Genomic DNA, 72,089 nt, shown 5'->3' with positions numbered 1-72,089 from the left:
AGCTGCCCTGCCTGACTCCAGATCTGACTGAGAAGCTATCTGATTCCCACCCATTGATTGAGACTGCACTGACAATGTTGGTGTAGAGCAGTCTGATCCAATTGCAGATTCCCTCCCCAAAGCCCATTTTGGAGAGAACATCTCTCATATACCTGTGTGATATCCTGTCAAAGGCTTTCTCCTGGTCCAGGCTGATCAGGCAAGTGATCAACCCTCTGTCCTGCACATAGGCGATCGTATCCCTGAGGAGTGCGAGACTCTCAGCGATCTTCCTGCCCGGCACAGCACAGGTTTGGTCAGGGTGAATCACCGACCCCAGAGCAGACCTGACCCGGTTGGCGATTACCTTTGACAGAATTTTGTAATCCGCATTCAACAGTGAGATTGGTCTCCAATTTTTGAGTTCCTCCCTCTCCCCCTTCCGCTTGTAGATGAGGGTGATGATGCCTTTCCTCATGGATTCATTCATGGTACCTGCCCGAAGCATACTGACATACACCTCCAGCAGGTCCTGGTCAATCAAGTCCCACAGAACGGAATAGAGCTCGACCGGTAAGCCGTCGCTTCCGGGAGTTTTATTCTTTTCGAAGGTCTTGAGGGCCTTGGTCAGCTCGTCCAGAGATAGCGGCTGGTCCAGCCTCTCGCGTGTTCTGTCGTCTAAGACCTCCGTGATAGAGGACAGGAACGACTGGGAGGCCGTGCTGTCGGTCGGCTTCGCGTCGTACAGACTGGCATAGAAGGATTTACTGATCCTCATGACGTCAGCCTGAGATGACGTTATCGAGCCATCTTCTTCCTTCAGGCTGCTGAGCACGGAGCTCTCTTTGTGCACCTTCTGGAAGAAGAAACATGAGCACGCCTCGTCCTGCTCCACTGAGTGGACCCTGGACGGGAAGATTACCTTGGAGGCCTCCGAAGCAAAGAGCGAGGCTTGCTGGCCCTTCACCTCCTTGAGGTCCTCCGTGACATTCACTCCCATCGTCTGCAGCAGGAGCAGGTTCTGCATACTTTCCTGGAGCTGGGACAGTTTTCTCCGCCTCCTGAACCCCTTTGAGGATGAAGAACCTTTTGATGTAAGTCTCAGCACAACATCGTGGGTCTAGGGGCCTGTTCTGTGCTGTACTTTTCTATGTTCTATGTTCTTCTGAATCTGTATGTTGGCCTTATATCCTTGAGATGAGGGTGACCAGTTTTACAAAACACCCGGTTTATTTGGAATCACATTATCTTATGTTGCGAATTTCTCTTGTATGCAAAAATTCTTGTTTCAATTTAACTGTAGTGTTTGTACCAGTTTCTTCTGAGCAAGGTTGATTTTGACCCTTCATTAAAATAATACATAATTTTGCTCTTTGCTCTTTTTAAGTAACTGGATCCATCACTCTTCTGATTATCGGGATTTTCTCTCTTATATAAATAACATCTTAATTATTTGCATGATTTTTCCAGTTGGTTGTGACTCAAATTTTCACAATGTAGCACCTTAGGAATAATGTTTACTGATGCCCTTATGTCAAACTCTATGTCCACTGGGCCTCCAATGTTACTTGGACTGTGTTGCACTATGAAGTCTCGTTGGTCATAATTGTGCTTCTTATCATATAGATCTTAACTGACTCCTCATCAACCTGCTGCTGCTGCTGCTCAACACAATTAGCAATGACTTACCTTCTTCCAACATGTTTGATGAGATGACCATTATTCTTGTATCTGTCACGTTCTGTTCACACTGTGGAATTCTGTGCCCAATGTTGGCCTAAGCACCAGAAGCAAGATTATCTAACAGCTTTTACTGGGGTCGTCAGTTTACTCAGCTGCAACAATCCACTGGTGGTTGTTAACTCCAATTTCTCCAATCTGTAAACCTGGAGATACTACATTAGTTCCCTCATCCAAATCATTAATATATCTTGTGAATAGCTGGGGTCAAAGCATTGATCTGATTAGTGACTGTCAATCAGAAAATGATCCATTTATTCCTAATCTTTGTTTCCTGTGTGCCAACCAGTTCTCTGTCCATGTCAGTACATCACCCCTTGTCCCGTGAGCTTTAATTTCACATGTTTATCTCCAATGCTGGATTTTATCAAATGCCTTCTGAAAGTCAAAGTGAACCGCATCCACTGAATCAGTCATCTATTCTACTGGTTACATCCTTGAAAACTTCCAATAAATCTATCAAGCACAATTTCCCTTTCAAAAACCCATGCTGATTTTATCCAAACCTATCACTGTTTTCCAAGTGCTGTGCTATTATATCCTTTAAAATTAATTCTAGCATTTTCCCAACTACCAATGTTAGGCTAATTCCCTCATTTCTCTTTACCTCTTTTTTAAATAGTCGGGGAACATTAACTGCCTTCCAATCCACAGGAGCTGTTTAAGGATCTCTATGGATTGGGGAGTTGCTAATGTACCATAGGCAAATGGAGAGCCAAACAATAATCAAAGTGTGATGGATGGCGTAGGAAATATAAAGAGAAGAATGCAGCAGAAATTAGAATCAGATAAAGTAATAATCGGAAAAATATCAAAGCTTATGTTTCATTCTACCTGCATGCATGCAGTATTTGGAACAAGATAGATGACTTGATGGCAAAAATAGAAGAAAATTAATATCACTTGGTTACTATTCTAGACACATGGATGCAAGGTGACCAAGACTGGGAACTCAATATTCAAGGGCATTCAGCATTACGGGAAAAATAGGCAAAAAGGAAAACGAGGTGGGGTAGCTTTGTTAACAAAGGTGTATTTTTAATTTTATAATAATAGCATCACTAAGACCACTTATTTCCATTTCTTCGACAACATTACTTGACTTCGGCATTATTTATGTTTTTATTACCTCTAGAGTTGTTTATTCCAATTAATATCACTGGTGGTCTCCCACTTTCTACCCTTTTCTATAAGATTGGGGTCATCTAAAACCTTGCTGCCCACATTTTAGCTCACACCAATTCCCTTCTCTCTCCAAAGCTGTGCATGTTTAACTGCATTTGCTCTGATCAAGCAGCATATTAATCCCAGAACTCTCATCTTGTTTTCAATTCCTTCTATTGTCTTGCTTCCCCTTCCCCCACCTTTATCTCTGAAATCACTTTCAGCACCATAGCTGTCAGAGATATCTGCACACCTCTAAATCTGGACTCTGTAGCTCATGGCAGATGGAGTTTAATTTGGATAAATATGAGGTATGGCATTTTGGTAAAACAAACAAGGGCAGAGTTTATACAGTTAATGGGTGGGCTCTGCATAGTGTTGTAGAACAGAGAGACCTAGGGGTTCAGATATATAATACTTTGAAATTTGTGCCACAGGTAAACAGAGTGGTTAAGAAGGCATTAAGCATGCTTATTTTCACTACTCAGATCATTGCGTATGGGGTTGGGAAGTCATGCTGAGGTTGTACAGGACATAGATGAGACCTCTTCTACAGTACTGTGTCTAGTTCTGGTCACCCTGTTATAGGAAGATTATTATTAAACTAGAGAGGATTCAGAAAAGATTTACCAGGATGTTGCCAGAAATGGAGGGTTTGAGTTCTCAAAGTAGGCTAGATAGGCTGGGACTTCTTTCACTGCAGCGTCAGAGGTTAGAGGGGGTGACCAAAAAAGGTTTATAAAATCAGAATAGGCATAGAAAAGGTGAATGGGGGGAGTGGGGGAGTTCAAAACTAGGGGGCATATTTTTAAGGTAAAAGGGAAAGATGTAAAAAGGACAGAGGAGCAACTTTTTTACGCAGAGAGTGCTTAGCGTGTGGAATGAACTGTCAGAGGAAGTGATGGATACAGGCACAGTTACAACATTTAAAAGACATTTGGATAAGTACATGATTAGGAAAGGTTTAAAGAGATATGGGTCAAATGCAGGCAGATGGAACTAGTTTAGTTTGCAACCATAGTTGGCGTGGACTAGTTGGACCAAAGTGTCCGTTCCCATGCGGTCTAACTCTATGTGCCACATTTTGCTTTATGATATAATAAAATAATCCGGGATGCTTTACTTCATTGAAGCCATTAAATAAATAACGACTGTTGTAGTTATCTTCTCTTTCGTGCAGTCAGGTGTTAGATCAACCTGGCTTCAGAATTCTGCTTCTGATCTTGTGTCAATGTGCCTGAAACTGCATTACATCTGTGTGAAAGCTTTAAGAAAATAACAGATAAAATTAACAGTGTTGTTGGAAATGTCTACTCATTAATTTGCACAGCAGCAAGGCATTGTAAATTGCAGTAATATTAATCTCTTTTGAAAACCATGGCACACACACAAACAGGTAAAGGACAGACTTTTGTTCAAATGATGAGTTTACTCAGCTCCAGCCTATCGACTTCAACAGTCCACTAGTCATTGTTAACTCCAACTTCTCCAATCTGCAAACTTGGAGACACTACATTTAGTTCCCTCATCTAATCCATTAACATATATTGTGAATAGCTGGCGTCCAAGCATTGATCTTTGCAGTACCCCATTGGTCACTGATAACCCGTAGATGGTAAATATGGATTCCAGTAATGCAGAGTGGAAGTATCTAATATTTCACAGGTCTTTAAATATTTTGCCACAGGGCAGATGGATTCCGATAACAAGAAATGCTTAAATGCTCTATCACAAATTGAAGGTGGATGTTCCACTGTATCGATTATTTAAGATATGGAGGAACCGCTGTTGGACTGGGTTGGACAAAGTCAAAAATCACATGACACCAGGTTATAGTCCAATGGGTTTATTTAAAAACACTTGCTTTTGGAGAGCTGCTCCTTCACTGGGTGTTAGGTGATGAAGCAGCGCTCCGAAAGCTAGTGTTTTCAAATAAACTAATTGGACTATAACCTGGTGTCATGTGATTTTTGACCTGGATTATTTAAGGTTCTGATAGACAAGTGAACAGGCATTTTTATCTAGAGCACCCCTGAAACAGCTTGTTCTTAGGCATCTTCCTGAGGGCTGTGATATTGTAGGTGCCTGTCTGCAATCAATTCCATTCATTCCATCTGAAATTTAAAAATGGCTGAAAGCACTGGATATTGCTAAGGCTTTGAGGCCTGATTTCAATCCAGCAATTATATTGTAGATACATGCTCCAGAACCCGCATTCCTAACCAAGCTGTTTCAGTAGATCCAAAACACTGTCATTTACCTGGCAAAGCAGACAATTGCCCAGGTATGGTCCCATCGAAAAATAAGTCAAACCCAACATAGCAAAGACTACCCTATCAGTCTATTCTTGGTCATCAACAAAGTGGTAGAAAGAGGTGGCGACAGTGTTATCAAGTAACAGGTCCACATCAATTACTGCTCACAGTTTGCTTCTGCTAGCACTACTCAGCTCCTGAGAATAAAAGCAAAATATTGTGGACATTGAAAATCTGAAATAAAAACAGAAAAAAATTGGAGGAGAGTCATATCAGGCTCAAAATCTTAACTGTGTTTCTCTCTTCATAGATGCTGCCAGATCTGCTGAGTATCTCCAACTAATGTTCTGGGGACCTGGGTTCAAATCCCAGCATAACAGATGGTGTAGCTTGAGCTGAGTAAAATCTGGAATTAAGACTGTAATAATGATTGTGAATCTATTGTCAATTCTTGGAAAAACCCAGGTGGTTCACTACTCCCCTTTAGGAAGGAAACTGGCATCCTTACCTGGTTTGCTGTACATGTGACTCCAGACCCACAGCAATGTGGTTGACTCTTAACTGTCCTTTGGGCAATAAATGTTGGCCTGGTCAGCACTGCTCTCATCTAATGAATAAAGAAATCTTCTGACAGAAAACCACTTCTTGCAGATATATCTGTTTTACTCTCTAAGAATACACAAGGACAAGCAGTTAAGGAGCTAATTTTAACTTGACTCAAATGGATTAGTGGGTCTGAACACTTTTGTGTGTACCAGACCATTTTTGAGCATTACTGTGCTGTGAATGTCCCAGTCAAAGAGCTATCTCCTAGTTGTTTGATCAAGCAGTCAGGCATGGCTCCAGGAAGGGGAAAGCATGTCTGACAAATTTATTACAACTCTTTGAGGAGGTAACAAGCAGGACAGATAAAAGGGTAGCAGCAGATGTCATATATTTGGTCTAGCAGCATTAATGGAGAGAGAACCATAGTCAGTATTTTGAGTTCAATGTGAATCTTCTTTAGAACTCTGTGAAGCAAATTTGCTTTTATTTGCATATCTACAAATACTTCGGAATTCTAATCCATTGTCCTAACACTTTACCTGCAGGGCAAATGAAAAGAGAGTCATTCTCATTTCATTGCAGAGCAGTAAAATGAAAGCTAATTAAACATAAAACAACAGATGTACTCACATTTATTCTTCTAGCTTTAGCCAATATTAACTATTCATTTCTAACTGGGTCTCTTTAAGTTCTGAACAGTGCGTCTGCAGTCACATCCAATTTCTCAACAAACTCCAACAGAATATCTTAGTGTTCTGAATCTTAATCCTTCCAAAAAAGTTAATGGGTTGAGATCGGTATTGACTGTGGTCTCTCCATAACAATTTCAGATATTGCATCGAATGGGAGGAGGCCATTTAGCTCAACAAGTCCACACCAAGCATCTGAAAAGCATCCCATCCGCTATATGTTATTCTTGTAGTCCCGTATTGACCATGTCCAATCTACCTGACCTGCACAACTTTGATCTGTGGTAGGAAACCGGAGCACCCAGAGGAAACCCATGCAGACCAGGCAGAACGTACAGACTCCACACTGACAGTCACCCAAGGGTTGAATTGAACACAGGTTCCTGGCGCTGTGAGGCAGCAGAGCTAACCACTGTGCCACCGTGCTGCTCTGAAATAGAACTTAAAGTGTTTGAGAGATGGTGATAAACCAGGAATTTCCTTCTTTACAGTGGATATTGTTTGGAGAAAGACATGGAAGCTAGGTACCTTAGGGAAATAAATAGTGGACAGAGTCCAGAATGCAGAAGAGGAGATGCTGGAGGTCTTAAAATGCATAAAGCTGGATAAATCCCTGAGCCTTGATCAGGTGTATCCCAGAACATTGTGGGAAGCGAGGTAAGAAATTATCGGGCCCCTAGCAGAGACATTTGTATCATCAACAGCCAAAGGAGAGGTGCCATAAGACTGGTGTGTATCAAATTAGATTAGATTCCCTATAGTGTGGAAACAGGCCCTTTGGCCCAACACATCCACACCGACCCTCCGAAGAGTAACTCATTCCCGTATATTTACCCCTACTAATGCACCTAGTACTACAGGCAATTTAGCATGGCTAATTCACCTAACCTGCACATCTTTGGACTGTGGGAGGCAACCCATGCAGACACAAGGAGAATATGCAAACTCCACACAGACAGTTGCCCGAGGTGAGAATCAAACTCAAGTCCCTGGTACTGTGAGGCAGCAGTGCTAACCACTGAGTCACTGTGCAACCCTATATCTTGCCATTATTTTAAAAATGCTGCAGAGAAAGGCCAGGAAACTATAGACCTTTGAGCCTGATGACAGTATTGAGTAAGTTGTTGGACGGGATTCTGAAAGAGAGAAATTGCATGCATTTGGAAAGGCAAGGACTATTTAAGGATAGTCAGCATGGCTTTGTATATGGGAAATTTTGTCTCACTAACTTGATTGAGTTTTTTTGAAGAGGTGACCAAGAGGATAGATGAAGGCAGACTGTTAGAAGTTGTACATGAATTTTAGCAAGAGGTCAACAACATTCCGCATGATAGACTGTTTAGTAAGGTTAGATCACATGGAATCCAGGGAGAGTAAGCCAATTGGATACAGAATTGGCTGGATGGTAGGAGACAGAAGGTGATAGTAGTGTGCTGTTCTTTGGACTGGAGGCCTTGACCAGTGATGTGGCACAAGGATCAGTGCTTGTTCCACTGTTGTTCATCATTTATATAAATGATTAGATGAGCATTTGGATACATAGTTAGTAAGTTAGTGGATGGCAGTAAAATTGGTGGTATCATGGACAGTGAGGAAGGTTAGCTAAGAGTGCAACAGGATCTTGATCAGCTGGGTCAATGGGTTGAAAAGTGGCATTTGGAATTCAATTTAGATAAATGCAAGGTGCTGTATTTTGGTTAGACAAACCAGGCAGCACATACACAGTTACTGGTAGGGTCCTGGAGAGTGTTGTTGAACAGAGAGACCCAGAGGTGCAGGTACTTAGTTGCTTGTAAGTGGTGTCACAGACAAGGTGGTGGACAAGGCATTTGGCATGTTTGCCTTCATTGGTCAGAACATTGAGTGTAGGAGTTGGGATGTCATGTTGCGGTTGTGCATCACATTGGTGAGGCCACTTTTAGAATACTGCATACAATTCTGGTTGCCCTGCAATAGGAAGAATATTACTAAACCAGAAAGAATGCAGAAAAGATTTACCAGGATATTACCTGGACTGAAAGTTTTGACTTATAAAGCAAGGCTGGATAGGCTGGTACATTTTTTTTCCAAGGAATATCAGAAGCTGAGGGGTGACCTTATGGACAGTGAAAAAGGTTATCTAAAGAGATCTTAATCATTATCTCAATGGGCTGAGGCATGGCAGATGGAGTTTAATTTGAATAAATGCGAGGCATTGCATTTTGATAATACAAACAAGAACAGGACTTATACAATTCAAAGTAGAGCCTTGGGTAGGGTTGTACCACAGAGAGACCAAAGGGTTCAGGTACATAATTCCTTGAAATTTGTGTCACATGTGGACAGGGTGGTTAAGAAGGTGTTTAATAGGCTTACCTTCATTGCTCAGACTTTTGAGTATGTTGAGGTGTTATGTTGATGTTGTACTATGTCCAGTTCTGGTCGCCCTGTCATAGGAAAGATATTATTAAGCTGGAGAGGGTTCAGAATAGGTTTACCAGGATGATGCTGGGAATAGAAGCTTTGAATTATAGGGAGAGGCTGGATAGCCTGGGACTTTATTTCACTGGAGAGTAGAAAGTTAAAGGGTGACCTTATAGAGGTTTTTAAAATCATAAGGGATATAGATAAGATGAATGGCAAGTGCCTTTTCTCTAGAGTGAAGCATTTCAAGACTAGAGAGGAGAAAGATTTAAAATGGCAACTTTTTTACATATAGAGTGATTCATGTGGAATGAACTTCATGAGGAAATAGAGTCATAGAGTAATAGAGATGTACAGCAGGGATACAGACCCTTCAGTCCAACCTGTCCATGCCGACCAGATATCCCAACCCAATCTAGTCCCACCTGCCAGCACCCGGCCCATATCCCTCCAAACCCTTCCTATTCAAATACACATCCAAATGACTCTTAAATGTTGCAATTGTACCAGCCTCCACCACATCGTCTGGCAGCTCATTCCATACACATACCACCCTCTGTGTGAAAAAGTTGGCCCTTAGGTTTCTTTTATATCTTTCCCCTCTCACCCTAAACCTATGCCCTCTAGTTCTGGACTCCCCAACCCCAGGGAAAAGACTTTGCCTATTTACCCTATCCATGCCCCTCATAATTTTGTAAACCTCTATAAGGTCACCCCTCAGCCTCCGACGCTCCAGGGAAAACAGCCTCAGCCTGTTCAGCCTCTCTCTATAGCTCAAATCCTCCAACCCTGGCAACATCCTTGTAAATCTTTTCTGAACCCTTTCAAGTTTCACAACATCTTTCCGATAGGAAGGAGACCAGAATTGCACGCAATATTCCAACATTAGTCTAACCAATGTCCTGTACAGCCGCAACATGACATCCCAACTCCTGTACTCAATACTCTGACCAAGACATTTGGATAAGTACATGAATAAGAATTGTTTGGAAGGATATGGGCTAAATACAGGCAGGTGGGACTAGTTTAGTTTGGGATTATGGCTGGCATGGACTGGTTGGAAAGAAGGGTCTGTTTCCGTGCTATATGATTCTATGAATCTATGACTCTATGAGGGGCATAGATAAGGTGAATAGCCAATGTCCTTTCCCCATGAGAGGGGAGTTCAGAACTAGAAGGCATATGTTCAAGGTGAGAGGGGAAAGATTTAAAAGGGATCTGAGGAGCAACTTTTTCATACAGAGGGTGGCCCATATTTGGAATGAGCTGCCAGAGGAAGTGTCACAGTTGGTACCATTGCAATAGATGAAAGACATTTGGACAGGTACATGAATAGGAAAGATTTAGCGGGATATGGGCAAATTAGACTAGTTCAGTTTAGGATACCTGACCAGCATGAACGAGTTGCACCAAAGAGTCTCTTTCTTTGCGTATGACTCCATGTCTCTATGACACTGAGTCGAAACTGAATTGAACAAACCGTATAATTGCTTTAGCTCCAAAGGCAGCTCAGAGGGTAGGAATCCTAATGTTATTATGTCACCTTCTGTTTCTCAAAAGCCTGACTACCATCTAAGTGACTTAAGTTGGATGTTTGATGGAATATTCTGCACCTAACTGGATGAGTACAGCTTCAACAAGCAAGTTCTACACAATCTCAGACAAAACAGTCTGCCTGCTTGGCACCCATCCACCACCGTCAACCTTCAGTTCCTCCACCACAGTGGTGGCTGTGTGCACCACTACAGGATTCACTGCACTGACTCACTAAGACTCTTTTCACACAGACTTTCAAATTCACAATTTCTACCACCTAGAAAAAATAGGGCACTGTTTGCAAGGGCACAATGCTTCCTTCAACACTTCTCTCCAACACGATGGCATTGTGAAACTGCATGACCATTCCTTCATTGTCACTGGTTCAAAATCCTGGAACTTCCTTCCTAACAACACTGTCGGGGCTTCTCATGCAGTGTGCTTTGAGAAGGAGACTGCCCAACACCATCTCAAGTGTAATTAGGCATGCGTGATAAATGTTGGCCCAGCTAGCAACATCACATAATATGAACAAATGAAAAAAGTTCAGTGTTAAAAGTTGTGACCACACATTGGATAGGAGCTCCCCTTGGTAAAGGCAGGGTTGAGGCATTCCAGGAAGAGTGGGCATAGTGTTTTGGCATTCAATAAGGTCTTTAGCCCAATGGCATGATGGGAGCAGAAGAATCAAGAACAAACTACCAGTCACAGTCGACAGATGCCTCTCTAGAGGGAACACTGCAGCTGGCAATAGAAACATAGCTGTCAGACATTGTGTTCAGTGGTGTTCAGGGTCAATGTCCTCACAGGCCGTGTCAAACACAAGGAGCAGGATGGTATGGGAAATGAAATTAGGTTAATTACAGTGTGGAGACAGGCCCTTCGGCCCAATAAGTCCACACCGACATGCCGAAGCGTGACCCACCTAGACCCATTCGCCTACATTTACCCCTTCGCTAACACTACGGGCAATTTAGCATGGCCAATTCACCTAACCTGCACATTTTTGGATTGTGGGAGGAAACCGGAGCACCCGGAGGAAACCCACGCAGACATGGGGAGAATGTGCAAACTCCACACAGAGTCACCTGAGGCGGGAATTGAACCTGGGTCTCAGGCGCTGTGAAGCAGCAGTGCTAACCACTGTGCCACCGTGCCACCCAGATGACAAAGCAATAGAGGCCAAATAATCACCACAGATTCTGTGGAGTGACCTCAGATTGACTAGGAATTGCAACTCTCTTGACAGATATAATAACGGGTCTGTGTCCTTGTCACTGAAGACCACTCATTTCTCAACAGTGCTCACCATCTGCTGCCCGAACTTTGTTGCTTCTGTCATTTCCAAGAACCTTTAATGGATTTCTTTTTTACATCTTGCAAAGAGCAACACTCCTCTGCATCTCACAGATTACCAGTGCCTTCTTTGCAAGAGCTGAACAGTATATTAATAGAATGCAACAGGTATGTAATTGGTTAGGTTTTGAAGCCACTGCTGGATTCATGCAGGTGCATGGCATCATCAGTTGAACTCATATAGCCTTCAAAGTACGACAGCAACTAATCTGTGACAGCCATCAACAGGAAGGGTTTCCATTCTCACAGCATCTAACTCAACTGCAAGAAGAGGTTCCTCCATGTGTGCACTCACTTCCTTGGTATCTGCCAAGGACTCTTCAGCACTTGTCAGTCTGGGGTGCGTCAGGTCTTCAATAAATAGTTGGATTCAATAAAGCATGTCAAATTTGTCACGTTTGAGTAACTATGCAATTCAAAGGTCAATTTATTGCCAGTGAATGCTAACCATTTGTACTTCATCTTTTTCTACTTCACTGCCACTTACAAAGTAAACTCAACAATTATGTTATAATCCCCAATGTGCATGGACAGATCCGAGAGGAAAAGGGATACCCCTTTAAGTGATTTCTACTGACGTTTCTACAGGGCCCCCAGGTAGAGCCACATAAGTGACCATTGGCACCTCCTTACTAAGACAACAATTCAGTAGACCATCACACTTTGGAAGAAAGGACTCTGGCAGCTCGACTGGGTGGGTGGTGCCTTCCAATTTGCTCTTGGAAGGCCTCTGCTTTGTTATGGTGTGTTGCTATCTCCATGAGGGCAGTGAGACCCTGGAAGGAAACCATTCATCAGGGAAGGTGCAAGAGGTGAAAGACAAGGGGGTTTTGACTAAAAGGGAAATGTAAAAACAGATTGCGGCTCCTGAAGCAAAACAGGCTGTTTTGGCCACAGCACCCGGATTACAAAAAGCTTGTAATGTTGTCGTGATCATGAGCGGTCTCCTGATTCAGGAACAATTCAAGTGGGTTGCTCTGACCCAGACTGAGTGGCTTGGCATGGAAGGGAATCTTAGATAACTGTGCTGGCAACTGCATGGAAAAGCAGCTTGGAACAACTAACTGTTTACCATCAATGATGGAAACATATTTGTCTCGAGGTTTGTACTCAGCGAGGTGGATCCGCTTACCTTTTCACAACCCCAATTCACTTGTTGTCATGGCAACAATTAAAAGAGTCCCAGAGATCTGGTTTCAGTTCTGAAGAGGTGTCATACTGGATTCGAAATGTTAACTCTATTTATCTCTGCATTGATGCTGCCAGACCTGCTGAGCTTCTTCAGCATTTTATGTTTGCTTCAGATTTCTAGCTTTTACAGTATTTCGTTTTTATATCTTATTGAATTCTGTGACATGCTAAACTGAGCTGGCAATGCAGTCAGACGGTGTTGTACATGAAACAAGATTTCCTTCTACTCACATTTTTCCACCTCAGATGGAGCAGAAAACATATCATGGTTGCCATAGGTAACACACAGTTTGGGCATTTACAAATTTTTGTCTGAAACTATATGCAGAGAGTATCCTATTGTGACAAGCCTTTTAAATGAGGGGCATTGGATACATCAATGAACACATCAAGATTTGTAACACCAGTTAATAATTATGTTGATAGTCAAATAATGATAGTTGGATTCAATAAAGCATGTCAAATTTGTCACGTTTGAGTAACTATGCAATTCAAAGGTCAATTTATTGCCAGTGAATGCTAACCATTTGTACTTCATCTTTTTCTACTTCACTGCCACTTACAAAGTAAACTCAACAATTATGTTATAATCAATGGGCCACACATGAGATGAATGACTGATTCAAACTGAACCAGATTTTTCACAAATACTGATCTTTATATCTACTCATTTACTACATTTTTATATCTTTTTATTACATTTCTAAAAACCAAGGGATAAAAATGGTGTACATGGCATTGCTTCTTATAATTCAAACAAAATTTAGTAAACTTTAGTGATAGCCTATGATACCCCATTTGTAATTGCAATGCCATCAGGCTGTATTATCAGGGTTCTATTTCTCAACACTCTCTCAAGTAAAGCTGAAACTTGATAATTAGTCATCAATGCTAAATCCAAAAATAAGCACATATATTAAGCTGCAAATGTTCCATTTTTACTTTGCTGGTAAACTGCTAACTAAAGTTAATTTTATTTTCCCAAAATATGATTATTTTATCTGTGATTATGATTGACAATTAAAGAATGAAATTGTTGCATTACATTGATTTGCCTGTTAATTTGTTTGTAAATCACAGCTTTAATTATCTCACGCATTTCTATTACATGCCATAGTTGTGAGTCATAAAGTTTTCTTGTGATCATTCAGTATTATCTTTATTATGATTGAGATGACTGGACTATCTTAGCTGTCTACTGTAAAGAGCAATGGGCCAATTTTCTAAGGGATGGAAATCATTCTTTTTGTTACATTATAAAAGAGTGCTGCATGTCTAACTCAAGATTCTCATTAGGGCTCCCTCAGACATGCAAAGCATACTTTAAATCTGAGGGTGGAAAGCCCTGACTTGCCACCCTCCATTTTACGGAGTAGCAAAAGCAAAATGCTGTGGATGCTGAAAATCTGGAGCAAACACAAAGAATTCTGGAGAAAGTCAATTTCAAAACACTTCTTTAGCTCCAAAGAAGAATGACATTGGACTTGAAATTTTAACCCTGTCTCTCTCTCTCTCTCTCCACAGATGTTACCAGATTCTCAGAGCAACAGTTGCCATTTTCTGTGATTTAAAGGTCCGCTATCACAGACAGTTTCTTTGACAGTTCCTATGAAAGGATAAGTGTGTAAGGTAATCGTAAAGTTAGGTTGGCAGCAGTGTAGGTGCCAGGTAGTTTAGGGTTAGAGTGTGAGGTGGATAACGTAACAAGTAAATAATGTACTGGGTAGATAAAGTGCTTGAGGGCCCAAGGTAGGAAGGGGCCAGTTAAGTAATGGAGCGTTTAGAGTAAGTCAAGGTGGGCAGTCAAAATCACAACCAATGGATACTTTCAGTGGGTTCCAGCTACAGGGGAATGATTCAGTGAAATCTTCAATTACCCTTGAGAGTTTGGTGCTGGAAAAGCACAGCAGGTCAGGCAGCACCCAAGGAGCAGGAAAACCAACATTTCGGGCAAAAGCTCTTCATCAGGAGGCCCTTCATCCTGATGAAGGGCTTTTGCCTGAAACATCGATTTTCCTGCTCCTCGGATGCTGCCTGACCTGCTGTGCTTTGCCAGCACCACAATCTCGACTTAAATCTCCAGCATCTGCAGCACTCACTTTCGCCCCTTCAATTTCCCTGACAATTGTTTCAGACTCTATGACTGTGTTGTGTTGGGGATTTGCAGCGTCCCCATGCGCAACCCTCATCTCTGTGGAAGAAATGAAATTTGGGTCACTATTTTCTGTGGTTATAGTCTCCACATAGCTGAGTTTATTGTTAACACCGCCGCTAAGTGATGCTGTGATGTGACGGACAGACATTGCTTGGCAATGGAATGGTAGCTGCCTGGAACAAAATTGGCACTAACCATATAATCACGGAGGCTAAGTACTGAGTGTTAGCTCACTGGAACCAATGGACATTTCACCTCCCCCTACAATAATCATTAAAAAAAAATTTCAATTGAAATTTAGAACTTTGTGGAAACAAATATCGCCATGATTTTATGGACTCTTTATTCTTTGTATAATACTCTTTGTTCCTCTATGTCCCAGTTGCTGTGAATACGTATTGGAAAGGGGCTAGATTCCCACTGCACACTGCTCTTCTGTGAGTGATCTCCTGTCAGATTAATATGTTTCTACTGCCAGTATGTTTAAGAAGTTTGACAGAATGCAATGGAGTGCCTGCATCATTGGGTATAGGCAGGAGGCTGGAAGAACACAGCAAGCCAGGCAGCATCAGGAGGTGCAGAAGTCGACATTTCGGGTGTAACCCTTCTTCAGGACTGAGGGTGGGTGTGGAGGGAGCTGCAGATAAAGGGAGTGGTGGGGGCAGTGTGGTGAAGTGGGGATAGGTGAAGACAGGTAGAGGGTATGACCTGGTTGGACAATGGGAGGAATGAATCCGGCAGGTGGCAGGGCATTGTGTGGTCAAAGAGCTGGAGGACTGAGGAGGTCATGGCGCTGTGGCAGTGAGAAAGGGACTCACTGAGTGCACGTTTGAGGGAGGCAGAGAGCTTCTTCAAAGTGGGCATCCTTTGAAGAGACTTCGCAGTGGAACAACTTTGACCACACGATGCCCTGCCACCTACCGGATTCATTCCTCCCACTGAACAACCAGGTCATACCCGCTACCTGTCTTCTCCTATCCCCTTTTACCACCCTGCCCCCACCTCCCCCTTTATCTGCAGCTCCCCCTACACCCAACTCCAGACTTCTGCACCTTCTGATGCTGCCTGGCTTGCAGTGTTCTTCCAGCCTCCTGCCTGTCTCACTGGTTATAGGAAGCTTTCTCTTTAAAAGAAGGAAAGCCCATCACAGCAAACATGCAGTCTATGGCATCTGCACAGGTACAAAAGCATCCTGGTTAAGAAGACTGTGTCACAGTGAAGAGATAGCACTAGCATGTCTCTGCATGCTCTGGCAGCCATTTTGTCAGTGATTTTGGATTCAGAGTAATCACTCCATTCGCAGCTCCAGAAAGCAATGGTCAGCAATGAAATAGTCAAATCTTCATTGATACCAAAGCTTTAAGGAATAGTTTTCAATCCAGTACGATGAGAAATTCAGAAATAAATGTAACCAATATTTGCCACTATTGGCATATGTTGTTCAGTAAATGCACACGGGCAATAATGTTTTTCATAGGTAGCAGGTAAATTGTTGCATTCATAGCAGAACTTTCAAAAAAAGGTTCCTGAATGCCCACTGCCCATGTGCATTTTACGGGCAAACCGTGGATGGAAAAAATAGATGGTGGGCCATAAATTAGGGCACAAGGCATTCAGCTTGACATCACTAGCAAAAGTATTCTTCTGTGATCTCCCATTTCGGCCTTCAAAGTTCTCTCCACGAAACCCTAGTTTATGCTTCAATAAGCCCCAACACTATTTCTTCATTTGACCATTCCTTAACATGCAAGCACAGGATTTGCAGAACCTCCCCTTTTTTTTAATCATCTCAGGCCCCAACGTTCCTCCTAAGTGAAACATGATTTATTTGTACTTTTTAAATTACTTAATATCCTTTATTTGCTACTTAAATACACTCTATAACTTTGGTGAGACCAAATGCCAAATTGGGGAAAAACTTTTTTGAACATCTCCATTCAGTCTTCAAGCATAATGCTGAACTTCTGATCATCTGTCATTTTAACTCTCTATTCCACTTTGACCTTTGTGTCCAAGGCTGCCTTCTTTGTTTTAGTGAAACTCAACAGAAACTTAAAGAACACCACCATATTTTTCAATCCACTGAACTCTATATTGAGTTCCACAATTTCATATTGACACTAGTGCCATATATATCATAACCATATTTTCAAGCAGCAACTATTCATAGAATCATCAAATTCCTACAGGCCATTTGGCCCATCGGGTCCACACCAACCCTTCGAAGAGTATCCTCCCAGACCCACCCCCCCTACTCTATCCCTGTAACCCTGCATTTCCCATGGTTAATCCATCCACTCTGCACATCTTTGGACTGTGGGAGAAACCAGAGCACCGGGGGAACTGGGTTGGTTCTGTTGGTAATGATTCTACTCTTGACATTTACACTTCCTCTGGACCTATTTTTTGTGTTTTTCACTTGTCCACTGACATCCCCTTTGCCTTACTCCATTATCTTTTTGTTCACTTTAATCCGTCCCTCCTGAGCTACCACAGACACTCCCTCTTCTACTGCTACTATAATTGCATAAAATCTGTTCAATCTGTAACTTTTACCAATTCCAATGCAAGGTTATTGATCTAAAACTTTAACCCTATTTTTCTGTCAGCAGAAGCTGCCTGACTGGCTTAGTATGTCCAGGTTATAACACAGATTTACAGCTTCTGCAGTTTTTTTTATCTTTAGACTGTACATTTTATTGTTATGAAATAAAAAGTAGTTTGGTTTGCCATCTGTTCTACTGTATTATTTAGTTTTCTGTTGCTTGGGTCCATAAATCTTGATGGAATTGCATTCCTACAATATACAAAAGCAGTACAATCTTTAAATGAACAAATACAGATTCATTGACAGCATAAACAGCAGAATGGTAGCTTGAAATTCATACATTGTCACATCATTGAACTATAAAGACTTTTTCAATTGAAAATATGTGTTATCATATTGGTAAATTCGTGCACGTCTGGATAGATTCAAAACAAAAACAATTGTCTTCAACAGATGGAGAACACCTACATAAAGACTAAACACAAAGCAAAAGGACATAGGGTGATAAAGTGGCACAGTGATTAGCACTGCTGCCTCATAGTGCTGGGGACTCAAGTTTGATCCTATAAGTTATGAAGTCTGAGGAAATGTTGTAGTGACAGTTACTTTAAGAAGTACAGCATTGAGCTGAACATTTTGTATCAGCGATTCACTGGCTCAAAAGTCAAACTAAATCATATCTCTATCTATTTAGTATGGAATAAGCTTTAGACATTAGAATTAACACTTGCTTCTTACTTGCAGGAGACGCTAGTGTAGAATTACTGAGGACTCACACCATCCATGCACAACCTGCTCCATCTGGGAAAGACTATCAGGAATATTATGAAAAATAGCTACTACAGAAGCATCAATGCTGAAGAGGCTAGTAAACATGTTCTGCATTGTTTTGGCCATCTCATTCTCTTTTCTTCCTCACTGATATTTCACCCTTATACCCTATGTATGACAAAGGGCTATTGTTTTCAGCAGTCACTTATGTCTATCTGCATATCCTTTACCAATAACATTTTCCCCTATCAGATCCTGAATCTCTACTGGGCACAGATGGAGTAGAAGAGCATATCTTTCCAAGTTCACATTGTTATGATCAAGGCTCTAGTGCCATTACTCCACAGGTCACAACATACAGTAAAAATGCTTTTTCCACTTCTCTAGATAATTAATTTAATACCTTATCCATTTCAAGTTTTAAGTAATAAGATATATCAACAATGTTTGTTATAAACACAATTACAGGTTCATTATCAAAAGAAAACTTACTCAATAAAGATGCAAAAACTTGGTTAACAGAAAAAGTCAGAAACACCAAAGTACAAATGTTTATCCCTCTAAAGACCCACAATTGAAAATCTATGCATACACTGTTCAAGAAAAAATACAGATTGCTCTGCAGAGATTAATTTGCTGAAACACACTTTGGTCAATGAGTTATGTTTGAAATCCAAAGGATAAAATATAGACTGTTCTAACATTAGTTGCTGGTATGTTCAAGTTGATGTGGTTAAGTCACTAATCATGCAACTTTGTCTCTGAAGCCTTGCAGACCCAGCATGCTCATGAAATACAACCTTGAGATGTTCCTTCAATCATTCTTTCAAAAGAGTAAATAGATTTCACACTAAAATCAATAAGAGCGGCTTTTTTCAGAGATATGAGAAATCAGTTTTGCAGATTTTATTACTTTAACAAACTCTACTTCAACTTAACTTCTTATTAGCAACCTTCCCTCCAACTGATCCAGATAAAGTAAATATCTCTCCAGCATAGTCCCTGTTCGCAACAGCCGCAGCAGAGATCAACAGAAAACCTAGTAATTATTAACTCTCATGTGATTTGTGGGAAGCCTGTTCAAAAAATATCTTGTCTGTCCAGAGTGAACTTTCAATGATCTTGTTTAAAGAAACCATTCTAGATATTTCCATAAGACTTGAAATAAATCCATTTTCCACAATCCTTCAATAAAGTCCTCCAAGCAATATTAAACATAAAATACTTATGTAACAACATAAACATGTATGTAGCACAGCTATAATTTCACCCTTATTATCAGACAAATTTAGATCCAACTAACATTTACCATAATGTTGGGCATTGAACCTTGTGGAGTTCAAATTGGTTACGATTTATTTACATAACAATAGTGACTAGGGGGTGGAATCTTAGAGAAGTGTGAGTGCAGTGGATTGTGGTGAGATTTGTGGAAGAATCAGGTGAGGCATCCTGCGAGATCTATCTTGACTCAGGAACATTTTGTGTCATCTTTTAGCTTTTGCTGAGCAGTGGGGTGAGTTTTTCAGTAGGCATCAGGGAGTTGCCAACTCAGGGGGATTATTACTTGTTAAATACCTTACCAACAGCCTAAGTTATCTCATTAGCCTTCCGCTTCCTATTTTACCAAACACCGAACAAGCTAGACATTGAGAAAACCCAACGTGGAAATTAGAATGGGTACTTGGTGATCTCAGCTTGTTGCTGGCTGTGAGGAGCCTCCATGTTACTTATGACCAAATGGCAGCTCAGAGCACCATCCAAAGGTACAAGGCATGCACATCCCTTATCCATAGACATTGGCAATCGACATCATCAACATTTCCTTTGAATTGTGCAGCTGCCCATGTGCTCAGCTATTCTGATTTTCCATGCATGGCAATCAGCATGCTGACATGGATCGCAGCATTGACATCTGGTTCCAGAAGTCTCTGCTGTCCATGGAGAAAAAGGAAAAGTTAGAGGGAGGCTGCTCACGACCATCAAGTTACCTCTCTGATCCAGCTGCAGGTTGCTCGGGAAGCAAAGCCTTACATTTCTCGGGATGGGGTACATCAGCAACAAACATTGAAAAGCCGCAGCAGGGACACTTTGTGCATAGGGACAGGCTCCCAGTTCACAGACTGGAACAGATGCATCACAGGACTGCTCGCTTGTTTTCATAGAACTGGCATGCTTCATGCCTACCTGCAGGCTGCCACCATCCATGCCTTGCCTTGCTTCTAAGCACACTGGCGCTTCAACCATTGCCGCAGGCTCTCAGTACTGCCGTATTGATCTTTTGTGTACACAGACAGATAGGTTGCTTGTCAGGTAAGGATCTGTTTGGGATGATGGGGTTGGAGGAAGATGTATCAAACTAAGCGGCCATTTTGGAAACTGGTTGGGGCTAATTCTCAGTCAAGTCAAGAGGGCCACTATCAGTCTGACGATTCCAGTATAGTCAGCCATAGGCACAGTCTGCACAGTGTACAGGGGCTTGTGCACAGTCAGTCGTCTGTCTGAGCTGCTCGCGATCCAGGGATCTATGTGACAGCAGCCCGAGCACTGGCAGCGGTCAGTTCTGTAACAGCGGTCAGGTGAATCATCAGTCAGGGAGCTGCATAGACAGTGGTCAGGGTCTGGTCAGTCTGGTCCAGAGGGTGCTGGTCAAAGTCAGTCAGACGGCTGGGACGAATACTGTTCCAGGGGAATACATCCAACAGTGGGGGTGGGGGAAGGGATGGAGAGTACAGTGGAGGAATCATTGCCAAAAAGGTTGGGGATTCAAGTCTGTAACAGCAGGGTGGTGGTTGGAAGCAAAGACATTTGTGAAGGTAGGAACAAGGGTGGTGATGGAATTATCACAACGTATATAGAGGGTATGTGCAACAATATCAGAGGGTATGGTGGACTTTGGGAGGTTGGATTATTGATAGTGACCACCATTGTGGCCTCCGTAGGAGGAGTGTGAAGGAGTAAGGTGGGGAGTTTTTTAGGTGGAATGTCAGGGTTCAGAGGCAGGAAGGATAGTTATAGACAAAGTTCAATGCAGTAGGTCTTTACATGGTGGGAATGGGCTGTCGGGATAGTGCGAGGTAAAAGCAAACATTGGCATTCTGGGAAGTATCTGCTGACCAGTCAGAGCCTGCTGTCCACCATGAGCTGCATTCAATTATTGTTGGAGTTGTAAAAAATGATAAATTGATTTTTAATTTTTCTTTGTCTCTATTATATTCATATTAATTCCTGTCATTCTTTCTCTCTCTTTATGAAAATATTCTAGACATGAATTCTAAACATGGTGTTGCATTGAATTAAACTTTCTAATTTTCACTTTCCAATTCAAAATTTTCAGAGGGCATTTTAACCTCAGGCTTGGGTTGTATGAAAAATGAAACTCCAGATATTAATGGAGATGGCACCAGAGGGTAAACCCAACCTGCCCACAGGAAGGAGGTTGGTCATTGAAACAGCCTTAGATTTTATCTCTCTTCCGGGTACAACCATAGTTGGCAAGATTTCATAACAATCAGAAAACCTGCCAGCTACATAAGGAAGAGAGTGATTACATGATATAGTTAAGTACCTTTCCAGCACTGCTTGTGGTCCCTGAAGAGGTGCCTCTGGATCATCACTGAAGGCCTTCACACAGTGGCCTCTTGGGACACTCACGTTCAGGGGGTCTGTCCCAATGCAGTCGGGAGAGAAGACAGTACTTAGTCCTATAGGGCCAGCACCAGTAGTCCAGGGAATCATGTACAGTCAGTCAGGCAGCTACAAACACAGCACTCAGAGATCTGATCGGTCATGTCTCGGGGCTGCTTGTTAAAGTCGTTAAGAAGTCTGGAGCAAAGAGTATTGGGGTTTGTCTGTCAATTGTTTAGGTTGTTTCAAGAGTGGACCCATTGGGGCAGCAGAAGGATCATTGCCAAAAGGCATTGGGGCTTCAAAGCAGAGGCATTTACAGCAATGGAGACAAGCATGGTGGCAAGGATGAGTCTCTAGGTGAATGGAGGGATATGCAGAACAGCATGGGAGGTCATGATAGGTAACAGAAGGGAGTGTTAGTGGCAGAGGCCACTATCATGACCTCCACAAATGGAACACAGAGGAGCAAAATGGTCATCACTAAGATATATTACTAGGTTTCTGGAGGTTTAAAGCATAACAGTAGGCAAAGTTCAATGTGCTGGATACGAGTTCAAATCCTGCCATGGCAGATGGTGGAATTTGAATTTAACTTCTAAAAAAATCTGAAATTGAGAGTTTAAGTGATGACCATGAATCCATTGCTGATTGTCAGGAAAAGTCCAACTGGTTCATTGATGTCCTTTAGGGAAGGAAACTACCATCCTTACCTGGTCTGGCCTCCATGTGACTCCAGACCCGCAGCAATGTGGTTGACTCTTGACTGCCTTCTGAGCAATTAGGGATGGGCAATAATTGTTGGCCGAGCTAGTAACACCCTCAGAGTGTGAATGAATATGAAAAAAAGGTCAGTGCTGCAGCTTGGGCAGAAAGATTCAAAACATAATAAAACAATAGTAAAATATAGTGGATGCTGGAAATCTGAAACAAAAACACAAAGTGCTAGAGAAGCTCAGTAGTCCTGGCAGCATCTGTGGAGAGAGAAACATTCAAGTCTCTTCATGAGACTCCATTTGGGTTTGGGGAACATTGCTGTCTTCCCCAGATGCAGGGCAGTATTGACTCCACACACGTGCCACAAAATTCCACAAAACTACTGAGGTTATCAGCAGGAAAGGATTCCATTCCATTAATTAAAAAAAAACAAAGAACTGTGGATGCTAGAGATCTGAAACACATAAAAACAAAAATTGCTAAAGAAACACAGTAGAGTCACAGGACTTAAAACATTAACTCGGTTTCTCACTCCACAGTTGCTGTCAGACCTGCTGAGTTTCTCCAGCAATCCCTGTTTTTTGTGTGTTCCATTCCAATAGTGTATAGTTGATCACTGTACCATTTCTTGGAGCTGTATGCCCACTACCCTGGTAGGTGTCCTCACATCCTGGAGCACATTTATGGACCTGGTGTGTTTGAGGGCTTTGGGGCTTTATGAAGCTGGTTACTGAGGGATAAGGGCTAACCACTGTGACCATGACTAACGACACAATTGCACAATCCTCTAACTGATTAGATTAGATTACCTACAGTGTGGAGACAGGCCTTTCAGTCCAACAAGTCCACACTGACCCTCTGAAGAGTAACCCGCTCAGACCCATTTCCATCTGACTAATGCACCTAACGCTATGGGCAATTTAGCATGGCCAATTCACTGTGGGAGGAAACCAGGGCACCCAGAGGAAACTCATACAGACAATGTGCAAACTCCACACAGACAGTCGCCTGAGGATAGAATCAAACCTGGGTCCCTGGCGCTGTGAGGCAGCAGTGCTAACCACTGCCGCCCTTGTAGAGTGCAGATACAATGCTGCATGTGGCAACAGTGAAGCAGATGGTACAGCTGCTGAAGATGTGGTTCTACCTCTTGAATATGATGTCAAAATCTGGATGGCGTTAGCCGGGGCAAATTTCAACCTCTATTCACTTTGCTTATGCTTTTGCTTTTGGTATCTGGAAATAAAAGCTCATGCTTGGAATTGTCCAATTTCATACTTCTATGTGATGTTCCCTTACTGCACAGTGAGAAGTTATGGTTTCAGTCTGGACAGTGGAGATAGGGCATCTCTGACATAGACATTCAGACAGGATGTAGATATAGACAGGTAAAGTGTGTGGTGTGGTGGTTAAACAGCAACTAGGGTGAGAGAATGGAGTTGTATGTGTGAGGGACTGTCAGCCATGCCAGGTATGTGCTGTGGACAATGGGGCTTGTTGGCTGCTCTGCCATTATTTTGAGGGTGAGGGACTGCCAAAACTTGTCCGAATGCATTGTGGCTTTTCAAAGATGGTGCAGGTGTAAGAGATGTTGGTCTTTTGGTGGATATCTACTGAGAGGCGGGTTGTTCTTGGAATTACATGGTAAGATAGAGCTGGAATTGGACTTGATGGATACCATAGGGGGGTTAATATGGCGGATTTGCTAAGATATGGTGAGAAACTTTATTATGCCCTGTGGTGGAAATCTCTTCAGCTGGACTGTAAAGTTCAGCTCAAAATGTCAATCTATTCTTCATCTTAACTAGTAATGAGCTGAAGACACAGAACGTTTGTATACTACTTAAATAATAGGTTTCTTATTGATCCTAGTTAGCCAGATAGTTTGCACCCAGGTTTATAACTGTATTTTTCACTGATGAGTACATGGGACTTAAATGTACCAATCATTTTTGTGGTTAATAGCAGTTTGAGGTCTCTATAACCTGATCTCAGGTAAATGGCAATTTACATCTCAGCAGACCTTAATGAAAGCATACAACTACCAATTTGCAGGTTTGTGCTTCCAACCGAGTGTTTAATATTGATATAATACATATTCTCAAAACATTTTCCTGATCCTCAAAATCTTAGTAAATAAGAGCCTTATTTATTCACTAATTAAAGATCCTAATAGACACTAATTGATCCAAATGCAGCCACACTACATACTCACTTTGTCTGTTTTTAGTTCATTTTGACTTAGAGCTACATTTTTAATGGGATTTGTGTCTGTCTTGTGGATTTACATTATTGTAACTTCATATCAGGTGTGATGTAGGACTGGCATCTCCCCCTCCTCAACAATTCCCCTATCCTCCCTATGTTGCTTTCGAACTGAGTGATGGTTAGCTCAATTGGTTGGATTACCAGCTGGTTTGAACTGCAGAGTGATATCAATAGTGTGGGTTTGTTCTTGTACTATCAGAGGTCACCGTGTAGGTGACCCTATTAACTTTCCCTCTTGCTTGATATGTGGTGACTCTCAGGTTAAAGCACTACCAGTCATCTCTGTCTGTAATGAGAGAGCAATCCTATGGTCTGGTAAGACTGTAGTTGATTTTGAATTCTTACTAGTCATATTTGAATTCATGCTTAGAATGTATGTTCGGAAAAGGGAAGTGGACAGCAGAATAGTCAGACAGCAAGAGAGGCAGCCAGCAGCATGGTAAATTAATGGGAGAAGCAGACATTGGGAGAGTTAACACCAACTGGGAGAGTCAGCCTAGCAGGTTGGTGAACACAATCAATGGTGAACTCAAGAATTAGTGAGTGAGAGATGTGGCAAGAGGGCAGGAAAGTAGGAAGAAGTAACAAATTTTCTTTGTATTTTAAATTCTTTTTTAAAGTTATTTCATTGACAAATATATTGATCAATACATGGTATTTAATCTTACAAAATTTAATATGTTAATATTTTTTATCCTGATGGAAACAGTCCTGCAAAACCTAAATAAAGCTTCAGCATTTGTTGTAATATAATGTTACTGGTTGCAATGGTTTTCTTAATTTTTTTTTGTTTCATGTTACGCTTTTCAGGAATGCGACGACATTAAGTGAAGAATTGTTGCATACATTTGATAATTGGGATGTCAGTGAGACTTTCTCTTGTATTATTTCAGGAAGCTAGTGTTGAAGAGAAACGGTGATAGTATGGCATACAGATTGGTGCTGTGTAGAAATTTGATGTAAAGTGCAACATAGAGGTGTTCAGAAAATATGAAACAAAAATATGATAATTTTACCACTTGGTATTTTAATGCAGCAATGTCTTGGTGTAGTGATAACTAGCCAATGGAAATGTATTCAGAGGACAATCATTTTTGAGAATTGTGGGGGTGGGGGTTGGAGGGTGTGGAACCTGCCATCTGCCAACTCTTGTTGAGTCATTTATGAACAAGCTGGTTCATAATGAGAGACATCATATTCCAGTCATGAACACATCCTTCTGCTTAGCTAGTGTTATTTCTTAATGCACATATGCTCCTCAGTTGTACCATTGAAATGACATTCGCAAGTCATTTTGAAACACTACATTAAAATACCTTTTCATTGGCATATTATTTAAGTTTCTTCACAAGGACTTTGAAATTTATACCCTATTGCGTTGAAATGAAGAGCCCTGGCATTATCATTGAAATTGTTGGGAAGGCTACCTCACCTACCAACGGGAATGTCAGCTGTGTAGGAAATACTCCTTCTGTATTCAAAGAGCAATTGCTTTTGTCCTTTGTTTTCACATCAGGAATTAACTCATTGATGGTCTCACCTTTTCTACTGAAGAAGATGTTCACTTTAATGTAAACAGTGCTTGCTCAGGGCAAAGGATTAAACACACTGATTCCAGAAACCTACCATGCTGATTAGAACCTGTGGGCTTTGGAAGGAGAGTTTACTAATTCACACTTATTTGATTAGAGAGATCAGGCAACATATGGCTCAAATTACAAAATGAAATGTTAGATATGCAGAACCATTTGCAGCAGGAATTAATTGATGGTTAGTAACACTTGACATAATTAGAAACACAATTTGTAAAATAACTTCATGTAAGATGGTATTCCCAGGAACCCATTTCTCTTTTATTCCAAAAATATGATTGCCTAGCTTTTCTAATCATAAATCTAATACAGTATCTTGTGTTCTAAATGTTAATGCAAGCATATGTTTACATATAATAACAGGCCAGAATTCTATGCCCATTCATTTTCTATTGAGATATTGCTCCTCTTTGGCAGCATTGTATACAATTAGAGTTAATTGCTAGGGTCAAAAATATTGGGGATAATCATGTCACTATCAATAAGTTAACAATCACCATATCGAGCAATAGAAGGAGGTTAGGAATTGTAGGGATAGTCGTATCAGTTTGATAATGATATCATGGGATATGAGCCTCAATTCAAAAGGAAGCATTTTGCTTGAGAACCATCAAAAGAAAAGAATATATGTATTATGTAATGGAACTGTATAATTTTATCATTCAGTGTGATTAGATACAAGGAACTTTGGATCAGAATTTCCATTAATATTACATCATGAAATTTTAGTTTGGTGTGTCTAGAGTGGGGATAGCTATACAGACACTCCATTTCCATTTTAATGTCATATATGTGGGATTTCTTCACAAAGATCCATTCGTAATTAGGAATCTTTAAATTTGAAACAAGGAGTGATCTTGAAATACTCGATTTACAAAATTAACATTCTTAAAAATATTTAATGTTGTGTGACTTCAGGCTGTATCTCTTTGCTGTTGAGTACTTATTGATAGTCAAAGTAGTAGGGATTTGTTAAACTTGGGTCATAATTGCAGCCTCTCTTACACTTTAAAATACATTACAAGAAGGAATCTAAAGGAAATATAAATATAGCTGATGAAGAGGGCCATGTTATTTTTTGGCAAAGGCAAAACAACATCATTTAATTTCCAATTCAACATCCTGCAGTCACAATCCTGAAACTAAAATAATCAATGACAATATATTTAAAAGCACTGGCAGATAAGAACAATTAAACTTGATTCAACATATTGTTGTTACAAAGTAATGGAGACTAAGGCACATTCAATTTCCAGTTATCAAAGTGATATTAGATTAGTCTTAAGGCACAGGATGAAAAAAAGGATTGATAACACCAGATGAGATTTCAGAAGAGCTGATTTCAGGGCAGTGAAGCAAATGATATTGCGGAACTCTAACTGAATGTACATTGTAAATAATGTGCTAAAGGAAGCATCTGTTAAGTAAATGTCATTATTAAGGAAGGCGAGTTGGAAAGGTAACCCGTAAATCATGACAATATGTAATCATAAACAAAATATTCTCAAAATACACACTGGAAGGTGAACTTAGTGAAATTTGCAGCAGTTAGACAGCAGCCTCCAGGGAGGAGGAGGAGGAGGAAATGGGATGGTTGTGCTCACTCTAAACCCTGATGCTGTGATATTGGGAAGAAAAATAGTGATGATTGTGCTACTATAATATGGCAGGATCTCAGTTGAGCCTGTTGACGAGATAATTAAAATGAACTGGATGGACCTGAATGTGATTTTAGGTGAAATATTGAATTGAAATGAATCAAACACTTGGATCACAGATCTTCAGATCGCCAACTGGTTAAAACTAGTAACAACGAGGTGAGGTCTCCTCAGTGCTGCCTATGGTGGTCAACCATTGAGAGATTGTTAAGTGGCTTGAAAGGAGAAAAGTTTAAAGCAGAGACAAATGTCAGTCATCAATGGGAAACCTCTACGGTTAGCTGACATGGGAGGTGGACTCTCTACGAGAGTTGCAGAGTGGCTTTTGTATATGTTTAAAGAGGAATAACAAAGGTAAGATTCCAGAGAAAGTTGACTCCAAACTTAGCACATTAGAGAGTGAAAAACCAGTTGTCATGGGACTGATTCACCCAGTCTTCATGGATTATCCCAAATAGGAGGAATGAGGAAGGATAAGGGTGCCCATGGATCAACTGCAGTAACAGCAAGAGGACGCATAGGAATACTGAAGAAGGGAGCACAGGGTTATGCCATAGCCTTCATATAAAGAAAAATTGGGAGTGAGCATGCCAAACATTGTACAAACCTCTGCAGATTTCCAAGTTAAAGCATCAGTGAAAACTATAATCTCAAGGGAGGCAGTCACCAACTTATGCTGCAGGATGAGCTGTGAATTATGGGCTTCAATTCCAATCCCTTGGTCCTGAAGACAATTCCCACAGCCATAGTCCATACCTCCACCAAAAACAGTTTGTTCAGAAATGTGCATGGTTCCTATTTGGATAAAAGATGAAAGCTGAATCATTATTTCTGACTCTCAGTTGTTGCTTGGCCTGCTGAATTTCATCCTTATTCTTCAGGCTATGTGCCTGGTCACCAGCAAGCAGCCGCCAAAGTCCACATTCTTTGGCAACACCAGATATCAGAGCTTTTAAGCCACTTCTGATGGATTGTCAGTGGGAACCAGTGAAGATCTTTACATCTTTGCGGAACTGTCGAATGGCAACTGAGAAAGATATCCCACTTATCTGGCTTTATATGAGTGAATATTGAGCAAGCTATTGCCAAGTGAAGGTGAGATCAAGCTAGTGAACCCTGAAGTATGCCCCAACAATAGTCCCTCTGATTAAGTTTGTTTGCTGAGCTCTGCACAATCTGGCACAGCAAAGAGGGCTAGGTCTTGCAAAAATGAGGATTTTGATTGCAGCTCCTCATCCATCCTCATGGAGGATGCGGAGGAGATGGCTGAGAAGGTAGTACAGGATGAGGAACTAAAAGCAGAAATTGCTGGAGAAACTCTGCAGGTCTGGCAGCATCTGTGAAGAGAAAGCTGAGTTAACATTTTGGGTCCAGTGACCCTTCTTCAGAACCCAAGCCAGCAATTTCCGTTTATGTTTTCGTTTTCCAACATCTGCGGTTCTTGGGGATTTTTTTTTCAGGATGAAGAACCACTTGCCCAGCGATTTAGATTACTTACAGTGTGGAAATAGGCCCTTCGGCCCAGCAAGTCCACACCAACCCTCCGTAGAGCAACCCACCCATACTCCTACATTTACCCCTTCACCTAACACTACGGGCAATTTAGCATGGCCAATTCACCTAACCTGCACATTTTTGGACTGTGGGAGGAAACCGGAGCACCCAGAAGAAACCCACACAGACACGGGGAGAATGTGCAAACCACACAGACAGTTGCCTGAGTCGGGAATTGAACGCGGGTCTCTGGCACTGTGAGGCAGCAGTGCTAACCACTGTGCCACCGTGCCGCCCGACACAGAATCCTGAGAGATATGTAAGGGACCCCTAGCACATGCTCACACAATCCCACTTTTTTTAATCCCAATGCTCTTTCAGTGTTAATATAATAATATAGCCAGCTGCCAACCTCATTCAGCACACATTTCACCACCCAGCTCCCAGCTTCACCATGCACACTGTCACAACCGAGGAGCTGACCAAATATAATCAGCAACAACACTAACAGCTGATTGAGAGAGCAAGGTTAAAGCTTATTAGGTGGCAGCAATACTGACTATTAGAAAATTTGTTCATGGACTGTCAGTGTCACACAGCATTTATTGTCCATCCCTAATTGCTCAGATGTTAGTTAAGAGTCAACCACTTGGCTGTGAGTCTGACACCACAGTTCAGGTAGACCAGCTAACGAAGGTCTTCCCTAAAAGATATTAGCAAACCAGATGGGTTTTTTTGCACCAATCAACATGGTTGCCATTAGGCTAGGTATTAATTGCAGATTATTTATTGAATTCACGTTTCACCACCTATCGTTGTCTGATTTGAACCCATGCCTCTAGAACATTAATCTGGAGAAGCTGAATTACTAGTCCATTGGTATTCTACTAAACCACACCTCTGGTTTCTTAGATTGATTGAGACTTCTCTATCAGATGTTTAAAAAGTTCTAAGTTTAAACACCCTGTTAACCTCAAGTATGCCTAAGTGCTCTTCTTAACATGCATATAGTGAACTGCGGGTAGTGTGACCTTCAGGAGGTGGGTGATATGGAGGATTCATCCTGCTGGTAGCTGAAGTGAAGACAAGCTATTGAATAAGCTGTCTTTGAGCAGGGATGAACTTGGTGGCTGTCTTCTGGTTGCTTGAGGCTTGGAAGTTGCCAATAATCTGAGAGGATTCTACACAGGTGATCATGATTACAGATGTGAACCCTCTGGCCGAAGGGGTGAGGAGCCAATGTCCAAAAGAGCCAATACCGTGAGCATCCTTCAGAAGTACTGAGGCCTATACAGGAGAATACAAGGATTAAGCGCATCACGTCACCCTTACAAACCATGCCTGATGTGGATCTCCAAATGTGTAGTGGTGCAGACTTAAGCTCAAAGCTTCTTCAATTCTCTTGGCTCTCCTACCTTGCAATCCACAATGAGTTGGATGGTTAGTCACTCATCCAGTTTGAAGGCTTCGTCCTCCGTCAAGATCAGAATATGAAGATTTGGTCTGGTTTGTATTAACTTATTCCTTGTTACTGTGTCCTCATTTCTCCTGCAATACAAACAGGGACACAAGCTCTAGTACTGCACTTTATGGCAGCTCCTTGACACATCCTGGGACATCTTGAAACCCTCATGTTTGCAGTTTGTCTCAAGGAATATGGGAGGATGAGCAAGATAATTGGCTGTGATTGAGATGCCACTGTGCCTGAGAAAGGGTATGTTGCTGACTCACCATCTTGACCCTCTTTAAACACAAATTGATTAAGCTTTGTGTCCTAATATCTTGTTATGTCGTTGTCTAATATTGTTTTACAATGCTCCTTTAGACATTTCACTAAGTTTAAAGGTACTGTATAAGTGCAAGGTGACATTGGTTCTAAAGTTTGTGAAATGCCACACTTAACAAAATGCATCCATATTTTAAATAAATGTTAATAGAAGTAGAATCCCTACAGTGTGGAAACAGGCCATTTGGCCGAACAGGTCCACACCAACCCTCCGAAGAATAACCCACCCAACTCCATTCCCCTCTCCTATTACTCTACATTTACCCCTGACTAATGCACCTAGCCTACACATCCCTGAACACTATGTGCAATTTAGCAAGGCCAATTCACCTAACTTGTGCATCTTTGGATTGTGGGAGGAAACCCACACAGACATGGGATGAATGTGCAAACTTCACACAGACAATTGCCCGAGGCTGGAATCGAACCCTGGTACTGTGAGGCAGCAGTGCTAACCACTGAGCCAAGTATTTTGTAAATTTTCTAGGAAAAACATTTAGCAATAAACTAAGCAAAAAGAACTTGTCAATCTGTAATATTAATTATTAATGTCAATCATCAATATTAATGATTTGGCAGAGCCGAGGAGTCAGACATTGCACAGAGCCGTGGTGATAGGGGACTCCATAGTGAGAGGAACTGAACGGGGTTTCTGTGGCAACAGGCGGGATTTAAGGATGGTGTGTTACCTTCCTGGTGCCAGGATTAAGGACATCGCAGAGTGCAGGTAATCCTCAAGGGCGAAGGTGAAGAGCCAGAGGTGGTGGTACATGTCGGCACAAATGACGTTGGGAAGAAGAGGAGGAACATACTACAGCGGGACTTCGGAGAATTAGGAAGAAGGTTGAAAAGCAGGACGTCCAAGGTGATTATCTCTGGTTTGCTTCCAGTTCCTCGGGCTGGAGAGGCCAGGAACAAGGAGATAATGGACTTGAATGTGTGGCTGGGGAACTGGTGCAGGAAGCAAGGATTTAAATTCTTGGATCACTGGGGTATGTTTTGTGGTAAGCATAAATTATACAAAAGAGACGGTTTGCACCTTAATAGGTTGGGGAGCAGCATTCTGGCAAGCAGGTTTGCTACTGCAACACAGCTGCGTTTAAACTAAATAGCGGGGGGGAGGGGACAAACTGGATTTAAGAAGTAAATTGAAGGGAAAGTTAGAACAAGGGAAGTCAAGAAAGACAACGGTATCAATGAAGCAGAAAACTCAAAAAGGGATCATGCCGTAAGTTTGAGTGAAATAGGGGTTGATAGGAAGGGTGAGGGCAGTAACAAATTAAAAATACTATATATGAATGCACAAAGTATTAGAAATAAGATGGATGAGCTTGAGGCTCTTTTGGAAATTGGCAGCTACGATATTGTGGGGATAACTGAGACGTGGCTTCAAGTGGATAGGGCCTGGGAAATGAATATTCAAGGCTAAAAGTGCTATCGTAAGGACAGACTGAGAGGCAGAGGGAGTGGGTGGCCTTGTTGGTAAGGGATGATATTTAGTCCCTTGCGCGGGGGGGCCTAGAATCAGGGGATGTAGAGTCAGTATGGATAGAGCTGAGAAATTCTAAAGGTAGAAAGACCCTCTTGAGAGTTATCTACAGGCCCCCAGACAGTACTATGAATGTAGCGTGTAAGTTGAATCAGGAGCTGTAATTGGCCTGTCGCAAAGATGTTACTACAGTTGTTATGGGGATTTCAACATGCAGGTAGACTGGGAGAATCAGGATGTGGAGTGCCTCTGAGGTGGATTCTTAGAACAGCTGGTGCTGGAGCCTACCAGGGAGAAGGCAATTCTGGATCTGGTATTGTGCAACGAACCAGAATTGATCAGGGACCTCGAAGTGAAGGAGCCATTAGGAGGTAGTGACCATAATACAATAAGCTTCGATCTGCAATTTGAAAGGGAGAGGGTACAATCGGTAATGACAATATTTCAGTTGAATAAAGGGAACTATGGAGCTATGAGGGAGGAGCTGGCCAAAGTTCAATGGTGCAATACCTTAGCAGGGATGACAGTGGAGGAACAATGGCAGATATTTCTGGGTATAATGCAAAAGATGCAGGATCAGTTCATTCCAAAAAGGAAGAAAGATCCTATGAGGAGGCATGGGTGGCCCTGGCTGACGAGGGAAGTTAAGAAACATATAAAGTTAAAAGAGAAAAAGTATAATATTGCAAAGATAAGTGGGAAAACGGAGGACTGGGAAGCTTTTAAAGAACAACAGAGGATTACTAAGAAGGAAATACGCAGAGAAAAAAGTGAGGTACGAAGGTAAACTGGCCAAAAATATAAAGGAGGATAGTAAAAGCTTTTTTAGGTATGTGAAAGGCAAAAAAATGGTTAAGACTAAAATTGGGCCCTTGAAGACAGAAACAGGGGAATATATTACAGGGAACAAAGAAATGGCAGAAACGTTGAATTGGTACTTCAGATCTATGTTCACTGGGGAAGACACAAGCAATCTCCCTGAGGTAACAGTGGCTGAAGGACCTGAACTGAAGGGAATTTGCCAGGAATTGGTATTGGAGAGACTGTTAGGTCTGAAGGCTGATAAGTCCCCGGGGTCTGATGGTCTACATCCCAGGGTACTGAAGGAGGTGGCTCGAATAATCGTGGATGCGTTGGTGATTATTTTCCAGAGTTTGATAGATTCAGGATCAGTTCCTGCGGATTGGAGAGTGGCTAATGTTGTACCACTTTTTAAGAAAAGAGTGAGAGAGAAAGCAAGAAATTATAGACCAGTTTGTCTGACCTCAGTGGTGGGAAAGATGCTGGTGTCAATTATAAAGGATGAAATTACGACACATCTGGATAGCAGTAACGGATAGGTCAGAGTCAGCATGGATTTATGAAGGTGAAATCATGCTTGATAATCTTCTGGAATTTTTTGAGGATGTAACTCTGAAGATGGACGCGGGAGATACAGTAGATGTAGTGTACCTGGACTTTCAGAAAGCCTTTGATAAAGTGCCACATAGGAGGTTAGTGAGCAAAATTAGGGCGCATGGTATTGAGGGCAAAGTACTGTCTTGGATTGAAAATTGGTTGGCTGACAGGAAACAAAGAGTAATGATAAACGGCTCCCTTTCAGAATGGCAGGTGGTGGCCAGTGGGGTACCGCAGGGATCAGTGCTGGGACCGCAGCTTTTTACAATATATATTAATGATATAGAAGATGGTATTAATAGTAACATTAGCAAATTTGCTGATGATACAAAACTGGGTGGCAGGGTGAAATGTGAGGAGGATGTTAGGAGATTACAGGGTGACCTGGACAGGCTAGGTGAGTGGACAGATGCATGGCAGATGCAGTTTAATGTGGATAAATGTATGGTTATCCACTTTGGTGGCAAGAACAGGAAGGCAGATTACTACCTAAATGGAGTCACGTTAGGTAAAGGGGCAGTACAAAGAGATCTGGGTGTTCTTGTACACCAGTCAATGAAGGCAAGCATGCAGGTACAGCAGGTAGTGAAGAAAGCTAATAGCATGCTAGCCTTCATAACAAGAGGGATTAAGTATGAAGCAAAGGGGTTCTTCTGCAGCTGTACAGGGCCCTGGTGAGACCGCAACTGGAATATTGTGTGCAGTTCTGGTCTCCAAATTTGAGGAAAGACGTTCTGGCTATTGAGGGAGTGCAGCGTAGGTTCACGAGGTCAATTCCTGGAATGGCGGGACTATCTTATGTTGAAAGATTGGAGCAACTGGGCTTGTATACCCTTGAGTTTAGAAGACTGAGAGGGGATCTGATTGAGACGTATAAGATTATTAAAGGATTGGACACTCTGGAGGCAGGAAACATGTTTCCTCTGATGGGTGAGTCCCGAACTAGAGGACACAGCTTAAAAATAAGGGGTAGGCCATTTAGGACAGAGATGAGGAGAAACTTCTTCACCCAGAGAGTGGTGGGTGTGTGGAATGCTCTGCCCCAGAAGGCAGTGGAGGCCCAGTCTCTGGACTCGTTTAAGAAAGAATTGGATAGAGCTCGCAAGGATAGTGGAATCAAGGGTTATGGAGATAAGGCAGGAACAGGATACTGATTGAGGATGATCAGCCATGATCATAATGAATAGTGGTGCAGGCTCAAAGGGCAGAATGGCCTACTCCTGCACCTATTGTCTATTTTCTATTGTCTATTCCCCATCTAATTGTGTAGCTGGCTGTGCAATTTTTTGTTAAAATGTTAGACATTTAAGTCCTATTCCAGGGCTTCAGCATAATGCTAAAGTTAAAACTTTGGTGCATTTCTAATTAAAAATTGAACTTTTGGAAATTCTGAGAGTTTCATGAAATGACTTTGACTTTTAAAAGAAGGAACTCTTATTTTAACTCTGAAACTGTCAAAATTGATTAGCTAATCATTAATTTCATCACTGTTCACAAGCTAACTTCTATAATTGTCTAAGATATAAAAGATAAAGCCACCATCATCTCACACTCTCTTTAGAGGGAGGCAAGTAGTGATGGTTTAATGTAAAGATCACCACAGGAAGGGGTGAGGTTGAGAAGATGGGACATTTGTGCTAACCTCAGCTAATACAAGACTTAAACCCACACTGTTATTTTCTCTTTACCTTGGAAACCAATATAAAACCTCTTTATGTTGTGAGCTATCTGACTTTCAGGTAACTGCAAAGTACTGTAGTATTGGAGATTCTGACAGAAAAACATGCTGGAGAAGCTCAGCAGGTCTGGCAGGATCTGTGGAGAGAGAAACAGAGTTAATTATTTTGTGTCTAATATGATTATTCATTAGAATCAAAGAGGTGGAGGGGAGAGATGGGATTGTCCTGATGAGAAAAAAGGGAGTAGGGTGCTAAGGAACAAGGGAAGTCAATGATAAAGGTTCCTGACAGCAAAAGGCAAAGGGAGTGTTAATGCCAGTGGTGAATAGATATAAATGAAGATATAAATAGATATAAATAATGGCAAAAAAAGATCATTGTTACTGAGAGCAAACCATGAAAAAAGGCACAGGGATAGAAGTGCCTTTACCATGGATGTCCAAACTCTCAACACTTCCATTCCCCATCAGGATGGTCTGAAGACTCTCCATTTCTTCCATGAAAGAAGGCCTGGCCAGTCCTCATACATTATTATCCTTCTCATTTTGAACAATTTCTCCTTTCATTCATCTCACTTTCTCCAAGTGATAGATATGGTTATGGGTCCCTGTTATGTCTGTCTATTTGTGGCTTATTTACCTTTCCACAACTCTTTCTCTGTGGTACATTGCTGATTGCATCAGTGCTGCATCTATTTTGTTTCCAATTTCCATTCTTCTCTCAATTTCACCTGCTCCCCTACAAACTTTTCCCTTCCCTTCCTTAACTTCCCCATTTCCATTTCTGGGCAATCGAATGACCAGTAATATCTATTGCAAGCATACCAACTTTCACAGTGACTTTGACTACATTTCCTCACACCCTGCTTCCTGTAAGGCCTCCATTTCATTATCCCAGTTGCCCTGTCTCCACTGCATCTGTTCAAATCATTCCACCTTCCCAAATGGTGAATCTGACATGTCTTCCTTTTTGCTCAACTAATGAATCCTTGCACCAGCATGATTGACCAGGACCCTCAGCTGTGTCCAACCATTTCCTGCACTTCCTTCCAAGAATGATAGAGTTCAACTAGTCCTCAATTTCTACACCATTAGCCTCTGCATTCAATATTGATCCACTATGATAGCTATCACTTCTATCAGGATGCCATCACCAAATACAGCAGCCCCTCCCCTCCACTATCAGAATTCCACAGGTACCATTCTTTCCACAGTATGCTGTTCCACTCTTCCATCACCCCAAAATCTCTTCACCATCACCCACCACCATGATACCTTTCCTATGCAATCATAGAAGATAATACACTTGCCCCTTTGCCTCCTCCTTTCTCACTATCCAAACACACCTTGCAGATGAGGCATTGATGCTCACAATATGATCTCCTTTACATTGATAGCACCAAACCCAGGCCGGGTGACCACTTTGTGGGAAACCTTGAATCTGTCCATAAGAATGACCCTGAGCTTCCAGTCATTGGCCACTTCAACACACCATCTCGCTCTCATACCAATATTTCTGTCCCAGGCCTGCTGTAGGACTCCAGCGAAGCCCAAACCAAGCTGCAGGAACAGCTCTTCATTATTCACTTAGGAACTTATCATTTAGTTCAACAACTTTAAACAATGAACCTACGACCTCCATTTCAATATTTTGATTAAAATCCTACTTTACACACAACTTCCCCCACCAGCCAATGTCTTGTTTGGATCAGTTTGCTTCCTTTAGAGATGACATACTATTAACACCTACCATTGGCATCTACGTTTCCTTTCTATATGTGACCCAAAATGCCAGTAGCATTTCCCTTGCTTTTTACTCTTGGGTACCTTTACTATCTGTTTCATTTGATTTAATTTAATTATTATTGTCACGTGTACTGAGCTATACTAAAAGTATTGTTTTATGTGCTATACGGGCAGATCAAGCCATACAAAGTGCATAAGAGGAATAGAACAGAGTGCAGCTGCAGAGAAGTTACAGAGACAGATCAGAGTTTGAGATGTCCATTCAACAGTCTGATAACAGCAGAGAAGAAGTTGTTTTTGAATCTGTTGGTGCTTGTATTCATGTTTTTATATCTTCCACCCAACGGAAGAGGTGTAAGAGGATATAACCAGGGTGGGATGGATCTTTAATCATGTTTAACTATGTTTTCGCAATGCTTGCTTTTCCTCCCATCACTTTCTACACTATATCATTGTTCTACCTCCTTTCAGTTTTGAAGAAAAATCATATTTACTCAGAACATTAACACTATTTCTCTCCACAGATGCTGTCAGACCAGCTGAATTTCTCCAGCACTTTCCGTTTCTATTTCTAAGTTTACTAATATGGCAAATGCTTGAATGGTAAAAATAATAAATTAACTTTGAAGCATTTCAAGGTGTCCCCAAGCTATGAAAGGCTCAATGTAAATGAAAGTTAGATTTCTACCTGTGAAAAGATTAAAGATGGTGATCAGGCTACTTAAAACTTCAAAATAAATGAAATATGGGTAAATGCAAAACAACATATATTGAAATACATATGAAAATAGTAAATTTGTATTTATTGCATTAAATGTTGTTTATATTGTGAATATATTGTATGTATTCTATAAATAAATAACACCAAAATGACTTTGATTTGGTAGTTGGTCAAATATTGGGGATGGTGACAATTCAAGCAGCAGCAATTCAACTGGAACAAGTTATTACATGAGTAGGTTCCAAGTGCAGTTGAGAACCTACTTTAAAATTTGGAGTTATTGTGCGGGTTTCCCATGGATGAGCAAATTGTGAAAGGTAGACAGGAAGTGTGAGCTCCACATGATAGGTACCTTTTACAGCACTCAGGTTGCCCAGGAGAAGCGAGCGCGCTAACTTCAGGCCCTCAAAGAATGCTTTTGCCTCGTCTTTCCCAATAAGGTTTATCTCTTTCAAATCCTTCTATGATCATTCTCCTATTCTACTTTAGCTCCAATAGACTCTCCCTCTTTCCAGTCAATGGCCAAAGTTGCTGAAGATCATCCCGTATGATCCCATGTAAACCCTCCTACCCAGCAGCCAATGAGGACAATTATTTAATTGTTTACATAACAGAAAACAGATGTAAGAAATGATGTTGAGGCCTGACTATTAAATTTGTCTTTGGTCTTGCCGGTTCCTTTAGTTGTTTAGAGTTTCCTCAGCCCCTCCCTGTCTTGTAAATATTGGGTACATGTGACAATTGACAGCAAGATCCCTCTTTGTGCAGCTAGTGGAGGAGTGTTATTTATGAAAAGTCATCCAATCATTCGTCATGATTTGAGACTCATGGGGAGTATCTTCTTTGCCATGAATTTGTGGATTTTTGAATACAGCAATATTGGCATGAGCTTTTCATGTGCGGTTTTCTTGCTAACAAATATAAGATCATCTTTCACCTTAACAGAAATTAAAGCATTTACTGTATTGAAGGTTCTATGACTTTAACATGAAAATTTATATGCAGAGATGGCAAAAGCCAACATCCAACTCCAATGGGCTCTCCCTCTTTCCAGTAGAGTGCAAGTGATCCCATGGCTATGGAGAGTTCATTCTCAATCTGGTAATTAGATGAAACTTCACAGAGATATTTCAGGTTATTTGTCTTAACTATTATTTGAATATAATGAGACAGAGGTTAATGAGCTTCAAAGAACATTAAAAAACTTTCCATGTTGCACTCTACTGAAATAGAGTTATAGGTTGTACAGCATGGTGACAGATCCTTTGGTCCAACTCGTCCATGCTGACCAGATATCCTAATTTAATCCAGTCACATTTTCCAGTATTTGGCTCATATCCCTTTAACCTTTCCTGTTCATGTACCCATCCAGATGTCTTCAAATGTTGTAACTGTACCAGCCTCCACCACTTGTCTGAAAATTTTAAAAACTATAATAAATAATTTGGAGGTACTTTTTTTCTGAAAATCTTGCATTTTCTGCATTTTTCCCAAATGACTGTGAATGAGTTGAAATTATGCTGTTGCCAAGGATTACTGCTTGTATTTCAAAATAGCAATCACTATAGCAACCAAACAGAAAACAAGCTGTAACATTTAGATAATGCACACAGCAAAGTAGGAAAAATGTGTATTTATGATATACATCTGACAATCAAGAAAACATGGTTTTAGTGTCATTACACATTGCATGAGTAATAAATATCTCATTGGCTATTTCTTTCTCATAGACAATTTGCATGTATTTCAGTGAGTAATATTTTCTACTTTTATTTGTAGTGGGAAAATTCCAATTTCTTACTTATTTTATTTGTCCTGGGATTCAAGTGAGGCCAATGCATATTGCACATCATCAATTGCCTTAGAAAGTGAGGGTAAGTTGCTATTGATGAAATTGTAAAGGTACTTCCACAGTTTTGTTATGGAAAGAGTCCTGAGACTTTGACCCAGCATGAAGGAATGGCAAAATATTCTATTCAGCATAGCCTGTGACTCAGAGATTGTGGTCTTCCCATGTACTAGATTTCCTTGTACATCTCAAAACAGAAGATCAGTGGTTTGTAAGGTGATGCAGGAGTCTTGACTAATTGCTGCAGTGAACTTTGTAGATAATACAGACTACTGTATCTCGGCAATAGCAAGAGTGCATATTTAAGGAAGCAAATGGGGTGCGAATCAAGTTGCCTTCGTTATCATAGATGGCATTGAGCTTCTTGTGGAGAGCATTTCCTTAAGCGCCTGAATCATGGTTTGTACATGTTGGAAAGGTTTTGAGGTGTCCAGAGTTGAATCATTTGCCACAGCATACCCAATTTCTTTGGAGCCATGGTATTTATCTTTTAGCTATTGGTCCAGTTAAGTATCTGATCAATGGCTGAGATATTGATAGTGGGACTTTTGGCCATTGGTACTGTTGTTGAATGTTTAGTTGAGATGTTTAGACTCTCTTATTGGGGAATGTCATTACCCGGTACTTTTGGAACAAGGAATTTACAGGTCACTTATCAATTACCATTCTGCCCCTGCTGTACATGGGAAAAGGTTATTTCATTATCCAACAAGTTGTACATGGAACTGCATTCTACTCAATCATCAGTGAACATCCTCACTTGAGTTGTTAGGAATGAAAACTCATCGGTGAAGAAGCCAAAGATGGTTGAGCCTCGGACACAAGTTAAAGAAGCTCCTACAATGATTTCCTGGGGCTAAGACAATTGGCCTTCAATAATCCAACTATCTTCCTTTTCTGCTTTGTGTCAGGAATAGATCCAGCCATAGGAGACTCTCCCCGGATTTTCATTTATGGCAATTGCATTGTGCAGTTGCTGCTCTGCTCGGTTGTGAGAGCACACTGGGGACGTAAAAAGAGAAAAGTCTGTCTTTATAATAGTGACCAACAATTTTGTTTATTAATTATTTACAGCAAATGTATAGGTGGGTAGTAGAGAGAATTCCTTGAACACTGCAGGCTCACTCCCAATCCAAGTGTGTTTCATGCTACTGATGGTGTATGCTACTCATTAGCACAATAGAACTTAGCCATTATCCTACCTACACTGCCTTGGTGTCAAGGGAAAACATGTTTACAACACTTCTGGCATGCAATTCTTTGTCAATAGTTGGACTAAGGCTGTAAAGAAATCTGAAACCAAGGGCATATTTGACTAATGTTCCACATTGTTGGGTAGATGCCAGTGCTGTAGTCCTACTAGACAACCTGGTGAAGGGCACAAATAGTTCTGGTCCCCATGTTTCAGTACTATAGCCAGGATGTTGTCAAGACACATACTATCCAATGTCTTCAAATATTTCCTCATACCTTCTGGTGTGAATTGAATTGGGTAAAACAAGGCATTTACACCAATAAAGCTTTCAGGAGGAGGCCAAGATGGATCATCCACTTGGACTTCTAGCTGAAAGTTTGAGCCTGGCACTTTGTACCTGGACTTTAGGTTCCATCATTATTGAGAACTGGACTTTTTTTCCAAAGCCTAGTCTGTCAGTTAGTTAATTGTCCACCATCATTTGTGATTAAAAATGGCGAAACTGTAGGACCTTGATCTACTCTATTGGTTCTGTCTATCTATCAACATTTTGAAACATCTATTGCAATGTAGGAGAGATGAGTTGGAAAGCTTGATTGAATGAATCAGTAGCAACAGAAATGTTGTACAAATGGATCACCTAACACAAGAAAGTCAGAATTTGAAAGTGCAGTTGTAAAGGACTTGGGAGGGGACTTGAAAGAATAAAGAAAAGCTGCAAGTAATGCTAGACATCCGCTATAGGAACAGAAAACAGTATAAATACAGAACAGTCCATCAATACTTATGTGTAATTAGTCTACCTAAAGACAGGTCCTCTGCTCATTTCTCCATGCCATGCAGTCTTGTGCTTTTAGTCTTCAATTGCTCCCATTTTCAATTTCGATCAGCTATGACAAGGGAAAAGTTTATCAGGTTACATTGCTTTGATGGCACACAAACTTACAGCATTAAAATCCGTATAACTAGATTTAAGTAGGTATTTGTATGTGAGTGTGAAATCTTCATGTGCTAGATCAACAGATGCATTTATTTTGTGAATATAGAATGCACAATGTTTGTTTGAAAAATCACTATCAATTAATCTTGAAGGCTGAATCTTATCAGTTTAACCATTAAAGTGAGTGCCATTTGTAAGGTGCAAAAAACATCCTGGATGCCTCTGAAATGTGTTTTCATTGTAGTCCACTAAACAAAGAATGCTAAAGGAAAAGCATTCTCAAAGAACCCTCTGCTGAATCAGAATTGCCATTAAAATTCAAACTCTTTTGCCAACGCCACTGAAAATCTATTGGTTCTATTATTAGCTACGACTTATAACCCTGAGTATGAGGACACTTGCAAAAGGCAATGACAACTAACCCCTGCAGTATCATATAATATTATAAAGACTTGTTTATCTTATGGGTGACCACCCTTCAGAATTTTTAAGTATTAATCATACCAGGAAATTAGTGGAGATAAATGTACAGATACAATGAAAAGAATAAAAATATGAGAAACAAGTGATCTGCAATGAAAACACATATCTGAAGCATTCAGGATGTTTGTGCACTTAGAAATGACAGGTCAACACCCAACTACAAATATTCACATTAATGGTTAAACTGTTAAGAACAAAGCTTCAAGATTAATTGATAGTGATTCTTCAAACAAACATTATGCATGCAATGTTCACGACAAATGCATCTGTTAATCTAACACATGAAGGTTTCACACTCAGATATAGACACATATTTAAATTTACTTATATCTATTTTAATGCTGTATGTACATCGTGGGTGGGATGTGTAAAGACAATAAAAGTACAAATTCTCAAACTTCATTAACTAATTTTTCTCATTTGTTCTAAATGCACTTTTAGGTTTAATTTGAGCAGAAGAAATGAACAAAAAACATTTTTACTTACATAATTCCATGTGCATTGCAATTTAAAACTTTTGTTTGCATTTATTTTGCACAGACACATAAATATGTTTACTTCAACAGTACAGAATTGTGTTTAGTATGGAGTAGATCAAGCACACAATATCTTCCATACATTTGAAGTTTCCATCCAGTTCAGTACAGTTTTTCAATGGCCTTTATTAATAGAGCGTCAAAACAAGGATGGTAAGATCAATATTTATAAAATACTAATTTAACTTCAACTAGAGGTGCCCATTTCCGGGTGCCATACTTCCAAAACCTCAGATCTTTTTGAGAGACTGTGCAGGAACGATATACAAAAATATTTTATGAAAATGTGGGACTTCAGTTACGTGAATAGAGTTTAGAAGTTGGAGCAGTTCTCCTTCATTAAGAGAAAGTTAATAGGAGATGTTTGAGAGGATATTTCTTAGAGATGTTGAAAAATATGATGAATTTAAGCTGAGAGGATATGGAGAAACAGTTCCTCTTGGCAGAAGTGTTGGGAGCTAAAGTACATTGATTTAGAGAGATTGGCAAAAGAACCAAAGGTGACATGAAGGAAACACCTATCAAGCAGGTTATCAATTGAAGGGCAGTTTGGAATGAGCGTTGTAAAAGCAGCTGTGGTTGTGGCTTTCAAAAAGGAATGGGATAAACAAGTAAAAGGAAAACATTGCTGGACTAGTAAAGCAGGGATTTGGACTTGGCTTATTTGCTGTTGAGAGAGCCAGCATGAACTTGACAGGTTGAGTGACCTCCATCTGTGCTGTTATCTTTCTATGTCAAGCAACAATAGGCAGGTTAAACTGATCTCGCTCATTGGTAAAATTTTTATTGAGGATGAGATTGCAGTGTACTTGAAAGTGCATGGTAAACTAGAACTTATTTAGCATAGTTGTGTCAAGGAGAGATCATCCCTGACAAATTTGTTAGAATTCTTTAGAGGAGGTAATGACAAAGGAGAGCCAGTGGATGTGATCTATTTGACAAGATACCCCACAGGAGGCTGCTAAATAGGTTAAGAGCCCGTGGAGTTAGGGGCAAGGTATCAGCATGGATAGAGGTTTGGCTAGCTGGCAGAAACCATGGAGTTGGAATAAAGGAATCTTTTTCAGAACAATAGCCAATGACTAGTGGAATTCCACAGGAGACTGTGTTGGGACTACAATTATTCACATTATACGTTAACAATCTGGACAAAGGAACTAAAGGCATTCTTACTAAGTTTGCAGATGACACAAAGAAGCAGGGAGGTGGCCAGGCCAGGAGAGTGGGCAAAGACATGGCAGATAGAATACAGTGAGGGAAAGTCTGAGATTATGTGCTATGGTGGGAAAAATAGAGGCATAGATTACTTTCTAAATGAGGAAAGCATTCAGAAATCCAAAAGATTTTCATATAAGATTTCGATGAGGACTTTTAATATTATTTGTGCCATTGATAGGTCTGCCACCTAACTTTACCATCACTATGTGATGGTGCAACCTAGACATGGTAACTGAAGTGGAGGCACCTACTGAGTGCCCAAGATGATCTTGGTGGCCATCCATGGTGGCCTTGCATGGTTATGCCTGACCAATGGTGGTGCCAGATCTTGATGCCTTCAGCTTAGGGAGGGTCTCATGCAAGATGTGTCCTCTGCCCCATTAGCATTACCTCTTCAAGGCACTGGGATTACTGAAAAGGAGGATCAGCAATTCATCTTTGGAGTACCCTGAGATAGACACCTGGTGTTCCCGTTGGTATGTTATAGCAACTCCATGGCCCCAGGAGGAGAGAGGACAACTGGAGTGAGGCTGAGGTGCTTCAGCCCTGCTCAGCTAGCCACCACTTTATACAGCCCACGGCCAGAGTAATGTAATACACAAGGCAGCAACAAAGACTGACAGTGAGGACAAACATTTCTGATGGCATCATATTTGCCAATGCCTATGACAAGTTATTTCATGCCCAGAAATGTCCCAAGAGGCCAAATCTGGATCATTGATTTACTAATGCTGCCTTGCAGGTGCTGCTGGAGAGAATCACCGAGAGAAAGTTCATCTGGTTCCCAGGGGTGATTCCAGGATGCCATCCCATCGCATCTCCTCTAGCCTGGGAATGGACCACAGCAGACCACTGGCCCTCACAAACAGGACAGCACACAGCGCCACAAGAAAATGAACAATGTCCTGCAGTTCACAAATGTTGATGGCCCCATCTTCTCTCTGCTACCTCACACTCACAGGAGCATCACTCAGTCTCACTCTGTCACTGTACCGACATCTCACAAACAATCATATCCTGCAATCCTCAGCGTCATGTGTATGATGTACACTCAAGGGTATACACATCCCCCACATTACTCTCAGACGAATAACCCTTCCTGACTACTGTGCTACCTGCTCACATACTGGGATAGCTCAATAGCTTGCATGGTTATCCCTGACCACAATGCACTTCTGCACTCAATCACATCACACACAATGCTCTTCCTTCTCTTACTGCAGGAGTAGTTGGCCCATCTTGGAGAGAACCTTCGCAAGATTAAACTCAGGAGCATAATGTGGTGAGCCTAGCACTGAACCTATCTACAGCTGCTGAACAATAAAATGCCCCCAAGTCTCTGACAGAGGACAACTGGACACCACACAGCGACACAGTCCCATGCAGAAGACACACCCCTGTAACGTCTTGTGGCTTGTTCTCTAGCCTCTCTCTCTGCAGCTCAAACATCAGATAAGTGTGCCAGAGAGACCATCGATGGGCTGAAATGAAATACTGAGGCATGCTGACACCATCGTCGCTGTGTCTACTCTCCAACTCCCATCCATCAAATCATTTTCCTGGAGGCTGGATTGGAGGCAGGTTGTGAATCTCTCTTGGCAGCAAACTTGGATAAGAGCAGCAGTCCAGGAAGACTTTGAGGGAAGCTTCCATTCCAGCTGATTATGGTTGCAGCTCTAGTGCAAATACAATTTCTTTCAACCCACCATTGACATGTCTAAGCCTTAAGATTAGAATTACCTCCATAAACCTCTCCATCCTTTTTTAAGATGTTCCTTAAAACTTTACCCCAGTTTTAAGTTCACTGTTAAATTGGTTTTGTTAAAACTCTAATGAAGCACCATAGGATGTTTTAATTGGTCAATACAAGTTCTACTAATGACTATGCTGCACCATATATTAGAAGATATGTTAAATTACATTTCACCCCATGCCACAATGGAGTTAAAGCTTATGAGATAAGGGTTTATAAAATAATAACTTGTTTGCCAGTTGTTAAACTTGCATAAAGTACACTGTTTTTCACTTGTGAACATATTTTTGATGCACTGAAGTTTTGGTGCTTGTTCAGGTTAGCAAGAATCACAGAATTATTAATGTACAGAAGGAGACAATTTGGCGCATGATGCCTGCCCTGGTCTTACACCTTGATACCAATATCCTGGCTATTCCTCATGTTCCTGCAGATTATATCAATCTAAAAAACTCATCTGATGCCCTTTTGAATGCCTCGATTGAACCTGTCCATTGTGACTGTGCAGGACATTGGTTAGTCCACTTTTGGAATATTGTGCGCATTTCTGGTATCCCTCCTATAGTAAGGATGTTGTGAATCTTGAAAGGGCTCAGAAAAGATTAACGAGGATGTTGCCAGGGTTGGAGGATTTGAGCTTTTTGGAGCGACTGAATACGCTGGGCTGTTTTCCCTCTAGCGTTGGAGGCTGATGGGTGACATTACAGAGGTTTATAAAATCATGAGGAGCATTGATAGGATAAATAGACAATGTCTTTTCCCCAGGGTGGGAGAGTCCAGAACAAAGGGCATCGTTTTAGGGTGAGAGGGGAAAGATATAAAAGAAACCTAAGCGGCAACTTTCTCATGCAGAGGGTGGTGCGTGTATGGAATGATCTGTTAGAGGAAGTGGTAGAGGCTGGTACAATTACAACATTTAAAAGGCATCTGGTTGGTTATATGAATCTGAAGGGTTTGAAGGGATATGGACCGAGTTCTGGCAGGTGGGACTAGATTGGGTGGGATATCTGGTCAACATGGACGAGTTGGCCCAAAGGGTCTGTTTCTGTGCTGTACATCTTTATGACTCTATGACATTTCAAACAGTGCATTCCATACCCTAACTACTAACAACGTGAAAATACTTTCTCACATCTCATTCATGCTTCTTTTGCACATCACTATAAATTTACACCCTCTCATTCTTTATTCTTCAGGGACTAGCTATGTCTTATATATTGAGTCACATCTGAGAAACCTCTATCTTGGAATTAAAATGACCATCTGTCAAACAACACCCATTGTAAAGTTGACTTTTGTTGACAGTGTTACTTAAAAGGGTGTATAAAATAGAGTAGTGACATTTCAGTTATGGGCGAGGTGTTAGTTTCTCATATCTTCTATGTATATATATTTAAACTATGACAGCACATTCTCACCTTGTTCAACTGAGGAAAAAAATACTAGTATAAGAAATGTTTTTCTATTGAAAGATTTCCAAAGATACTAATTATTGGCAAAATCAGTACTGTTTCTAAGTGTGACAAAAGGATGACTGGTAGCTTTGCAATAATATAGTTATTAACTATTTCAGATTCTTTCAATTATGGGCAGTCAATATGAGAAAATATTTCTAAGTTACACAATTACAAAGATTCGTGATTACAGTCTTTTTTTAAAGTTATGAGATTTAAGCAATATAAATGCACGGTGGCTCAGTGGTTAGCACTGCTGCCTCACAGCACCAGGGTCCCAGGTTCGATTCCAGCCCATATCTGTGTGGGTTTCCTCCGGATGCTCCGGTTTCCTCTCACAGTCCAAAGATGTGCAGGTCGGGTGAATTGGCCATGCTAAATTTGGGTGGCACAGTGGCTCAGTGGTTAGCACTGCTGCCTCACAGCGCCAGGGATCTGGGTTTGATTCCCGGCTCAGGCAACTGTCTGTGTGGAGTTTGCACATTCTCCCCATGCCTGTGTGGGTTTCCTCCAGGTGCTCCGGTTTCCTCCCACAGTCCAAAGATGTGCAGGTTAGGTGAATTGGCATTGCTAAATTGTCCATAGTATTAGGTGGATTAGTCATGGGTAAATGTAGGGGAATGGGTGGATTGCTCTTCGGAGGGTCTTGTTGGGTCAGAGGGCCTGTTTCCACACTGTAAGGAATCTAATCTAATCTAAATTAGCTGCATTAGTCAGAGGGAAATGGGTCTGGGTGCATTTCTCTTCGGAGAGTCGGTGTGGACTTGTTGGGCCATAGGGCCTTTTTCCACACTGTAGTCTAATCTAAATAATACCACAACGTAGTAGCAATCTAGTAGTTCTAAAAAGTAAAATCTCATATCATTTAAATTAAGTAGTTTCAAATTTGGACAAAACTAGTCAATAATATTACGGAAAGATAGTTTTCATAATAGGTCAGATATTTATTCTTCACCTATACACTTCAAGTATGTGAGTTTATCTGACTTGAAACAATTTTGCTTTGGATTAGAAAGAAGTTTGCAAATTCAAATCCCTTTACAGTTTGAATGCATAACTTCTGCTAAGTCTTTTTTTTCATTTTGAGTCATGGGAGTTGTTGACAACGGAAACACTATTGACCTTCCTAACAACCGTGTAGCACACTTAATATGTCAGAGGGCAATTAAGAATCTGCTACATTAGTATGGAATGGAGTCATCTCTTGGTCAGATCATACCCGGACAGGAGGTTAAATCCCCAAAGAGTGTTATTGAAGAATACACTTTTTGCTCCTTTGTTCTCGCACTCTGTTTTTCAGTGATGGAGCATTGCAGCATTTGTTTGACTCACTCATCATACTGTAAGTTTTTGGAGAATGATTGCAAATTACAATGCATGTTGCGTTAGGTATAATGCAATGTAAACCCCACCCATTGTTAACAGTCCCCTATGGCATTGTTATTCAGAAGCTCTAGCAATTTGTTAAAAGACTTTGTGACAAAATAACATTGCTATTTCTTTCTGATCTTTTATATTCACCCACAGTGTAACGCTCTTTGGGGCATATAACAAGTCAACTTTTCCTTATTAATACACTGGAGATAAGAGTGGGCTACCTATAAATCAACAGCCCTTAAAGGTGTCAGCAAGGATTCAAACAACTATATCTTTGTTGGACACATCTATGCCATTCGCAAGTTTGTCCTAGCCAGTGTGTTTCATGTCCAGAGGGCACTTTAACTGGAGAGGGCAAGTACATGTAAGAAGTTCATAGTCATATCATGTGCAGCTTGAACTTCATTCCAAATAGCAGAATGAGGGTGATTTACTTTCCTGGATGCTACAGTGCAACCTGAAGGCTGCAGGAAAAGGAGACCATCCTCCCCTAGTCACTGTGTAGGTGACAGTCACTCTGAAGTTCTTTGCAACTTGTTCCTTCCTGGGGTGACCTGGGTGGGATCTGTTAGTCACGCAACCAAAATGCATCAGTGATAAATGCCATCTCTGCAAGGTTACACTGGTTCATTTTAACACACCCAAGATGAAGTTAGTACTGCAACCCAGACAATAGGATTCCGGAATATTAAAAAAAAGCAAAATCTTATAGAAGTTGGAAAGCTGAAGGGAAAACAGAAAGTGCTGGAAGAACTCAGCAGGTCTGGCTGCATCTGTGGAAGGAGGAACAGAGTTAACGATTTGAGTGTGATATGATTCTTCATTTGGGATTCTGTACGTACATGGTGCTGAAAGGGCTGTAATGCTGCAGAATTCACTGCGAGCTAACAGTTGGAGATGTGTGCCTGGAGTTGTGCATTCACTAGTCTGCCAGCTACCGTAGCTCCTACATTCTGGAACATTTTCACTTGTTAGATATCTCATGTTTTTCTACAGTGCAATTTTTAAAGTTCTTTGCTACTTTTAGCAATTTAAAATATGTACAGAAAATATAATGAAATGTGTGGCAAATGGATAATGTACTAACTTTTCATATTAAGACACAAAAATGAGTTCTAACTATCTGCCATTGCCACCAAAGCTTGACTAGCTGCCACAGATAAGGTCCTACATTTATTGAGAGATTTATTGATAGTATTGAATTCAGTGGCTGGATAAAAGTAAGTAGTAATATGTGGTTTATACTAATAAATAAGTGTTTGAAAATCATTTTCCATTGAGATTCAAGACATAAACAATGGACTAGAAAGAAGAGAATAATACAAATCCATTTCACTAAATTTGTTTTATTATGCACTTCATAAATGTTAAGAGGAGTGCTTTGAACTTAAAGATCATTACACACTCTAGAGAGAATCTTTGTTTATCCTTCCACAAAAAACATCTGTCATATATAAGTACATTGACCAGTGTCTGCTGTAGCTCAGTGGGTAGTATTCTTACTTATGAGTTGGGAAACATGATGTGAAGGTGCCGGTGTTGGGCTAGGGTGGATAAATTCAGAAATCACAAGACATCAAGTTATTTTTGAAATAACAAGCTTTAGGAGTGCAGCCCCTTCATCCAGTGAAGTGACCTGATGAAGGGGCTACACTCCAATGCTTGTGATTTCAAATAAACCTGTTGGACTATAACCTGGTGTCATATGATTTCTGACTATGAGTTGCGAATGTTGTGGGTTCAAATTCCACTCTAGATACAAATGATTGCGAATAGACACATATAGCAGGAATTGACTAGATTTGATTTGTCCTGTCTTTTGGTTATTAGCAAAAGTTTGCTATGTACAGTTTGGCTGCTAATGTTATTTTTTATGTTAAGCAGTGACTACACACAAAAATAAACCATTAACCATACAGTCCTTCAGGATGTCCTGATCTTGTGTAAGGCACAGTATGAGTGCAAGTCTTTCTTTCTCCCTCCATGATGCTGTGTGAAGACAGTTGAGATATTACTTATACTGTGTGGTAAACTATGATTACTGAAATTAATCCTAAATTTATCTTTTATCAGCTTATATTTATGTCCTTTTGTTCTTAACTGATAGTTGACAACAGTAACAATTCTTCAAAAATGCACTTCATTGGCTGTCACTTTTGGATGTCCTGAGGTTTGTAATGGCAATACATAAATGCTATTAATGTTTTTGCAGTTAATTTTACTTGTAATTATGCACAAGCCTAATTCCACTTATTTTCATTCAATGTAATCCACTGATCTCAATGCTGCCATCAACAAATAGTGCTTAAAAGAATATAGGTCAGAGACTTATTACTACAGCTTTGTAATCCTTTGTCTATTCATCAGCCTTTGCTTTGTATCTTTAAAAACTCTTAACTAGCAAAAATCAATCAATTTTTTTACATTTACTTTTGATCTAGCTATAGCTTTCTGGCAGAGACATTTCCATTTTTTTAAGAAAGAAGACCTTCCTGACATCACTCCTTAATGATCTCACGTTAATTTTCAGATGATGCCAACTACAAGTACTCATACACAGATCTTGTCCTCCCCAAACAAAAAGAACATGTCCAGATATTGCACTTTTCCAATTCAAAAAAAGGATCTGGGACAATTGTTCCCCAGTGCATTCCCCAAGCCAATGCCCCAAATATTCGTGGTACACAAATGCCAGCCAATGACCATCTCCAATAAGAGACAAGCTAACTACTGCTCCTTGACATTCAATGGCGTTACTATCATTGAATCCCCCGGTATCAATATCTTGGAGGTTACCATGGACCAGAAGGTTGACTGGACTCACCATGTAAATACAATGGTTACAAGAGCAGGTCAGAGGCTGCAGCAAATAACTCACCTCCTAATTCCCAAAGCCTATCCGCCATCTATAAGGCACAAGTCAAGCGTGTGATGGAATACATCTCACTTTCCCAGTTCCAACAACACTCAGGAAACTCAACACCATCCAGGTGAATGTGGCACCTCATCCATGAGCCATCAACTCTCTCCATGATCAGTAGCAGCAGTATATACCACCTACAAAAAGCACTGCAAAAATTCAGCATAGAAGACAGCACCTTCCAAACCCATAACCACTTCCATCTACAAGGAGAAGGGCAGCACGTGTATAAGAACCACTTGCAAGTTCACCTCCAAGCCATTCACCATCCTGACTTGGAAACATATTGCTATTCCTTCACTATTACTGGGTCAAAGTTCTGGAATTCCGTCTCTAATATTGTTATGGATCTACCTACAGCATGAACTGCAGTGGTAAAAGAAGACAGCTCACGATCACCATCTCAAGCACAAATATTAATTGGCATGAAATGCTGGCCAGCCAGAGACCCCCACGTCCCGCAAGAGAATTAAAATATGAATTCATCATTAAAATATTAAAATATTGCTTGCAATGAATCAGCCCCCTTTTTCTTACGTACTATAAATTGTTGTTTCCTTTGAAATTTATCCTGGTGATTGCAAAATGAAAGGTTTTGACAGTGTTCTAACCTGAGCTAATGGTAAAACCTGGCTTGATAGACTATATGTTTTCATTTTGTTATTTGTTTACCATTGTGGTCTTGTAAACTGTATAAGTTCACAAGAGGCTGACAGTGTACTATTAAAAAGGAACAAACTCAAAATGAAAAATACAGTGGGTGCCAAAGTGTTTGCACTGTTGCATCACAGCAACAGGGACCTGAGTTCAATTCCTGTTTTGGGTGACTGTCTGTGGGGAGTTTGCACATTTTCCCTATGTCTGTGTGGGTTTCCTCTGGATGCTCTGGTTTTCTCCCACAGTCCAAAGATGTGCAGGTCAGGTGAATTGGTCATGCTAAATTCCCCATTGTGTTAGGTGCATTGGTCAGAGGGAAATGGGTCTGGGTGGGTTACTCCTTGGAGGGTCGGTGTGGACTTGTTGGGCTGAAGGGCCAGCTTCTACACTGTAAGGAAGCTTACCTTATCAGTAACTGTAATAGTGCACTTAAGAATTATTTGAAGCTGTCTTATTACAAATATCTGTAAATAAAAATTCAACCCTTTTACTCTATACAACAACCTTACTGATATGCAACCTTCAGTAACACTCTCCCTCTTTGATGTTCCTTATTCAGTTGACATGTCTATTGGTTTTGTTTCAGTAAATTTCTGCAATCATTTGTCTTTTGTGATTTTCTCTTCCTGAAACCCTTTGACTGCTTACAAAGTTTGTTTATTTCTTAACATTAGTTCCTTAAACTCTCTTCTATTGCCTTCTCTTTCCAGTGATTTTCGCTTACTTACACGAAGCCACTCAAGAATTATTTACTTTGGGCAGACTGCGAAAAGACACTGGTAGAGATTTTATTTTTCTGGATGACCTGCTTCTCTTCAGAAGAAACCTACACACTCTGTCTGACCTTCTGGATGGGTCTATCTTTCTGTCTCCCTGTGATAGAAGTCTTGTCACCAGGCAACTACAGTTTTTAATAAGCTCCTAGCCTTGTTTTTAGTGCAGTAAAAATAGTTCACCTCAAGCACTGTTCCAAGACTATAAACTTTTAGTAAATGCATGTATTAATAAAGTTCAGATTCCCTGCAAACATTCTCAAATCTAAAGTGGAACTGAAATTCTGTCCTATCCTTCATAGCAGAATGTGAAACTACAAATCAAACTTAAAGCTATAAATGGTTCATCTACTGTATAATCCAAGTGTCCAAATAGTAATAACCTATCATGAACCTTCACCACAAAAGCATGTCTCTATTTTCAGCAATATGTAAGTCCTATAGTTCCAAGTCACAAGTTCACCATTCTGAAATCACATTCTTCTCCGACACTAAAATTACAATAATGAAGGTCATTTTCAACTTTGTTTCTTAGTCATGTAAAACTAATTCAGTTGTTGTTATCTGGGTGTCATGTTTTGGAAATTCTTCCCTACCTGTGGCTCCTTCTCTTCCAACTCGCTAATATTCACAGCATTGAGCATTTCTCTGCTCCTACCTCATTGCTCCCTATAATTGCTCCCATAAACCTAAATTACTTTCCTTATGTTACAAAGACCACATATGCTACTCTATTTAGTCCTCCTACAAAACTTCTATCTTTCTGAACAATGGAGCATCTTCCTGTGAATTTTGGACTTGGAAATCTTAGAATCTTAGAAGCATAATTACACATATTTAAGAATAATCACAGGGAGTAACTTGGTTTTTATTATTAAAACTTTTTGTTTACTATCAGGTGTTATAGTGACTGTATGAACCTGCTTGAAACCTTTCCTGATTGTCTTCTCCATTGACATCCTCCATCTTCCAGTTAGTTATAAAGGTCAAAATCATCACCACAGATATTAATTCACATATATGTACAACTTATGTATGTACATAAATTATCATTTTATCCCATAATAATTTGTAGTAAAAGTACACATTTTAAGTATTCATTCAAAATAAATGAGTGGTCCTGATAACATGCTGCAGGTTACGAAGCATCCACCAGCCATCCCTTTGCATGTCTATATGGGAGTCGTCAGCATGACAGATTTTCATCCAGAATGTCCCTTCTACCTTAAAATGTTGCACTTCAAAATATATGTCACATTTCATCTGAATTGTTCAATTATCATATCCATATAAGAGTAACCAAATAAAATGGAACAAGATTTTCTTCCTTCAGCAAAAGCAATTAGCCTCTAATTGACCTCAGAGTGTACCAGGGATTTACAAACAGCTGCCAATTTAGAGACATAAATTCTCTTCTGGTTGATCTAATGATGTGCTTATTTGTAACACTTCTCCATGGAGAGTACACTTTGTGACCTTAAAGGGACAGGCAAGGTGAAACACATCTGAGTACAGGCAGTTTTCTTCCTGGCAGTCCCTTTACACATTTCAGAAAAGGGGACTGAAGATGTCAATATTTCCCTGTTATCACTATATATCACTCACTATATGGTCTGCCATTATAAAATATATTTTTGCTGTGTCGTGAACAATTCTGTTTGCCATGTAACTTGTTATTCACGCTACTACAGTTCACAATGAATGTTTGAACAATAAGCAAATAAATAGGGCAAATGATGCCAGAATTGAGCCTGTAAATATATGGCTTACTTGAAAAACAGAAGGCTGGCTGTGACTGTGGATGTATTCAGTATTCAGAAGCCTGTGATGACGTTGTGTGACCCATGCAGGGGGCGGTCACGTGACGTTCCGTTTCGCGCCCTGGAAGAGTGCGAGGCGGTCACGTGACGTTCCGTTTCGCGCCCCGGAAGAGTGCGGGGCAGTCACGTGACGTCCTGTTTCGCGCCCTGGAAGAGTGCGGGTGGTCACGTGACATCCCGTTTCGCGCCTAGGAAGCGGGCCGAGGAGGTCGTGTGGGGTCGGACATCCGGGAATGCAAAGAGGCGGGGAATGGAGTCAGATCAACACCCAATCAGAAGATAATTCAACCTAAGTGTTTAAATGACGTTTTTTATGGTATAAAAGACTGGAGCAAGGACAGAACGAGGTCTTACTTTTTGAACTGGCACACTTTGTAGTTTTGGCAGGGACAAAAAGGTTTAGACCCAGAGCTCTGAATGCTTTGTCCACTTACTGTTTAAAATAAATTAAGAATGTGAGACCGAATATCTTCTCCTATTGCTTCATTTAAAAGCGCACGCAGGACTTGGCTCACACATAGAAGAAAGTAAGTTGGTAGATTGAGCCGAAGTCCAACAAATTGGTGACCCCGACGTGATGAAAGCGGAGAAGTGACAGAAAGAGAGAAAAATAGAAACAACGGACAACTGACGTTTGATGACAACAACAAGCGGCGCCGCATAAAAAAGGTGAGCAGATGCCTGTTTATATTGAAGTTCTGCAATTGGAAATACTAAATTGATTGTTGTCATTATACTGCAAGTGTCCTAGTAATAGTAAGTGGATAAAGTATTAATATAGTACGTACAGGTTTAAAGTCCCGTGGGGTTAGAGTCCCCATAAAAGCAACAAGGTATGTACGGGTTTAAAGTCCCGTGGGGTTAGAGTCCCCATAAAAGCAACAAAGTTTAATACGTACAGGTTTAAAGTCCCATGGGGTTAGAGTCCTCATAAAAGTAACAAGGTACGTATGTGTGAGGAGGTTTAAAGTCCATTGAGCAGGATCTCATAAAAGCAACGCTCACAAATTTTGGTATGATTGATGTGTTGTAAGTTTTAAGAATTATATTGGGGAATGTACGGAGGGTGGTAGAAAAGCCAGTAGCGTTTTGAAGACAGAGACGGTGGTGTTTCAGTGAGAGAGAGTCGATAGTGGAAACCTAACAGTGACAACGAAACTGCTGATAAATCTCGCTGAAAGGGTCAGTTGCTCGGGTGTACTCCATCCAAACTGACCAGCCACCGGCTTTGTCTTTGATTGGGTTGGTTGCTCGGTTATATTTATATCCAAATCAACTGATTACTGGACGGGAGGATTAAAACAAAAATACATAAAATGGAAGGGGAGTTTGATAAAGAGTGTGAAGAATACGGAGGATGTTCTTCCAATTTAATGTTGCCCGTAAAACAGCAATGGGGTAAAGCCAGAAGTCAGTTAGTTAGTGGGCTTGTAAAGAACAAACAAAAAACAATGATGGAGAAACATGATAAGATTTGGGAGGAATTACAGAAACAGGGCAAAGTCCCTAAAGATGAGGAGAGGAAGAAATTGTCACTGTTTTTAGGAAAAGCAGAAGAGCAAGCTAAATTAGAAGTAGAAGAGCACATGAAGGGAAAGAAAGGGTCAATATTAGTTAGAAGAAAGTGGACAAAAGAAGGCGGGGAGAAAGAAAAGAGGAGGATTCATCTGCACAACATGACGTTGGCCTGTATGGCGGTAGAAACATTACAAAAGGGAGTAGGTGGTACCTCTACAACAGAATTGACAAAGGAGATAGAAAAGTCAGGACCATCCGCGCCATTATATCCTAAATTGCCTGTGATACAATCACCGCCCTCATATCCTGTAATACAAATGCCACTTATGTATGTTCAGGAAGGGGTCTTAGATATGCAAGAAGTAGGAATAAGAGAGTACAACGTAGCAAAACAGAGACTGGCGGAAGCTGTAGAAGAAAGTATCAGAAAAGTAGAAAAATTAACACTAGAAGTTGATCAGAGGGTTAAGGAAGCGGAGGAAGCAAACAGGGTGATAATGATGTATAGTAGAAACGAAGAACAGCCAAAACAGGGGAGATGTGTAGCAGGGCAGGAGCCAGATGCTCATTCGACACCGTATCGTGCTGAGAATGAAAAGAGGGGAAGATTACATGATTCAGGTCAGTTATTGGATGATGGGTTCTCAGACAGAAGAAGAAGAGATTTGAGGGAAGAACAGGATAGAGAGATATTGGTTGGGGAGGAGTCTAAAAGTAGTATAGATATTGAGGACGAAGAATCCCTGATAGACGAGGATCCAAACACTTACCCAGTCACTTTGAAAGGCTCACTCACAATGCATACCGAACATGGCCCTTCACTGAAGCCCCTCCCTGAACCAAGTTACAACTTGCGTCAAAGAGACACAATACGACAACCTATAAAGTATCAGCACCACCAAATGCCATTAATTTATAGAGGCTCTTATCTGGGGAATATTTATCAGCCCTTTACATATACTGATATGAATTGCATCCTGGATAAAATGCCCCCACCCATGGAGGGAGGTGGGCCATGGATGACAAAATTTTCTCAATATACACTCAGTCACAAGTTAGCTATGGGCGACTGGAGAGCATTATTGGGTAAGCAATTGAGTATGTGGGAAATACAGCAGATTGAAGCGTCTGAGGGGACCACCTTATTACCTGATTCGGACCCGTTTGCACAGCATGCCACCTGTGTGGGAAGGGCAATGAGGGAGAGATTCCCGATTCCACCGGGAGCGATGCACTCACTCACCTTCACAATGAAGGAGGGTGAGGATATGCCTGCCTTTTTGGCTAGGTGTAAGGACACGTGGACAGATACTGCGGGGAGCCATCCAGGGTCGGGTCAGTTACAGACTACGTTATTTAGGAACGCTGTTATGGCAGGGATGCCTAAGGAAGTAAAAGAGGCAATGGAGTGTAATCCTGACATCCCAGGTTGTTCTACAGAACAGTGGGAAAAACATTTGACGCACCACATGAAGCATTACAGGACAAAACAGGATGAAGATAAACAGAGTAATGAGTCAGCTCAAGTGCAGTTGTTGAAGTTACAGCTCGATGAGGCTAGGAGGAAGGCTAGTGATACAAAGAAGGCCTCCCAAAAGACAACTAATCAGATGGTTCAGCGGCCGTTGCCACAAAACAACCCGCCGAGTTTAAACCCAACACCTGATTGGATGCTACCCTACCCGCAATATGGGGGAAGGCCTATAGGTGTTCCCGGAGGAATGTGTGGTAGAGGAAGGGGCCGCGGAGGATTTAGAGTTCAGCCACCCAACACCTGTTTTGAATGTGGCCAAACCGGGCATTGGAGAAAGGATTATCCCATGTTGTGGGGACCCCAGGGAGGCCAGGGATTGATCCAAGGACAGTATGTCCGCGCAAGTCAGCCTCCTTCTCAACAGGCTGTTCAGCTTTACCAAGTCCCAAATGCAGCTGCAGCTCCGGTGCAAGGACAGTACCCCCAAACTATGCTGGAAGGGCAGGGGTACGAATATTGATAGGGCCCAAGAACCCAGGGGCATGTGGGGTTGGCAGACCCCCATATGCAAATGAAGGTAATGGACAAGAATCTGTCTTTTTTGGTTGACACGAGTGCAAGATTTTCTACCATCACTTGTGATATACAAGTCATCCTCTAGTGTCCAGTTAGTAGGGTTCTCGGGTAAACCAGAAAATCTGCCTTTGACATCGCCACTGATCACATCAGTGGCCAGACAGACCTTTCGTCACCAGTATATTTCATCACCTGCATGCCCCGTGAATTTGATGGGACGTGACTTGCTGGTGAGATGCGGGGTCTCGGTTTTGTGCGGACCAGACGGACTGGTGGTGACCTTTCCAAATGGCCATTCCGTCAACTGTTCTATGACAATGATTCACTCTGGATCCCAAATTATGTTATCACCAGACACATCACCAATGGCAGAAGGGCAGTGGGCAGATATATACTGGGGACTTCTCGAACCCGAAAACAGGCAAAACAACGGCATACAGTCTTTATATAACCAATGGCGACCCTGGGTTCAGATGCTGCACCCCTATGCTCCTCCAGCAGATCCCCTTCATGTTACCTTATATTAGATTAGATTAGATTAGATTACTTACAGTGTGGAAACAGGCCCTTCGGCCCAACAAGTCCACACCGACCCGCCGAAGTGTAACCCACCCATACCCCTACATTTACCCCTTTTAACCTAACACTACGGGCAATTTAGCATGGCCAATTCACCTGACCCGCACATCTTTGTGACTGTGGGAGGAAACCGGAGCACCCGGAGGAAACCCACGCAGACACGGGGAGAATGTGCAAACTCCACACAGTCAGTCGCCTGAGTCGGGAATTGAACCCGGGTCTCTGGCGCTGTGAGGCAGCAGTGCTAACCACTGTGCCACCATGCCACCTGTTTTCGGGTTCGAGAAGTCCCCAGTATATATCTGCCCATTGCCCTTCTGCCATTGGTGATGTGTCCGGTGATAACATAATTTGGGATCCAGAGTGAATCATTATGATAGAAATGATAATGAAATTATCATCATGCATTCTATCAGCACCTGGAAGGGACTCAATGGGATATTTCCTCCAGTTGCATTCTGCTAGGGAAAGAAGGTGTGGCGGGTGTTGTTGAATTAACTGCAGAACAGTTGGAATGGTATGAGATGCCTGAAGAAGCTATACCTCATGTCACATTGGCCGTGCATGCTGAATATCAGGCCAAGGATCTGGGATCTATGTCCAAACGCTTGATGGTGCTAACGGACTGGGTTTGGACTCAGTTACCCGGTTTACAATATTCACCATCAGAGGAAGCCTATAGAATTATGTACAGGACAACTGACCATGTACTGCTGGAACATAGGCAGATTGAAAGGTTTTATGGTAGGGAGAAAACAGACCATCCACAGGCTGCAGCGATGCTTGACTCTCTACCAGATACCTTGTGGTCGGCAAGTTCAACGGACGTTGGTTACTGCAAACATGTCACACCAATCACATTTGATTTAATTGACCACACTCCAATTTGGCAGAGACAATATTCACACAAACCACAGGCTGAAGCCAGCATTGCCAAGACAATTGAAGGATTGTTAGTAGCAGGGGTGCTAGAATCCTCCCAGTCAGCATGGAACACCCCTATCTTACCTGTAGAGAAGCAGAACACAGGTAAATATAGGATGGCGCATGATCTTCGACGGATTAATAGTGTCATTTCTACTCCAACAGTTCCAGTTCCAAACCCTTATACTGCGATGTCTGTGCTGACCTCTGACAATAAGTGGTTCTCGTGCATTGATCTGGCCAACGCGTTCTTCTGTTTGCCCCTAGTTGAACATCTGAGGGATATTTTTTCGTTTACCTACAAAGGTCAACAATTGCGTTATACAAGGGTTCCTCAAGGGTTTATTTTGTCGCTTGGGATGTTTAATCAGGTACTGAAACAACAGCTGAAGGATCTGACGGTCCCAAAGTGGGTGGTATTGATCCAGTATGTGGATGACATTCTTTTGGCAGCACCCGATCATGTTTCTTGTTTGGAAGCCACAAAGTCGTTGCTGTTTCACCTGTATAGTGTCGGTTTCAAAGTTTCACGGGTTAAATTGCAATGCTGCAGACAAACGGTGTCTTTTCTGGGTAGAATTATTTCTGCTAAGGGAACAGGTGTGTCTCCGTCCCATAGATCCTCCATTCTGCATCATACCAAACCAGTCACTGTAAAAGACATGCTCTCCTTTCTTGGGTTGGCAGGATATAGTAGACAATTCGTTGCATCATATGGGGAGCTCACTTTCCCTTTCAGGGCCATGGTAAATGAGCAAGGTATGAGAAATTTGTCGGCCTATTTGCAGTGGACTACGGAGGCAGACAAAAGTTTCATATCTCTCAAACAGGCTTTAACGCGGGCTGCTGATTTAGCGCTCCCAGATTACAAAGAGCCATTTTTCCTCGATATTTCTGAAAAATTACACACAATAAATGGTGTTCTTTTTCAGAAAAAAGGGGGAGGCAGGCAGGTGCTGATGTATGTAAGTATTACTCTTGATCCAGTAGAGGACAGACACCCGCCATGTACAAGACATGCAGCAGGGGTAGCAAAAATTCTCCAAAAGGTAGCACATATAGCCATGGGCCATTCACTAACGGTACTGACGACACATAGTATAGTGGCCTATGTGAACTCAACAGCCTTTACAATGACGTCACTGCGCCAAACCAGGATAGAGAAAATCTTGAATGCACCACATATAATTTTTACACATGAAGGAATTAACATGGCTGATAATATGGGAGAAGGAGAGCCACACATCTGTGAGGAAAGGGTACAGAGAGATACCAAAGTTAGGGCAGATTTACAGGCAATTCCATTAGTAGACCCAGAAGAAGTGCTGTTCACAGATGGTTGCTGTTATAGACATCCAACTGAAGGACTTAAAGCAGCCTATGCAGTGGTGCGACAGACAAGTGAGGGATTTGAGGAAGTGTTGACAGGAAAAGTGACAGGCAAAGAATCAGCCCAGTTGGCTGAACTACAGGCAATGATAGCTGCGTTAGAATGGTCAGAGGGAAAAAGAGTAAATATCTACACTGATTCTGCATATGTGGCAGGGGCTATACAGGTAGAACTTAGTTAATGGATCAGGGCAGGATTCTTAACAGCAGCAAAAACCCCAATTAAACATGAAAAAGATATGAAAAGATTAGCGGAGGCCCTAATGAGACCTGCAGAAGTGGCGGTGGTCAAGTGTAGAGGACATGATAAAGCAGATACAGTAGTAGCGAAGGGCAATCAGGAAGCCGACTTAGCAGCAAAGAAAGCAGCAGGGTATACCCCACAGTATATAATGATGCAAACAGAGAGAACAGTGTATGACCTGCTGCCCGCCTGCGATGCAAATGTGTTAATAAAAGAGCAGCAGAAAGCCTCTCCTCATGAACTGACAGTATGGAGAAAGAGAGGGGCCACAGAGTCAGAAGGGATTTGGAGGTCACCGGACGGTAGACCAGTGCTACCCCCAGGTTTGATAGCTTCTATGCTTCAGGAGGCTCATGGGCTCACACATTGTGGAAAAACACAGATGCAGAGGTATCTGACACATTGGTGGCATCCGTTCTTGCCAGCGATGATTGAAAATTATATCAGGGAATGTAGAACGTGTACAGAATATAACGTGAGACCAACAGTGAAACCACACGAGGGAAAATTCCCTCTTCCAAGAATGCCAGGTCAGGAAATAGTGATTGACTACACTGACATGATAGAGAGAGCAAACGGATACCGGTACCTTTTGGTAGCAGTGGATGCATACACTGGTTGGCCAGAAGCAATACCTGCGAAAAAGGAAGATGCAAAGACAGTGATCAAATTCTTGATAAACCAATACATCCAACGCATGGGTTTCCAAAGAGAGTCAGGTCAGATAATGGCACACATTTTAAGAATAAAGACCTGCAAGAAGTTGAAGCAGCTTTAGGACTGAAACATGCGTTTGGAACAGTGTACCATCCTCAGTCACAGGGAAAAGTGGAAAGAATGAATCGGTCTATAAAAGGAAAAATAGGAAAAGTGTGTGCACAAACAAAGTTAAGCTGTGTGGATGCCCTACCCTTAGCTTTCATGTCCATTAGAAGTTCATTAAACTCTATTACAGGGTTCACTCCGTATGAGCTAACAACAGGGCAGCAGGTCCCGGGACCGGGAGCTGGAATACAGATGTTCGAGGGAGGAGGAGCCTCTCTAAGGTACAAACCTTACTATGACCAACTAACAGCTCTGGTGTCAGCTTTCTCCAAACAGGTTGGATCGGAAAAGGGGGAACTACAGAGCCAGGCGCCATCTACCACAGACTGGGTCCTGCTGAAGGTGATCAAACGGAAGTGGTCGGAGCCAAGGTGGACAGGACCTTATAAGGTGGTGGAGAGGACATCTCATGTGGTCAGATTACAGGGGAAAGGAGAAAGCTGGTACCATTGGAGCCAGTGTGCAGCCACGGAACCGCCAACGAGAACTTTAGAACAAATAAGAACAGAAAGAGAGTAGAAGGGTCTTAAATCTTTAATGTTTGCAGGAAGAGGGTTCTGGAAAAAGGGGGGAGAGGTTCTCAAGATTTCTAAGCAAAGTTGTGTCAAGGATATAATGTCTATCTCTGTAAGCAGCCCACATTACCTTAGGCTGTGGAGGTTGGGAGTCTTTGCTATTGTTTTATGTATAAGTGTTATGCTGCTGTTAATAGGAGTATTAACCACGAGGGACAAACACACAGGCGAGGGAGGAAGTTCCAGGAACAAAAGATCAACAGGACAAGAGGCGGATAAATGTTTAAGGGAGACGGGGAGCCAGGTACACATCAGACATGATAAAAGCCATGGCATAACATACCAGTTTGACTTATGTGAAGTAATTCACTGTAGCCACAATCCAGGAAGCTGGAGGGGGTATGATATATACCTTTGCGTGCATACCAATTACTATAGATGGTGCCCGACGTGGCATCATATATTAACATAGACTGGGGTAAGATGGACGCCCAAGAACCCGCCATCCTCGGATAATAGATGGAAGGCTCGAGATCATGTGAGCCTCATTAGGGGGCAACTTGATCATTCCTCGGAGATGAAAAATCCACTTTTGTTAACCCTGACAGGATTCAACATTAGCCCTGGTCCCGAAGAAGTACGGAAGCAGTGTGAAATCCATGATAACAGCTTTTACTTTGTAACAGGTGTAGATCAATCAGGAAAGGATACCATGGGACTAGTGAAGGTAACCTTGGTAGATCCTCCTATCCACCAGCCAAAAACCAGAAATACAACAAGCGTGGAGTTAGAACAAAGTTCAGGAGTTGTGGTGATAGATTTCAATAACATTACAAGAGATGACATTATTAGACTAGCTACCGGATACAGTGATAGGAACACGTGGCTGGACTGGATGACAGCTACCGCAACCTCAATGAATATGAGTAATTGCGTAGCGTGTTCCTCGGCTAGGCCAACCCTATTTACTACCCCAGCCCCATTGTTCCCTAATGTAGACCCAGCAGGATTTCACTGCATGATGGCCCTCACTATGCAGGCGGACCCTCCAAATTGTACCACATTAAGTGCTATTTTTCCACCTGTAATGAATTCCATGTTACCTCCAGTGTTTAGCCCAAGGGTCAATGATTACACTTGTTTCACTCAGAGATCTAATACAATCTTGGGAGACATCCCCGCTGACTGGTGTCAGGACACGATTGATGTAACTGGCTGGCAGAATGCTAGCTCAATGGTTTGGGCCAGAGCTGATCTTTTTTGGTACTGTGGAGATAGAACACTATATGTTAGTCTACCTCCAGATTGGTCTGGAACTTGTGCAATGATCCGGCTAGGGGTACCGTTACTCCTCTTAGGAGAATGACAAAAGGGAATAAATCCGCATGTATGAACACGTAGGGATTTATTTGATGTCACTTCTGGATCAACCACTTACATAGATGCAATAGGTGTTCCCCGTGGCATACCTGATGAATATAAATTGGCAGATCAGATAGCAGCAGGATTTGAGAATCTTCCACTTATCAGTGCTCTATTCCCAGTCACGCCGAATAAAAACGTTGATAGAATTAATTATGTGCATTACAATGTACTCAGGCTAGCCAATAGAACTAGAGATGCGGTGGCGGGACTCTCTGAACAATTGGCAGCGACCTCATTGATGACAGTTCAAAATAGAATGGCCTTAGATATGTTGCTTGCAGAAAAGGGGGGAGTGTGCTCTATGTTTGGAGATCAATGTTGTACGTTCATCCCCAACAATACGGCACCTGATGGTTCGGTCACCAGAGCCTTGGAAGGATTAAGAATCTTGTCTGAAGAAATGCATGAACATTCGGGTATTCACAACCCTCTAGGAGGACTGTTCGATTCATGGTTTGGGAAATGGAAAGGATTAATTGTGTCTGTGTTTCTGTCCCTCGTGGGTATGATCATTGTCTTAGTGTTGTGTGGATGTTGTTGTATTCCCTGTATTAGATTTGTTAAACAGGGTAATTATTACAGCAATTGAAGGGAAGGCTCCCCCGTCCTACCAGATGTCGCAGATGGAGACGGAAACTATGGCTCTCGCAAGAAGGGAAGACTATGCATCGGAGAGTGAATGTGATGTATAGAACTGGTTGGTTGGTCTCATTTTTATGACTGTGGATGTATTCAGTATTCAGAAGCCTGTGATGACGTTGTGTGACCCACGCAGGGGGCGGTCACGTGACGTTCCATTTCGCGCCCCGGAAGAGTGTGGGGCGGTCACGTGACGTTCCGTTTCGCGCCCCGGAAGAGTGCGGGGCAGTCACGTGACGTCCCGTTTCGCGCCCCGGAAGAGTGCGGGCAGTCACGTGACGTCCCGTTTCGTGCCTAGGAAGCGGGCCGAAGAGGTCACGTGATGCTCCATTTCGCGGGCAAAAGAAGGTCACGTGGGGTCGGACATCCGGGAATGCGAGGAGGCGGGGAATGGAGTCAGATCAACACCCAATCAGAAGATAATTCTACCTCAAGGTCTTACTTTTTGAACTGGCACACTTTGTAGTTTTGGCAGGGACAAAAAGGTTTAGAACCAGAGCTCTGAATGCTTTGTCCACTTACTGTTTAAAATAAATTAAGAATGTGAGACCGAATATCTTCTCCTATTGTTTCATTTAAAAGCGCACGCAGGACTTGGCTCACACATAGAAGAAAGTAAGTTGGTAGATTGAGCCAAAGTCCAACAAGCCAAAGCTCAAGGTTGTGATTTTGACTTGGGAAAATGTAATTCCAATCCATAAGTGGCAATTTCACACCCCTTAATTGGCATCAGTAGTATATTAATCTATTCAACAAAAAATCTTTTTTTGATAAAGTTTTGGAATCTTCTTTGAATTCAAATCATCAGACAAATAAATTGAATCATATTCTGTATGCATTTGTTTCTATAAAAGTAGAAGCACATGCACAAAAAAGTTAAGTTAATATCACAGTTAGGCATCTGAAATGAAATGAGTGAAATTTTTGAATTGCACTTTGTAAGTGTTGGTGCCAGGTAGACCTCCCTCCAGTCAGTGGGGACTTCTTTAACTGTGCAAACCACACTGCAGTGATTGCATTGGTGTCAGATCTGCCAATTTAACCTGAGGTCAGAGGAGTGCTGGTTTCTTGCTACAATGGGAACAGTTGCCTGGGGCCAGAAGAGACCCTGCAATATAAACTTTAAACATTTTCTTTGTCTGTTGAGAGGAAATTGAATAGTCTTTTGTGTTCCTCAAGGAAAGCTGAGGCCTCCTCCTCCCATGGTTTCCTCTATCCACTGAATAGGATTCCCTGCCTGGGGACTACTTATATGTTGAACATATGTGGATTCCTCCAGGCTCAATGGTGTTTTGTCCTACAGGTGGTTTTATTTGCAGGGCAGTAGCTTCATTTCATTGACTGTTCTGGTTGTAAGTAGCATGTCAGTGAGACCCTATTGTTTAAGATCAGTAACACTGACCAGCCTTCAGGTCCTTGGCTCCAGAATTCCCATCTATATTTCTCCATCTTTAACTCACTTCCTTCCTTTCAGGCACTCTTTATTTAAGCATTCCTCTTTGATAAAATGTTTGGTCATCTCAATGAAAGCTTCCAATGAGTCATATTTTGTTTTAAAGTGCTCCTGTGAAAGACCCGGAATGTTTTATTACGTAAACCATGCTCTATAATTACAATTTGTTGCTCATGTTCCTGGAAAGATTGTTCACTCACGTTACCTTGTACAATTCTTCCAGTTAAAAAGAAGCCCTTGCATCTTTAAAGTTATGTATGGAAGGTTGCAGCACAGAGTCAGGCTTTTCAGCCCATTGAGATCTGTGCTAAAAATTTCATGAAGTCTTTAATGGGCTGTGCTCATTGTACTAGTTTTGCAGTGACTGGTATGTGAAATAACTCCATAGAGGCCTGTATCCCATCACTAAGTCACCATTTACTTACATATGGAGAGTCCTTAGCACTACTGCAGCTTCTTCAGAGCCATCTCACAGAGTGAACAGAACCTCTCACATTCCCGTTTATGTGTCAGCCATGGCTCCCTGATTGGACCTGATTAACAGCCACAATCAGGGAACTCATATTCTAAGTTATCCACTTGGCTGACCTTAATGACAATCACTACAGTGTGCAGTCCAATATTTCATACAGCTTCTTGAAATAGGGAATGTAGGACATGGGGGAGGTATTGTTATAAAGTAGTCAGGCCTTTCAGGAGTGATTTTGGAACACTTTGACACATAAATAATAATGGAGCTATCGAGCTGTCATTTGCAAATGACAGTTGATGCGAGTTTAATTTTAATTATGATATCAGTGTTAACAAAGTGGAATAAAGAATGTGACATAATGGTGAGTATATAGAGATATATCACAAAGCAACATGGTCTAATTAAATGGTGGAAGATGTAAGAGAGGTTAAGACCTACCAGTGTTCTTATGAAAATGCTGAAAAAATGTAATACGATTTCTGGGAAGAAAAGACAGTTGAGTGGAATGTAAGCTAAACCTTCAATGCCTAGGCATGATTTATGTGATCCAAAACGGTCAAAGTAACCTCAACTTCCTCTTTTGGAAATCCCCTTATCATTTGTAAAATCAAATTTAGTCTTTCAGTTACATTTTCCCAATCTAAAAATCGTATTCAAATTTAGCAGAACACAATAGAATTTTAAACATTAGGTCATCGATACCTTAGCAAGGCACCATTTAAAAGGTCATGCACCCCATGTCTGCCCACAGTGCAAGGGAAGATGTGGATACACATATCTAAAAAGTGAACAAGGTTCTACTTTAATCCCAGTGTATGGAATGGTGCCAAACCTGTCCCTGTTGATAATCTGAAACAAAACCAGGAATTATTGGAGAAACTCAGCAGGTCTGGCAGTATTTGTGGAGAGAAAGCAATGCTAATGTTTCAGGTCCAGTGACTTTTCTTAAATAATTTACATTTTTCTCTATTAAATGCTTTCAATTTAATGTGGCATCTCTCCAGTGAAGACTGCACAAATTGCTCAACCCTAATTATTGAGGATGGTGGCGAACTGCCTTTTTGAACTGCTGCAGTCCACATGGTGTAGGTACTGCTAGGACGTTCCTGCTCAAGAGTTCCAGGTTTTTTGATCTATTAAAATTCCATTCACACTCACGACTGTATTTAAATTCCGCACCAACTCCATTTAAAAGTTTGCCGACAACACCACATTGCAGCACCTTGGAATTCAGGTGCACGGTTCTCTGAAAGTGGAGTCGCAGGTAGATAGGGCAGTGAAGATGGCTCTTGGTACACTGGCCTTCATCAGTTGGGGCATTAAATATAGTAGTTGGGATGTTACATTGCAGTTGTACAGGACATCGGTGAAGCCAAACTTGGAGTATTGTGTTCAGTTTTGGTCACCTTGTTATACGAAGGATGTTATTAAACTGGAAAGAGTGTAGAAGAAATTTACACGGATATTGCCAGGGCTCAAGAGTCTAAGGTATAGGGAGAGGTTGAACAAGGTAGGTCTTTTTTATTTAGAGCGTAGGAAACTTGGGGGGCAATCTTATAGAAGTGTATAAGATCATGGGAGGCATGGATAGGCTGAATACACTCAGTCTTTTTCCCAGAGTTGGGAAATCGAGGACTAGAGGGCATCAGCTTAAGGGAAGAGGAGAAAGAATAAATTGGAACCTGAGGGTCAACATTTTTACACAGAGGGTGGGACATAAATGGAATGAGCTGCCAGTGGAAAGATACATTAAGGTGACAACATTTAAAAGGCATTTGAACAAATAAATGGATAGAAAAGGTTTAGTAGGATATGGGCCATGTGCAGGGCAATGGGCATTTTGGTTAGCATGGACCAGTTTGGGCTGAAGGGCCTGTCTTTGTGCTACAGCACCCTATGACTCTATGACCACCATTGTAGGTCAGTCTCAATGTGAGACAGAGTACAGGAAAGAGATAAAGTGCTTAATGGCATGGTGGAAAGACAGCAATCTCCCCATAAATGTCAGGAAAACAAAAGAGCTAATCATTGACTTCAGGAGGTGGAGTGAAGTGCCCCTGTCTACATCAATGTTGCTGAGGTGGAGATGTTTGACAGTGTCAGGTTCCTGGGAGTGACAGTCACCAACAATCTGTTCTGGTGGCTGAGGAAATTCTTCTCTACAGCTGTAACACTGTATTCTGCACTCTATTCTATTAACCTGTTGCACTTTGCATGGTATGATCTGCCTGTATTATAGGCAAAACACCCTTCACTGTAACTCAATGCATGTGACAATAATGCATCAAATCAAATCAAATTAAGTCAGGTAGTTAAGCATTTCCAAGTCAGGATAATGTGGGACTTGAAGGTGGTAGTGTTTCCATACTTCTGCTTATTCTTCTCATTTTGACAGGACAGTATGTGGAATGGATGGAATATACGAATGTCAGTAGCTGTGATTCTTGGGATATCAGAGGATTATCACATATTTTCTCTTCTTCTGTCACAGAGCAAAAAGAACAAATTGAATTCTTTTCTGCTACAAATTCCAATTGGAGGGCATGAAATGGTAACCATTACTGGACATTAATGCAAAATAGACATGGTTGGGAACACAGTATCAAGAGTGTGGTGCTGGAAAAGCTCAGCAGGTCAGGCAGCATCCGAGGAGCAGTAGAATTGATGTTTTGAGCATTCCCGATGAAGGGATTATGCCCGAAACGCTGATTCTCCAGCTCCTCAGATGCTGCCTGACCTGCTGTGCCTTTCCAGCACCACACTCTCAACTCTGATCTCCAGCATCTGCAGTCCTCATTTTCTCTTGGGAACACAGGTTATAAGGTGAACAGAAAGGATAGTAAACCTGAGTTCAAGGAATAGGAATAGAGTTGCTGATTAAAGTTATCACGACAACCAATCATAACTCCAAATTATTTACAGACATTTTGAGCTATTAAGCAAGACATATGTTTTACTTAAAAAATGATCTACAAGACAAGAATAGCTGACAATGTAAATTCTGAGAATGAATTCATTGACTGTATAAAATCCCCGTGTGAACTGATGGAAGATCACACTTATAGAGTGTCGGGGAAAGTTTAAGCCAAGTGAGTTAGATGGATTATTCCCTTAGCAGGAAACATCATCTCCTGTGGGTTATATCTAAACCGTGGACTTGTGTCAAATATTATGTTTGTGTTTTACCTCCTTAGGAATTCACAAGAACAGTGATTGAAACTCGTTGCAGCTCTAGTCTGATGTGCTACTGTGGACTAATGTGCTGTGAAGGTCATAGCTTGAGGACAGCTATAGATACTGCTGCATTGCAGGCAAAGAAGACTGTCTCAATGTGAGTGCCTGGAACCAAGGCTGCCGGTGAACTCACCATCAACAGGAAATTGGACAAAAGCCTAGCAACTAACCTGCAGAGCTGAGAATTGTGAAATGCATTGTTTCACTACTAACACGCTTTAGTGATATCATTTGACTCAATGGCTGCATTTGTCCACCACTTATTCATCACAGAACCCACGTATTGATTCATGTATCTTTTTAACTGCTCCATCTTACAAAGAAAGTGCACATTTCATTGAAGTGTTTCATTTTGCACTGATCAGGACAATTTGCAAGAATACCAATAAGAGGGTAGAAAACAACATTTTAACTGCATGAGAGGAGTGTACTGATTGGTTAGCAAGTAGACTTTGATTGGTAGAGGCACTATGATGGTGAATGCAACAGTTAATTGACAGTTGACCCCCACGTTTTGTTTAGATTCAAACCAAGTGTGTTGACTCTGATTGGTCAAGGTATCGTACATAATGAAGTCCTGATGAAGGGTTAAGCCTGAAATGTCGGCTGTCTTACTCCTCAAAATTTGCCTGACCTGCTGTGCTTTTCCCAAGGCCAAACATTATCGATCCCAAGGCATTGTATAGGCTATTACCATCAAATGAGTGCATGGATACTACATTCCCATCATTCTGTAAGTCTTGTAAGGTCTGTGAAAAAGTGAAGAATTCCTTCATCATGTAAGTGGAAAACCGATCAAAGACAAAATGAGGCATCACTTCTTTGTGTCTTGGGCTGCAAATGCATATGTTAATGCAGTTAGTCATGAGGATAAATTTGTCACATATATCAATCCCTTAGCTTGTTTCTCTTTCACAAGTCAGCAAATATCCTTTTAACTTGCATTTGAGTCAGGCTGGGTTGGATCTGGGAGTGTCAAATCAGGATTTCCACTTTTTGGATTGTCAGGATAATGACCATCAAGTTTCTGGAATGTGGGAGAATGGGATGCTGCATATGAATGAGGCAAGATATGGTAATACATGCAAATTAATGCAAATAAATCTTTTGGCACTCTCTAAGGAGATATTCATGTCATCATTCCAAGCTCGGTTGGACAATTCAACATTTTGGTGTCAATGTTAAGAATTTAATTTCTGCTAATCTCGCCCTATTTTCCCAACTGACTTGACAATGCACATGTCATTTAGGTCTGGGAAAATTCCACCCAGATTTCCTTCAATGGGAGAATTTCATTCCCATTTATATGGGGGCAAGTATCAAACTCATATCAGAAAAGT

The sequence above is a fragment of the Chiloscyllium plagiosum genome, unplaced genomic scaffold (assembly GCF_037043375.1).
Source record: "Chiloscyllium plagiosum isolate Xiang-an unplaced genomic scaffold, Cpla_swu_hap1 HiC_scaffold_7, whole genome shotgun sequence".
In the NCBI taxonomy this organism is placed as follows: domain Eukaryota; kingdom Metazoa; phylum Chordata; class Chondrichthyes; order Orectolobiformes; family Hemiscylliidae; genus Chiloscyllium; species Chiloscyllium plagiosum.
The sequence above is the reverse complement of the archived record's forward strand: the minus strand, read 5'-3'. Positions refer to the sequence as shown.